The following is a 72,089-nucleotide window of genomic DNA, read 5'->3' on the forward strand; positions in this document are numbered from 1 at the left end:
AAGACGACAATGCCACAAAGATGCTTTATCCAAGCTAGTAGAAGAATCAATACATAATACATTATTTCCTAAATTATCTACAACCGATACAGCTTCATACACACCATCACAAGGTAATGCTTTAAAATAAAGAACATTATTAAAGAAAGCATTAATACTACCAACTTCATTATCAAAAGAAAAGGTAAAACCTTGTTTGTACAAAGCATGAAAGGAAATAATATTCCTCGCCATTTCAGACGAGTACACACATTTATTCAAATCTAACTTTAACCCACTATCTAGCAACAAAGTATAAACTCCAATCTTGGCAACAGGTGCAACCTTCTTGTTCCCCATGATTAAGTTTATCTTTCCGTGCTCCCCATCCTCACTTCTTCTTAGGCCCTGCAAGTCACAACAGATGTGAATACCACAACCTGTATCAAGAACCCAAGAATTAGAATATGGTGAGTTATTAGACAATATAGTGTATATACATGCATGTGATGGTTTCACTTTCCCATCCTTGACATCCTGCAAGTACTTTGGGCAGTTTCGCTTCCAGTGCCCCTTATTTTGACAGTAGAAGCATTCATCGTCCTTAGGGATGGCAGAAGGAGTGATAGAACCACCTTTGGTTCCAGATGAGGAGCCTTCAAAGGACTTTCCCTTGGTACCCTTCGAAGGGTGCTTCCTCTTCTTCCCTTTGCCTTGCCCGATAGCCAAAACAGGGGTAGTAGTAGGAGTAGGAGTAGTAACCGACTTACTCTTAAGACCACTTTCGGCAGTCTTCAGAAGTCCTTGAAGCTTACTGAGTGTGACTTCCTCCTTGTTCATGTGGTATGTCATACGAAATTGATCATAACACGATGGCAAGGAGTGCAAAATGATATCAATTGCCAACTCCTCAGGGAAGTTCACATTCAGTTTCATTAGACGGTCCACATACCTTTGCATTTTCTGCATGTGGCTCGTGATTGGTTCGGTATCCTTCATACGAGTAGTGATCATGGAGGAGATTATTTCATACCGCTCTTGACGAGCACTCTGATGGTACCTTTCCATCAGATCCTGATGCATCTCAAAAGGGTAATAGTCCTCATAGGACTTTTGGAGTTCAGCTGTCATGGTGGCCATCATGATGCATGCCACCTTAGTGGCATCTCTTTCAGGTGCCTGATACTCAGCGACCTCCTCAGGAGTAGCAGTGGACTCATCAAGCTCCTTTAGCTCCTTATCGAGGACATATTCCTTGTCCTCGTAACGAGTGACCATCCTGATGTTCCGGATCCAATCCATGAAGTTGGAACCATCAAATATGACCCTCCCACAAAGGTTCATGAGGGAAAAGGAGCCAGTAGGGTTAGAGCCCGAAGCTTTGTTGTTGGAAGACATCTGAAAAGAAGAAAACAAGTTTAGATTAGATATATCGAATCCTTAATAATACACCCAAATGTAATATTAAGGCTAGGATCCAACACAATATATTATAACTTAGAAGAGGGATGCCGTAATCTAAGCTATAACATATTTGAAGGTAGGTGAATGACGATTCACCAATTTCCACCATGAAAACGAAAAGAATTATTAGGTTTAATTGGTTTTGAAATTCCTAGATTCTTTTGAGATTCATTGAACTTTTCAATGGCATGTTTCAATCTCGATTGTGCCCTTCAAGTTTTGTGTCTGGGATGTCGAGGATCACAAAACAAGGTGTGAATAACCATGCAAATTCACTTGGTACCCTTAATATTATCACCTAATCAATGTGCCGGTGAACCACACACGCTCCACCGATCTATGATAAACATTAAGTCACCCTTCGTGATCCTTACTAGTCCAAGTTAGTGTGCCGGTTAACCACACACGCTCCACCAACGACTTGGTAAGGTACAAAGTGTGAATTTCATGGATTAGCACCATATTCACATTTTCCTAAAGTAACTAAGATTGGGAATTTATTAAAGGTTTAGTTACTTTATAATATTCATTATACTTTTAATGAGAATTTAAAGTCATTGTCCTACCCGTTCGGCTAACGACCCTCCACCGATCAAGGAAGCGGTGGGTGAGAATGGACACCCATTAAGTTGCCATTTTATAGGCAACAACCTTATACCCCCCTTATAGACCGGCTTCGTGAATGAGGCATGCTAACGGTAAAACGACTTAATCTTATACATATATATAATAATTAACCATTAATGTTATAAATAGTATAAGGGTTGAATTTTAACTTTTAAAACTCTAAGGGTTTGGAATTAAAGTATATTAAAGTGTGTGTAACTTTACAAATTCCAAAACTTGAGGACAAGTTTTGAAAGTATTCAAAACTTTTCATTTCATAACTTATGAATTAAAGGTTCATAAAATGAAGACTCTTCATTTTCATGTAACTTATGTGTTTTAAGTGTGCATAAATGAAAGTGACCTTTGGAAATCCATAACTTGAGGACAAATTATGGACTCCATTAAAACACATAAATGATCAAGAATTATCAATAAACAATTTAGCAAATAATTCCTATGATCTAACAATAATTCATAAGAACATGAACATCATATCAAAAATTCCAAGAACATATGAACACATATCATCATGCAATTTTGATATAAGCCATTGTAAATGGATTAGCATAAACATTACACCATCTAAAACAGGTTTTATAACACCAAAACAGTTTAGGGTAATGTTTCTAGTCCATTTCCAGCAGCAAAACTCGAAAATCTGCATTCTGAGGCTTCTACTCGTCGAGTGCACGAACCTACTCGATGAGTAGGATGAATTTACTCATGGACTCGGCGAGTTCATGCTGCAGAATGCAGAAAACTTGAGTTTTTCAACAAGTTTGCATCAAGTATCAAACAAACAAGCCTAGGCTCTGACACCACTGTTGGGTTTTGAGCAAACTAACACTCCTAAGGTGTTCATGCAACCCTAGAAACCTTGGATCTATGTTTGTCTAAAATACATGAAAAATAATTTTCCAAGGTTCATAACCTATCTAGCATACATGTGGTACTTTTAAACATAAAAGATACTAGAAGAATTACATACCTTTGTTAGTGAGTTGATTCCTTGGGAGTTTGAGAGCCAAGCACCAATAATGTGAATGCCTCAAATGGAAATCACAAATCACCACAAACTTGGAAAACTTATGAGAGAGCACTCTAATACTCTAGAAATCGGCCACACCTTATGCACACACACATAGTCTCTTCTCAAGCACCACAAGCCTCTTTATATAGTGTAGACGATTAGGGTTGTGAACCATGCAAACCCTAATAACCCATGTCTTTTCCTATTCCAAGGATCCATGGGTTAAAAGCTCCATGGATCATCCATGGACTTCCATTCAAGCTTAGCCCATTTCCTTATGAGTGTTAGCCCACACTATATAAGTACAATAACCCATTATTTAATTAGTCACCTTATGATCACTAAATTAATTCATAATTAATTTAAGATCAATACTAATTAAATAATACAATTTCATATTAATATATTATAACTTATAATATATTAGTAGGCCACAAATATACTCTTCTCATAATGTTATCCATATAAATAGTTCGGGTGAAGTGCAACCCAAATGGACCATGCCGGGTCGGGTCAAATATATACCAAATAAGTTATGGACTTAGACACCTTATCCAACAGGAGCTCCCCAGGGTGAGGAACTCGGCCTGATGAATCCTTTGCTGATCAGCTCATTGAGCTGACTGGATAATTCTTGCATTTCTGCTGGCGCTAAACGGTAAGGAGATTTAGCTACAGGAGTAGCTCCGGGGATCAAGTCGATACGAAACTCGACTTGGCGCTCGGGAGGGATTCCTGGGAGATCTTCGGGGAAAACGTCAGGAAAGTTACAGACTTCGGGGATGCTCTCGAGGTCTCTAACTTTTTACGTTTCGTCGACAACATGAGCTAGGAATGCATGGCACTCCTTCCGTAGATACTTCTGAGCTTTGATGCACGAAATGATACGAAGGTTCGAGCTAGGCTTATCCCCGTAAATCATGAGGGTTTCGCCAGAGGGAAGATTGAGACGGATAGCCTTCTCGAAGCAAAGAATATCAGCATGATTGGAGCTTAACCAGTCCATGCCGATAATGACGTCGAAACTCTTGATGGACACAGGCATAAGGTCGATGGGAAACGAATAATTGTCTAGAGTAAGAGTACAGCCTATGAATATGTCGTTAGTGCTCTCCTTCTTTCCGTTAGCCATCTCGACGGTAAATGTTTCGGTTAGAGGTTGGGATTTACATTTGATTAGATGTTTGAATGTATGACTAACAAAACTCCTCTCCGCACCAGAATCGAAGAGAATGCATGCATAAGAGTTGTCAAGGAGGAACGTACCCAAAACAACGGTAGGATCAGCAACTGCTTCCTCCTGGCCCATCACCAGAACTCTCCCTGTATTGCCACCAGTTGTTGCCTTGGGGCAGTTTCTCCTGAAGTGCCCAGCCTCTCCACATCCATAACAAGTTTGACCAGCGCCCGCTCCCGGAGCCTGGTTGGTTGGTTGAGTCGGTGTCTTGCAGTATCGAACTGTGTGTCCTTTCTTTCCACAGCTGTTGCAACTCAACTCAAGGCAGGGTCCGTGATGATGGAAGTTACACTTGTTGCACAGGGGTAGTTTGCCAGCATAACCACCGGTAGGAGATTGGGTGGTTGGAACAGCAGTGGGAGCAGCAGCAGGAGCAGTAACAGCATGAACTGCCACTGTTTGTTGTTTCTTGGAGGGCTCCTGTGAAGACTGACCCTTTCGTTTGTTACCAAACTTCTTCTTCTTCCCACCGCTTTCCTTTTGTGGCTCGGAGACAGCTGCCACCTCATCCAGATCGATTCCATGATCGATCAGAGTTTGTGCCAGATCCTTGGCGCTTTCAAACGTAATCGGTCTAGTAGCCAAGACATTCCCTTTTGTTGGTTGTGTTAGTCCCTAGATGTATCTTTCGATTTTCTTGCTTTCCGGGGTGACCATTCCCGGACAGAGGAGAGCCAGATCACAAAATCTCGCGTTGTAGGCAGCGATGTCGGAACCCTTCATCTTCAAGTTCCAGAGTTCGTGTTCTAGCTTTTGCACTTCACCCCTCGGGTAGTACTCCGCGAGCATGAGCTCCTTCAGTCTTTCCCAACCCATGGCGTTAGCCACTGGCAGGGTTAGGGTTTTGACTCGACCATTCCACCAGGTCAAGGCTCTGTCGGTGAAGGTGCAGGCGGCGAACTTCACCTTGTTTGCTTCAGAACAAACGCAAATTTCGAAGATGGATTCGATCTTCTCGAACCATCGAGTCAGGGTGATGACACCTCCATTTCCGTCGAAGGACGTGGGTTTTGCAGTCATGAAGTCCTTGTAGGAACATTCTTTTTGATGTCCCTGACTTCCATCTTGTCTCTGTGGTTCAGTTCCACCTCCAGCCCCACCAGCGTTCACTTGTGCCATTGTTGCAGTCACGACGGCGGTAACTGCTGCCTGGAACATGACGGGATCGAACTGAGGAGGTGGTGGTGGTGGCGGAGTGTCGTCGTTCCTTCTGATGGGTCTTGGTCGAGGAGGCATCTTGTTCTAGAAACAATCAGGAAGAAGAGGATGGTAAGTCCTCGATATATATATATATATATATATATATATATATAACAAAATATATCTCATCCTGATAATAAAAGTATACTACCGAGCGATAAGCACAGAAAGGTTACTGACGCAAGTAAGTTATCGCTTAAGGAAGAAGAGGTAGCAACGCTTAGAGTGAATCTGTATACTGAGTTTGGCTCTAGCAAAAAAAATACTCCTATAGTATTTTATGTGAGATGATTGTTGGTAAGTTTTAGGCCTGCTGTAACACCACAGTCAGTTCCAAGCACATGTTGGTCATGTCTCGACTGAATATAGTTGATCAAGCTATATTCACCCTAGACATGATTACATAACTGCCCAGGTTTAACCGCAGCGTTCCAGCATCCAAATACTTTTGTTCTGTTCTTCTAGTGACATGAATTTTGTTATGTATGCATGCCCGTATACTTTTTATAAAAATACTTTATATTTTGAATGTATACTTTTAGCGTAGAGCACTTAGGCCCCTTAGTGTTTATAGTTGTATACCACGTAAGGTTCGGTATACTAGTTCGCTATAAACAAGGGCTCTGATACCAATCTGTCACACCCCGAAACCGATGGCGGAAACGTTCCGGGGCGGAAGACGTCATGTATAGCATCACAACCAATGAATAATAGCAATCATAGCAACACAACCAGTACAGTGAATACTAAAATAAAAATGTTTACATCAGTTTGAAACTTTGTCTGGAACTTTGTTTGAATTACATTTAATACCTTTGTATAGTATAAACTTAAAACTCTTATTGGTCCAGTTCCTCGAAAATCCAGCAAGTACCTGTCTACTGATTTCCTGAGAATACAAGCAGTTTGAAAGAGTATCAGCATAAAGCTGGTGAGTTCATAAGCAGTGATTTGCAGTGAAAAATCGTTGATGAGTTCGTAAAATAATTGTATAATTCCAAGAAAATCCGATATTTTCTTTAGTGACAAAGTAGTGATTTCAATTCTGTATAAAACCATGAATGATTGTCACTGAAAACTATAGTGATATGCGAAATTATTACTTCATGTGACTAGCTAATGCTAATCATGATGTAATAACATTTCGTACGTGAAACCATTGTATGCTCGTTTCTGTTTGAAAACCCTGAAAGTTCTCCAGCTGTAGTGTTTATCAGTTCTATTTAACATAGATTAAACTGTTGAAGAGTGTTAAGTTGTAAACTAAAGGTGATTTATACATATTGTGAGTCGTATAACCATGCTTGATATGACTAGAGACCTTTCCAACGTTCTTCAGGCGTCGAGTTAAATGACATTTGTACATCTCAGGCGTGCCCGCCTAACTGTAGCTAGCAGTCCAGATGTGGGATTGTCAGTCCCGAATAGATCTATTCACAAATCTCACGCTCTCCCTCCAGGAGACTCTGGTTATACAATGATAGGATTTATCCCTGTACACCTAAGGGTACAGTAGTGAAGTAGCGCCTCACAGTATCGTACAATCTAGTTTACATGTAGTGTAGTCGCTTTCTACCATAGTGAAAATCCGTATGTGTACCGTATGTAGTGATAATTACCGTTATGAAAACCATGATAAAGTAGTGATGTAACTGTAAACTGTTTCTGTCTTAGCACATAGGTTTAGTAGTGAAAGTTTTTGTACTTGTTATGTTTAGAAAAGCCCAAACTATACCGATTATAGTTCGCATGTATAATGTAGTGAATAGCGTGTCCGGAAAAACTATGCAATTTTTAGTGAAAACGTCCCTTATGCTCAACACAGTACAAAAGGGTTAAAGTATGAGATTTGCATAAGTTTTTGAAAACATTTATGTTTAGCTTGCATTCCCCCCTGAAAACATTAAAAATGCGGAAAATGTAGGGGTATGAACTCACAGTTGTTGTGTGAAAGCGTTGACTGAAATGAAGATCCTCGAGTTGTTGCACGTGACACTTAACGAAATCCTATTATCAAATAAATACATATATGTATCTAAATTAGCGATTTCGTTAGATAAAGTGTTAGAGGAACACTTGTATTCGGTTGAGGAATGTTACCGGGACTTGATCGAATCGATGAAAGTGGGTTTTCAGCCAAAAACACCACTTAAAAGGTGTTTACGGCCGTGAACAAGGGTTTACGGTCGACTGGTAGTTTACGGTTTCTGAAGGCTTGATGAGTTTATGGCCGTAAACTCAAGAACAGAGTTTACGGTCTTTGAAAGCTTGGACCGTAAACTCAAGAACAGGGTTTACGGTCTTTGAAGATGGATCGTAAACTCAAGAATGATGGTGCTGATTTCGAAGAGATAAGCGTTTTCAGACGTTCCGAAGTGACTCCAAACGGTGCTTCTCGATGTTTCCCGAAGTTTGAAGGTGTTTTTAGGTGTTTACGGTCAAGGTTTTTAGAGAGAGAAGGAGAGAGTTTTCGGCCAGAAATGTTCAAATGAAGGTGGAGGTCTCGTATTTATAGGGGTTTTGTGGTCGGTGGTGGGGGGTCCCCTCTTTGCTGGCCGTAAACAGGTATACGGCCGTAAACGAGTTTACGGTCGTAAACGAGTTTACGGTCATAAACTAGTTTACGGCTGTAAACTCACTTAGGCCGGATTTGATTGATTTTTTTTCGAGATATTCGGGTTTCCGCGCGATTTTTGGTTCTGAATCGTAAATAATTTAATTATATATAACTAGATTATTTTCTAAACCAAGAAGTTTGACGGAAAAGTTAATGAATTCGAAATTTTATTAACGGAAATCGCGTAACGGAAACGGACAAAGTTTCGGGATGTGACACCTGGGCCCAATTTGGAAAATTGGGCCATGTGTTGGGCTTGATTCCTAATTGACTTTGGGCCTATGGATTGGGCCTTGGGCTTGAATGAGCCAAGCTTGGGGTAATGTAGTAATTATCCAAAGAATGTACTATTGGTTATGTGTTGGGACCTAATTATTAATTGGGTGTTGTTTTGGTGTTGACAGTTCGGGAATCTGTCATCCAGCAGATGGGGTTGCGTCTGCGAGACTTCAGCAGTGTGGGATTGTGTCTACGGGACTTCAGCAGTGTGAGGTGAGTTACCTTCCAGTAGAGGTGGGTCTACGACCACAATGCCTGCCCACCAGTAGGAGTTGTTGTTAGATGATTGTCTTTGTGATAATTGTCTATGTTTGCTACTACCTGTTATGTTTATGTGCTAGCATGATATAATGTTATGTGATAGTGGTAGTAGGGGGTGAAATAGTCCCCGGTTACTGGTCGATAGGGCCGAAAGGGGTAGATTAGTACCCAACTATGCTAGACAGATTATGATATATGTGATATGATATTATGTGGTAGTAGTAGGGGTGAAATAGTCCCCACTTACCGGCCGACAGGACCGAAGGGGTAGGCCAGCACCCAGATATGCTAGGCAGTATATGACTTATGTGTTTATGCTATGCTTTTATGTGGTAGTGTTAGGGGGTGAAATAGTCCCCGGTTACCGGTTGAAAGATACCGAAGGGGAGGCTATCACCCAGATATGCTAGGCAGTATCCGGTCGAGAGGACCGAAGGGGAGCCCAGCACCCAGGTATGCTAGGTAGTATCCGGTCGAGAGGACCGAAGGGGAGGCTAGCACCCAGATATGCTAGGCAGTATCCGGTTGAGAGTACCGAAGGGGTAGGTCGGGCACCCAGATATGCATGACAGTATATGTATGTTATATGATTGTATGGTATGTGGTATTATGGGGGAACTCACTAAGCTTTGTGCTTACGGTTTACAGTTTTGGTTTCAGGTACTCGTTTTCAAAGGAAAGGAGTCGGCTTGATCGCAACGCATCACACTATGTTTTCCGCACATGAGATCTTTGGGATTACACTCTGATATGGTTTTATGATAATATGTTTTGATTATTGACACTTTGGTTTTGACATGAGATATTAATATGGATGTTTTTATACTGATGGTTTTATATAATAACTTAATTAAAACAAAATTTTTGGCCTTGAATTTTGGGATGTTACAACTAAGCTTCGTGCTTACAGTTTACAGTTTTGGTTTCAGGTACCTTCAGTTTATAGATAAGGAGCTCGGGACGATCGCAACGCATTCACCCATATTGTTCTGCATTATGTGATCTTTGGGATTAGACTCTGATATTTGTTTTAAATGAAATGTTTTCAATGTTTGGAACAAAGTTATTAAGTGTTTTCTTATATTAAAAATAAAATTTTTGGTCTTGAATTTTGGGATGTTACATGAGAGTTATTCACCAACATTTTGGTTAAGGGCTTTTCAGTGAGACGTTATTCATTAGCTGAGTTTAAACACTTTGCATACCCACACTACTGCAATCGTTAATCTTCGGAGCTAGGTATTTACTTCATTTCGCTTTTTAGACACCGAACTACCGTTTGTCATGTGTTGGAGCCTTATAAATCTTAATTTTTTGGGTATGTGGTCCGGGTGGATCTTCTTGAAGATATCCGTCAGATCTCAAAGTAAGAAAACAAACCGATCAAGTGTTGTTAAACAAACGTCACCATGGTTCAAGAATAAATTGTTGCCATACAGGTTCATGACATATTTGTAGCCATGTATGAGATACTTGTACCATGTAGGTTTACCCACAACCATATTTCTAGGGATATTATTCTCATTTTCCTTTTCACCATTTCCCCATGACTTGTTCCACATATTTAACTATAAATATGAGGTTTGGAAGAGATAAAAAGGAGGAACCTCTAGCCATTTTGGTTGTAATTTTCTATTTCGTTTGTAACTGGAGAGAAAGATCCAATAAAACAAAAAGAAAACCTAAGAGCTTTTACTCCAAAATCCATATTCTCCATGAAAACATTCTTGTATTTATGAGTATTGTTTGTTAAGTGTTTCAACATAAGTAATCATCACTTTTATTGATCTTGACAAGTACTTTGAAACTTGAACGAATTTGTATGGAGGAGGATCAACGACGTATACACTAGGTGAAATGGGGTGTTACTCTTGATTCTAGAGAGAATGGTGGGTTGGATATTGGTAGCTTGGATGCTTTCAACTTTTCCTTGTTGTATAATGAAGTTGGATGTTTTTTTTAATGAATGTGATTTGTTATGGGTTAGAGTTATTAAATGGTTGGATGGGGATGATGGAGGTATTTTGGGTGACTCTCAGCCTCCTTCAGGGGGGGGGGGGGTATGGAAAAATTGTTGGCTCGATAAACAACTTGTATCAGAGGGATTTTATTCCTAGTAATTCTATGTCTATAGTGATTGGGAATGGGTCTTTTGCTAAGTTTTGGTCTGATGTTTAGTGTGGCAGTTTGATCTTTAAGGTTCAGTTCTACAAACTCTTTGATTTGTCTTCTTTGAGGAATGTTTCAGTTTGTGATTTTTGGTCTTCTAATAGGTGGAGTTTTTATTGGCGTCAGTCCTATTAAGGATGGAGAAGAGTCCATGCAATTTGATAATTTAATGAATATGTTGATTGTTGAGGTTAGTGCTGTTGGTTTCCAATCAAGATAAATGGAAATGAGATTTAGATTATACTGGGGTTTTCTTAGTTAAGTCAGCTAGGAGACATATCAATGCCCATCGATTGTCTGTGGGAGGAACTTTTACTAGATGAAATATATTTGTTCCGATAAAGGTTAATGTTTTTATATGACATTTTTTGTTAGATGTGCTTCTTTTCAGATCTAATATGGTGGAGAGAGGAGTGAAGTTGGATTCCGTTCTTTGGCGCAACAAAACTAGAGACGTGTAGCTATGTGGCTCGATTTGCATATTCTTGGGTTTTTTTTGGCTACGGAGATGATAGCGTGGATCGATGCTCGACCAACGTTTAGAATGGAAATGGTGATAGTGTAATCGATGTTTATGACAGTCCTTTCAATGCTTTCGATGTACATAAATGCTACTATATTTTATTCTGGCCTTCAAAGTATAGAAAACAATTTATTTATGATAATATTATCGAGCATCCTTATCGTTGTTTTTTTTCATAACTTTAAGGCTAGGATTAATTGGAATGCGTGGTTGCAAAATCCAACCATGCTTTAATTTTGTATTTTGCTAGTCTCTAGCTAGTTTTTTTTTTGTTATAAAATTTGGATGTTAATTTTTTTTATGGTTTTAGTAGAATTACAAAAACACAAACAAAACACGGAGATTGAAACACACAACCCCATCAACCACAGTTACAACACAAGTATGAAAAACATAAATGAAACAAGATAAAGCTTTAAAACGAGGACATGATAATGATCATTGTCTTTAAGGTCTATTAACTCTTTCATGGGATCAAGGCTAGGTGCTGTTTGTTTTTTCTGAGACAAAATGTCTGCAGTCTGCGGACTACATCTGTAGACCTCTGCAGTAGAAGAGGTGGACCAAACGTCTGCAGTCTGAAAAAAGAAGACTGTTTGTTTTTTAACATCTGCGGGCTACTAAAATAAACTGAAATCTAAATAAACTGATTTTTTTAAACTTCAAAGTGATTTTTTTAATATTTTTATGACTTTGTTATAAATAATTAACGAATCTAGATCAACTTTTATGTATTATTGTATAAAAAATAAAAATAAAAATGGTATGAATTAACGTATATATTTGATAAAAACCAACAACCTTGGTTGCAAAGTTATAACTAAACATTATGATTAGTGATCAAATAATTTGATACATAAATGGATGGAAATAAACTTCGATTTTTTCAATTAAATCCATTAAAAAGGTACCATAAATATTTTCTCGAGAAATTGACGATATTGTATTAAATAATGTTTTACAAAATTTGGCAAAAAAATATAAGAATATATTATGATTTTTTTTTCATATTTATATAAACAACTTCAACGACTATTATTGTAATAAATCTTTATTTATAAATTTGTCAAAAATATCATGTTTGTATCGTCGAATGTTTTTTTTTTAAGTTTTGTAATTTTTTTTTTCAAATTGTTTATCATTAATAAAGTTGGAAAAAAATATAAATTAAAAAAAACTTAAAAAAATAAAGATATATATGTTTTTTTAGGCTAGAAGATGTCTGAAGATGTTAGAAGACTCTGGTCCACATCTGCGCCAAGAAGAGGGCGCGCAGACATTTTTAGGTCTGCAGTCTTCAAAAAAACAAACAGTCTGCGAAGGCTAATGTCTGCGCGTGGTCTGCGCGGCGCAGACAGAAGAGGTCACGCAGATCTGCAAACAAAAAACAAACACTACCTAAGATATGTCCATGACCTCCTCGATTTTAAGAGGTGTATGCAACAATCATATATTCTCTTCTAGTGGCTATTATAAATGTTTATTTATAATTAAACTTATAAATGTTTATGTATATATTTTTATAGAACGCAACAATCCAATGATGACGAAGACAAAATATTTATATTTTTTAAATTTTAGGTTTTCACGTTGTTAATCGGAGTAATGTATTTTTTTATTGACATTTTTTTTAAGTTTATGAAAATTTTAATTATTAATACTGTTTTATTTTTGTTCTAAAATTTAAAATTATTATCTTGGTTAAAAAAAAGGAATGAGTTGGATTTAATATGAAAGTGAACTTTAAATAAGTTGTACAAAAATGGTTTAAAATGTTTCTAACAATTGCCAAGTACTAGTTGTTTAACAAAGCTCATTGTACTAATAGATAAAAGAGAAATTAACTCCCGTGGATTTATACAACATTATTCTTTATGTAACATTATCTCATGTTGATTAATTAGATCTTTTGGTTAATCAAGCCACGGCACTTTGTTCACTTTATTGATCAACCGTATTTTATGAAAGCTATAAATAAGCATGTGATGGTCATTTTCTTAAAGGAAATAAGAACAAAATGCATGCCTTCAATTAATTAAACGAGTGTTCTCATTTCTTGCTTTATATCCATCACGAAACAGACGTGAAAAATTCAACCATTGCGTTACTTATAAGACTAAAAGGAGTGATGTCATAGTTGTCATTCCGTTTTGCAAGTCATATTAGTGTCATCCTAGTCATTGGCGGAGCTACTTGGTTGGCCAATTGCTACCCCTTGTTTTCTCCCTACGGGAAAAAATGTAGATTTTTTTTATTAATTTTTTAAATATATGGTACACCTCATGAACTGAACAAGAATAAGCAACTACTAGCCCAAATAAATTCATCTACCAAATAAATAAATGTAAAGTATTTAATAGCCCAATCTATTCAATTAGCCAATATGTAAATTAATGAAGAGGCTTGAAAACCATTGTGGTACGACAACAATTAAAAAAAAAACTTATTATTGATTATTTACTACATCATGATAACATTTCTGTTAACATTTTTGTGCTAGTTTCTTATATTTAATGAAATTGTAATATAAAAAAAATATCTTATTATTGGGAATTTTTTGTGCTACCTTTTATAAAAGTTTATGATTGGCTACTCATACCGTTCCATTTCATTTTTTTGCATATTTGTCTAAAATTGTTACCACACATAATGAAAGGTTTGTCATACCATGCCACCTTTATTTTTTAATTTTGTTTAAACAATTTCATATAGATAAAAACTAAAAATTTCATTAATTGAAAGTAAAAATACATAACAAAAAAATAAAAACTTAAAAACATAAAAATATAAAAAAAATAATAATTAAAACATCCTAAATTTTTTTTCTTGTGTGATTGCACTTGATTAAAATATCTACTTACATTACATTAAACAGTAAAATTTATACAAATAAATATACAATTGAAATGTGTTTCGCAAATGTTTAAAAAACATATGTTATCAATTTATAAAAAATAACACAATTCTATAATAATAATAATAATAATAATAATATATTTATGAAAAAATGAATTTTTATTTTTAGATAAAGCAAACAATCATATTTAATTATAACATGAAATTTAAAACTAAAAAAGTTTACAAAAGAAATACAGTAGAATGAAATGTAAAACCTAAAAACTTAAAACAAGATACACAAAAATGAAAGAGATATTTTTGTTGTCTTAAAATTGGATGATGAATGGTTTTATTTATAGTGTAAACAAATTGGAAAAATAATAAAAAAGAAGAGAGAAAATTGAAGTAAAGAAGAAAAAGAGAAAAGAGAGAGGAAAAAGCATGGCTTCAGGGTTTTCATATGCACCACACACCAAGGGACGGTGTTCGCCATGACTTAGTTGGCAAACCATGTCCTAAACAACAATCATTCCGTCAAACTTTAAAAGTAAAATCGTATTTATGTCAAACAGAAAATTATGATATTCACTAAAAGACATTTGGTCTAGCGGTATCTGTATTTGATGGATAGGTGTCTTCAGCCAAAAACTAAGGGTTCAATCATGTTATAGACGAAATGTATAGATTTATAATTAGAGTAATGTATGCATATGTATACTATGATTTCTAAAAAATAAAATAAAATAAAAAAATACTCTAATATCAATAGTTACATAATAACATATTGCAAGTGATGTCCAACTTAAGTTTTATATTCATGTGGGGCGTGAGGTCAGAAGTTCGATTTTTTTGAATCATCTTTTTAGGTGCTCCATGTGGTGAAAATTTTCCTTGAAAATCCTTTGAGTTTCGAGTTTGCCCTATAAAGGAGCTCGAACTCGGGTCTTTATAGGTGGAGCGGCTACCGTTTATTCGTTTGCTGGTTCTAAAAAAATACAGTAACATATAATTATAGGCTACCGTTTATTCGTTTGCTGTTTTCAAAAAAATGCAGTAACATATAATTATAGTATTATGTAAGAGTTCAATTTTTTATATACATAGAATGAAAATAAGATCTAAGATTTTTTTAACAGTACAAAAATTTATAAATAATTAAATAAATATTACAATAATGAATTATTCTTATACGAGTAGCCCTGTAAAAATACCACAAATTTGAAGAGAATAAAACTACAGTTGCTCCAATAATTCGTGGGACCTAGGAAACATTTAAATTATTGAACTGACGAATTGGATGTGTACACGGTGTTTCACATGGATTGGGATGACTCTCTGTCGCCTTCAAAAGTTGCGGCCTAACACCTTTTTTTTTTTAATTCTCTGTTTGCTCCTCAAGTAATTCTTAACAATCTCTAAGTTTAAATATGTAAATAATAAATTACTAAAGCATATACGGATTTCAGAATCTTTAATCATATTATTTATATGGGATTGGCTTAATTAAGTAATAAATGAAAATTAATTGAATATTTGTAGTATTATATATTCCATCCACTTTCACTACCAGCCAACAACAATGACATAGTTTACTAAAATTCGCACATATCTTCTTATGAAAATAAAGTTTTGAACATCGAAAACAAGGGGAAAGGGCAAAATAAATAAAATAAAAAAACAATAAGAGGACAAATATATCAGCTCAGCTCATAAGTGCAAAACATAACACAGGAACACAAGGAAGTGGGGGTGGCTTTTTAATTTTAGGTTAAATTGGGCAAAAAGTTCAAAGGAGAAGGAAACCATCAGAGCCCACACCCCATAACCTCCCCCCTCTCGTGGGGAGAATCAATTTCTAAACCCACTTCAACGTTCTTGAACTTGAATCTATCTCTCTGACTCTCTCTCCAGGTTAAACTCTTTCTCTTTCTCCTGAAATTAATAAATTTTGAAACCTTTTCTTGAATCGAAATCAATTTCTAGATCTGGGTTGTCGTTTTTCAAACTGAATCTTGATTGGCCTGTCTTTGATTTCTATTCTTTAATGCTTTCCATGCTCTGCTGTTCATGGACGTTGTAGTTTAGGGTTTTGAAGTGGTTTAAGTGTTGTATATGTGCTTCAAGAAAGTTTATTCATGTGGTATTCTCGATTTGATCAGTTTAAAGTATGCGATGTGTCAGAAATTTAACCTTATTCGTTTGTTTTTCAATCAAAAAGTATGCATCTTGTAGAGTTTTACACGAGCTTTCGATTTCGAAAAATTTGAAATTTAAAAAAAGTTGGATTCTTCTTATGTTTTTACAGATCCAGCTGGAGTTGCTCAGAGGGTAGATTTACGTTGAATCACATTGTAACTTTCGCAAGAATCATGACCTCCAAAGTTTGACTTCAATCAGAGGCTTGAAAAGTCAGTGGATGATTCAAAGTCAAACAAATTTAGGGGTGTTCAATACTTTGAAACTTCGCACCCAAAATTAGGGTTTTCAGATTTCTCGATTCTTACAAAGATTTCGTATGGCCGTTGCCAAGAGCGACACCAAAAGATATAACGAATCATCTTTCAAATTCCACAACTGTTTCAAAGTCGATAGCTTGACAGAAACCATACTAGAAACCGATCAGATCTCAAATCTAAAAGATCGATATGTTCTTGGAGACCAATTGGGGTGGGGGCAATTTGGTATAATCCGAGAATGCTCTGATAAATTGACGGGAGAGGTATTGGCCTGCAAATCAATATCAAAAAACAGACTCGTGACTGATGAAGATGTAAGAAGCATCAAACTTGAGATTGAGATCATGACTAGGTTGTCTGGGCATCCAAACGTGGTTGATCTCAAAGCAGTTTATGAAGAAGAAGGTTATGTTCATCTGGTTATGGAGTTATGTGCAGGTGGAGAGCTTTTTCATCGGTTAGAAAAACAGGGGAGATTTTCTGAATCTGAGGCTCGGATCTTATTCAGGCATTTAATGCAAGTGGTGAGGTTTTGTCATGATAAAGGTATTGTTCATAGAGATTTAAAGCCCGAAAATATTTTATTAGCAACAAAAGCATCATCTTCTCAGATCAAGTTGGCTGATTTTGGCCTCGCAACATACATTAATCCAGGTATAATATTCTAAATCCTCATGATATTTTTAAATCCGAATCTTGTAAATTGTAATTACGATTCTTGAAGTTGCAATAAATAATCAGTTTCAACTTGCATATTCAAAACACGTTACTTGGATATCTTTCTATATATAGAAAACTTGGAGTTTATTAATTGCTATGGGATAGGAGGTGCTGACTTTTGTTGACCAAACAGGAGAAAGTTTGCATGGGACAGTTGGGAGTCCGTTTTATATAGCACCGGAGGTATTGGCAGGAGGTTACAACCAAGCTGCTGATGTATGGAGTGCAGGGGTAATTCTGTACATTCTTCTTAGTGGGAAGCCACCATTTTGGGGGAAGACTAAATCGCGAATATTTGATGCAGTTAGAGCTGCTGCTTTGAGATTCCAGCCAGATCCCTGGAATGGAATCTCTGATTCCGCCAAAGAATTGATCAGAGGAATGCTCCATACCGATCCTTCTGTGAGGCTCACCGCTCAACAAGTTCTTGGTAATCTTTTACAAAAAAAAAAACCCACTTTATTTACTACTCAATATTTTTTGATGTGGCAAAAGGGTTCTAGCCTTTTTGTCATTTAACACTTTCTAGCTAGCTTATCAGCTAGTTTCTACCAAACGTCATTTTTTATCAGCTATCAGCTAAATGTTTTGTTCATTGGGTTTGTAGATCATACATGGACTAGTGGCATTGGCCCAATACCTAAATCACCTCCAACTTGTGAACAACTTGAGTTAGCAGGAAGCCCAACATCATCTTTATTCATGGCCCGAAACGATGACATCAGCTTTGGGCTCGGATCTCCAATCATATGTGAAACATTCAGTTGCAAGTCATCGTTTTCTTCATTCCTTGTGGAGCCCGTGACACCTCTCGTGAACTCCTGCGGGTTTTCTTTCCGTAGCAGTGGCGGGTCCGGGTCCGGGTCATCAAACACTACCACCCTAGACTTCTGCACCCCGATCCATTCCATGCCAAGTTTCTCCTTCTTTGGGCCGGGTCCAGATACGGATCATGACCCGCCCGTGTCCGTGTGCTTGTTGGGTCTGGATACGAGGGAAGTGAAAGAGCAGAGATTGGGTGAGGTTAAAAGGGGAGGTGGGTCGAGGATATCGGGGATTCATAGTAAGAGGAACCGTACGATCGGATTGGGAGAATTTGAGCCGTTAGATCTTGTGGTTGCGGAGTCGGTTATCCGGTGGGTGTCGTGCACGCAGCTATCGGCGTCCCTCAGGTCTGATTTTGTTTGTTGAATTGGAAGTTGGAAGTGGGCTTGTGGATTTTGACTTTTATTCTCTTGAGTCTTGAGTTTGATGATATAAAATGCTAGTTGACTTGTTACTATTTATAGTGGAGATGTACAAAAAGGATTGGGCTTTTGATATTGTTAAGGCCGGTCCGGTCCTGATATGTGATGTCCGGCTGGGCTAAACCGGTCTAGGCCAGTGTTCTAATTCTTCCTTTTTTTTGTTGGGTTTTTTTTTTTTTTTTTAATCAACATGTATATGGTTTTGGACTTTTGGGGTATAAGGCTATTTACATATAGGTGGATCAATCTTTGGATTTAAGTGGTAGAACCATGTAAAAGTAATAATCGAATCACATCAATTTGACTTGTTTGGTTAAGTAATATCCTTAAAACGATACATGAGGAGAGAAAAGGGGGTCACACCTCGAAATGGAACGATTTTTTAGGGTTTCATGTCAACTTAAGTGCAATTATTGGGCTCGATGATAGATCTGATTTAGAACATACCTCAACATATATTCAGTCATTAGCTGCCTAAAATAGAACTTGATGTCTTGATTGGATTATGCTAAAGTTAATTTCGTGATAGCAAGAAAAAATAAAGTCAAAAGGATACTTCAAGAAAGTGTTTAAAACGATCAATTTTTATATCCACGTTGCTAAACAAAAATAAACATAATGATAGCCAACTTATGGGAATAAAATGTCTTAACAAGAAAGAACATAATGATAACCAAAAATCAATATAAAAGTATCACATATATTCTATGAATGGTTAAGATCATATTAACAAGATATAGCTTTATGCCTTGTATTTCCTAGAAATTTCGGAATACACTTTTCTCTGTCATCAAATTTTAGCCCAAAAAATGAGTTTGAAATATAACTGGTCACAAAGTAGATTCGAAATAAATCTATTTTGAAGATAATGATCGTTTTATAAATGACTCAAAATATGACTAGGCTCTCCGTCAAGGGCGGATCCAATACTTTAACATATTTTACATGTAATCATAGAATAAAATGGATCAACTTTCTTTTCAAATAGGTAGGTTATAAACCTTTTGATGTATGTGTGTATAATGTATTGGTAGTGAAGAAACAAATTAAAAAATAAACAATTATATTTTTTGTATGCCCCCAACGACGTTAACATATTATCACACCGTTTTTTTCACATCACCCCTGTCGTGGTGAATTTTGAATTGGTGATGATGTGGAGGTTTGTATCACACTATTTTTTTCACATATTATCACACCATTTTTTTCCCTCTTTCTCATTCCCTTTTATGTGAGGGATATATGGTGTTGAGGTGACTACTTAACCCGTAATTATCAAAAGATCTATTTAAATTTAAATTTATATCTGATGGAAAATTTTGAAAGATAGCCTATATCCCCCCTGGTTATGAAAAGACATCATATTTGAGTGATGATCCGTTTTTAAAAACATATGCATTATACTTTTTAACTAATATTTGATTATAAATTTATAATAGTCTGTTTTATTCACTCTAAGAGTCTTTCAAAGTTTCAATGGCACATTTGCGTATCCATCAATCTGGCTAAACTTCTAGAAACTCCACAATGACGCGTCAAAACTAAATTCCACGTCATCCTCACAGTTGTCGTATCCAACGGTCACAGGTGGTGGTAGCATCAGTCCTTCCGCCATGTTGGCAAGAAACCCCGGCATCCCAAAAATCGCTTCCTCATCCATATACAACCCATTTACCGCCGCCAACTCCTTGTTCTCTTCCACCTCATCCGCCGGCCGGAAAGCCTCAGCGGCCTCCACTGCCGCTTTCTGAATGTCCTTCACATTACTAGATTCCGGGACCGGCAGCCGCCACAACGAGTCAGCAAAATTCAAACACGCTGATCGCCCCTTCATAGCCAAAGCCGCCACATCATGAGCTCTGGCTGCCATGTCAGCTGTGGGATACGTCCCCAGCCACACCCTCGTTTTCTTATTCGGCTCTCTGATCTCACACACCCACTTGCCGGAATTCCTCCGCCGCACACCCCGGTAAATAGGGTGGCGTGTCTCCTTGAACTTCTTCCTCCCGGCTCGCTTCTTGGGGTTTCTTGAAGCTAAGAGGAGCTCCTCGTCGGAAAAACTTGCGGTGGTGCTACAATCGGAAGTTGAACAAGATTCAGTTGACATTGTCGAGTATGGGGTATGGAATCGGATAAAAGTAGCCATTAATTGTCGTTTGGGAAGTTATTATGAGTGAATTTTAGTTTGAGAGAGTGAATGTTTGTACTTTGTATATATATAATATGGCCATGGGAGGTGATAAGAAAATAAACACGGAGTGAGGGATGATAAGGAGACAGCTGGGGACGGGGAAAAAAGAAGGTTGGGAGAAAGTGTATTTTGATAGAAAAACTATCAACTCACTGTACACCTTTGATCCTTCTACTCAAACATTTCATTAATCATTAAATGTTAATATACAAGGAACCCTCACTTGTACGTTAAATATTAGATATCACAATTTTAAAGAATATGAAATTATTGTTTTAGTGTAATTTAGACGAGTCGGTATGGGCTGTTGAGGGGTGTTAGAGCCGACGTGGCTCACCCTCAACGACGTGGTAACATGCAAACACCGCACCTCATCCGTTATGTTGTCATCTTTTGCAATCGAAACGAGTCGTAATGTGCATATTTTTTCAATTGGAACGGTCAAATTTTAAATTTAAAAAAAAATTAAATATTAATTTTTACCTATATATACTACATTTAAATACCATTTTTACTACACCGTTCTTATCTTTATCTCATTTTACATCAAACACAAATACATTCGTTCTGATGGGTTTCACGTAATATAGGAGTTATATGAACCTCCTCAATTTTCAAAACTCACCACAAATACCATTTTAAGGAAACTATTTTAATCTCACCTCACTCTAATGCAATTTCCTACATTGTCGTACATGAAACAAAACATTTTCAATACTTTTGATTATATGTCACAAACAACCACACAACCACCATTCACACAACCAACGCAAGATACGATGCCCGAAACACAACTGGAAGGTAGTCGGAGAGGTACAAGGAAAGGGAAAAAGAAACGGAAATATATCGCAGAAAGTAAAAGAACCTCTGCTATGGTAGACATCAGAGGAAGAGTACGCTTTGGCGGTCAAGTAGTGCGGGGCATCGAAAAATCCGACTATAGGAAATGATATGAGGAGAGTTAGTTTTTGGGAAGCCGCGATTGGAAATTTTCATACGCTTATGAAGAAACCTCAATGTCGATATGCTTAGTAGAAAATGGACTCCAATCAGCTGTAGTTGCACCAAGTATAATGAGATTTTCAGCAAACTTTCTTCGCAAAAGCGAAGTGGTGCCAACGATTTTGATGTGTTTAGAGTTGTGAGGGAGCAATATCATGTCGAAATGGGTCACGTTTTTTAGTATGAAAAAAATGGGAGATTGTGAGAAAAGATCCAAAATGGATTAAAACACCAATATCGTCGGAGATACATTCAAATAGGTCAGGCAATTCAAGTCCGTTTAATGTTTCCGACGCACGAACTAACATCAACCTCAATGCCGACACCGATGACATCCCCAACGACATCGAAGAGATCCCCCCCCCCCATCCACGTCGACTGGTCGGACACGACAAAGTGAAGCGCGCTCAACGACATATGAATGAAGCTGAAAAAAGGGCACAAGAGTTGACGGAAATGAAAAAAGTTTAACCAACACAATCTAATAACAAAAGAAAGAGTCTCCTTCGTCGTCAAACATAAGAAGATCAAATGATGAAGGATTTGACAATTCTTCAACGAGTGCGGAAGATATGTCACGACAAGATTTGGAGTGCTTCATGCGACGAAGGAAAAGATCTGCAAGAGATATTTGGACTAGGACTATCATTTTATGTTTTTCAATTTAGGATTATCGTATTTTATTTTCTTGTAACGTTTTTTTTTCTTCATGTAATGTTTTTTTAAATGTTGTCTAAATTAGGATTTATTATTATATATATATTAAAATTGTAGAACAAAAGAATAGTAAAATTGGCCTCCTTTGTCCACCTTTGGTCCCTTCATTTACATATCCGACCCCTATACTTTTGTTTGTGTTCCATTCGATGTCTTGTATATATATTAAAGATGGACACTTTTTAGGAATAGTGAACATCTTGATTTTTTTGGCGAAAATGGCCCATGAGTTTTCATATTTTTAGTGGTTCAGATTTTTGACACTAAAGTTTGTGGTATTGACAATTTGGTCCCTTAATTTATTAACAGTGGTGTAAAGATAAGGATGGGGCTGATACGTGTCATTCCCACGTCTCCCCGCCGGTTCTGCCTCGGTTCATGTGCTTCCCATGATTTTTTTTCTGGATTCCTCCATTTTCGCCATCTAATCTAAATTCACACTGAAGGTACCACAGCTCATGAAACACCCGCTGGCTATTGTGGCTTTGGTGCCTAAAGAAGCTGCCGTGTTCGCCGCCGGTGCAGTCGCCGGTTCCGCCGCAAAGCGCAGGCAACAAAGGTTTGCTACAATATTTGACAGAGAAGCGTAGGGCTTTTGCGGGTTAGACGAGAGACACTGGCGGTCGTCTTGTAATGTTTCCAGATACCGACGACGAAGCCGGACAGTGCTGCTACCGCTGCTTCCCATCGACTCTAGAAAACCCTAAACCAGTATTGGGAAGGATATAAACACAGCTCGGCGACGAATGGATCCATAACGCCTTCCATCATCTTCGGCAGGTCGATGGTTCTTCTACTTCACGCAACCGTCCGACTGCACGACTGTTTCGCTCTCCTTTAATCCTCTTCTTCTGCAATTCCGCTACCCACCACGACGCTTTATTCCAAAATACGATGAGCGCTTCTGGTGTTTATCTTCCACCAGGTTCCTCATATGTTCTTCTTCTTTAATTTCATCCAACTTTGTTTTTGAACGATTTTGATTGAATTCTCAGGTAACTATTGAACCCTTCTTTGTGTTTGGGTTGTGTGATGGAGGTGGTTTGGCCGACATCTGTGTATCTCCATTCCTGTCCCCCTCAATCTTTGGGTTAGTATTGAACCCTAAATCGTAGTTGTTCACTAGATATAGAAATTTAGAAGACTATGAACGTCTATCTCCTGATGACGTTTACATTATAAATCTGTAAACGACTTTCTTTAGCAATGTGCCCTGTACGTACCAAATTGCCATTTTTTGTTGTCTTAATAGAGAAATTGAAAAGTTTTTTGAATTTTGCTTTTGATTTTGTTTCAATTCGCATCAAACTAAATACATCCTAATGTATGCCACACACAATTTTGTCTTATCCTTTAGTTGTTTATAAGCTTTTACTAGAAATATTGGAGCATTTAGCCTAATAAGCTTGTAATCTAGGTGTAAATTTGAGAGTACAGACGTTATTGTGTTGATGATTGAACGATTTTAGTCACAATAGTATGTGTAACATGTTATATATTGCATGCTCCAAGTCAATCTTTTGAACTACAAACATGATAAAAACCTCTAACTTCATGTTGAAATTTTCTAATGGTAAAGATCTGCTGCTACATATGGTGATATGGATAATGGCCTTCAAGATTTGTTGATAGCTTCGTTCTTAAAAAAGTGGGTTTCGGTATTGTCTTTGCTTCTAACGATGGTATAAGGAATGTATGGCAAAGGAGAAAGAACAGGAAACAACAAGAAACACATGTTGATATGATCATTTTTTCCATTTAGTTTTGCACTTGAAACATGACTAATTCACTAGGTTATTCAATGCAGGTATGTAGGTGCTGAAACTGACTTTCCCCATAGACACACACATAACTGTGGGGTTGAAATTCAGGATTGTCTGGCAAGAATGTCGGGATATCTTTACTTAACATACATATGAAGAACGGTCGGATCAATAAAAGGATTTGCAGGTATCATTTTCCCTCTTATTCATTTGGCTTATTTGATTTTGTTATCTAATTAAAAAAGAGATTATACTAAGTTCATTTACCCTGATAAGAAATAATCTAAAAGTACTATGCTTTAAATATATTTTGAATATGTAATTATAATGATTGTTGATTCCACTACAGGGATGAAATGGGTGTTCCTGTTGACAAAGGTGACAAGCGAGCTGGAATAACCGTATTTCTTCAAAGTGAAGACACCACCTTCTGCTGCTTTTGTCGTCGTTCAGCTAAGCTTTCACTAAGCTTTTAATCTCCTTCTTTCTTTGTCTCCTCTTCGTTTGTGTGTAAATCCTTGGTATTTTGGGGGATTACGATTACCAATATCTGGGTAATTCTCCTGATAATTTTCTGTTGGTATGATTGATTAAAGTTAAAACAATAAGATGAACGCATGATTTGTGAACTTTTGTGTGTGCATCTTTAAGTTGTTAACACTTTATTGAGTGATTGGTAAGCTGACGAAAACAAATTCTCTCAGGTTGTCTCACCTGCTCTAACCACTCACCAGGGAAAATCTATCTTCATGTTCTTAAGCTCCCTCCAAAGGTACTTTATTCAACCATCTAAAAATGGATCCTTTTGTTTTCTCTATTGATGTACATTATCTGATAATTTCTGTTTTTTTGTTCTCTATTGTTGTACCTAATTAGAAGGTGAAAACCTATTAGGCTAGCATTTGACTTTTTGGATTTATAAATATATATGATTTGATTTCGTTGGTTAAAGAAACAATCACCTGCTTCATGTGGCTTTTCCTTTGTGCTTTATTTTGTAATTTTCAATGTTTAAAGTCATTGATTTTGATTTCTTTTTTTGAAATTTGTTAGGAAATTGACTGATAAATCATTGTGGAAAGCTCAGTTCATTCGAAAAATAGATCCACTGATGAACCTGCTTAGCCATAGTCCACAGGCAGGGTGCTGCTATATGGGGTGGTGCCACCACATTGAACCACCTAATACGCAATGCTCATCCACATGTTGGTAGAAGTTTCCTATCATTCTATTTACAGTATGGTCAAAAACTCGAATATGATGGTTGATAAATAGGCCATTTATGAATTACGGATTACGTATGATCATAATTCTCATAAATGATAAAATCATCTGGACTAATTGATTTTAGTTAGAACATCGAAGTCATTTGAAAGACGGTGATGAGAACAGCTAATCGTTTCTCTAATATCCATTTATCTAATATCATTTCTTTAATGTGTAATGATTTGTTGTAAAACGGTAACGTTTCTGTTTGACTGGTATGAAGACCGAACATATTAAAGTCGATACTAGGTATGATCTACCCTTTCATTTCTTTCTATTAGTGAGGCTTTCATTGATTCAACCTTTTTACCAAATGTATAGATGGTTCTTGATATTCCCCTATAGAGGTTGGTGACAGCAGGAAGAAAGGTGTTGTTAGTAATGGTAGTTTTTCCCGGAAAAATGTGTTGGAAACAACTTCATGTGGCGAATCAGCTTACACCATGGCGACTGTACATGAACATAGATTGGCGGAGAACGGCCGTGCCAATCTTGCCACTCGCTCACCACCGCCCTAAATGGCTTCTGGATGGGATAATAGCATCGGTTATTATATCAAGAAGGTAACATTTCATGGTTTTTCTGCCATACAAACAAATAAATTCTGATTCTGAATATAAAATATTGGAATTTTCTAACTTTTTTCGATATGTAAATTCCTTACTTATGGCTTTTATTCCAGGAAAAAGATGGGGGATAAAAACATGGATGATCGGCTCTGTTGTGCTTCTGAGCTTCAGTGATGCACAAAGTTTGCTACTTTAAGTATGTTGCTACTTTCATTTCTTCTCATTACAGCATTCTACTTTTCTAGATTGCTTTATTATTTATATCATTTTACTTTCATTTTTCCTTACTACACCATTATACTTTAAACTTAATTTGGCTCAGTGGTCATAGGTTACGTAATCTGATTCTCCTTCTGTTCTCCTTTACTTATCGCTTTCATTTGCGCTATGTTTCCGTTCCTTTGCGCCGCTGAGGTCTTCGTTTGTCTCTGTCGCCACCGTCGTCGGCCGAAACTGGCTCCTCCTCAAAATCCACTGTCGCCGCTACGGCGGCGTCAGAACGATGTAGAAGGCGGAAGCCAGGTAAAATCGGATTTTAGTTTGTTAGATAGGTATCTGAATGATCAATTAGACCTTGCTATTGAGATTTTAAATGAATGTGGAGGTGATTTTAACATATGGTTATGATTATATCGATGATTTTGATGATTTTGGAAGCCATTTTCATTTCCATTTTGTAGTTTTTCCACATGATACAATTATAATAAAAATTGTATCTTTTTATTAACAATACAGATGCCAATTGACACCTTGAAGAAAGTTGGGTATTATTTCGTGAGAAGAATGAGGAAGTAAGATGCATGTGCACATACAACATGCCCTCTTCGTTTGGCCATTGTAAATGAGGGTCATGTCCAATGTCCCCACCATGGTAAGGTTTAACAAAACAAACTTTCACAGATAAACTAATTTTTATAAAATTGTTTATTTTAGCTTTATTTTAATACATGGTTTCCATGGTGGGAGTATTCTACAGATGAGAAGTGTGAAAAATTGCCGTCAACAAAATTCATTAAAACAAACTTTTTGCATAACATTTTCAGTCTTTATGAAAGTGAGAATAGTGTTGGTATTTTATCAACAAAAAACTGTATGAGAATAACAACCACAGACCAAAACTGTTATTTAGTCAATAATCTAATATGGTAGAATGTTGAATGTTGATTTATTTGTTGTGTGTATGTATCATGAATGCAAATAGGTAAATTTATGATTTCATATCATCAAAATATATTGATTATGAAGAATCTAGGTTTATAACTTCATCATACATACTATTTTTTGACCAAACTGCCCTTACATACCGTTTTTAAACTTTAAAAAAAATGATTTTAACAGTTTTAGACCAAACTGCCCCTGCATACTATTTTTATAGTTAAAAAATTTTGATTTTAATAGTTTTGGATGAAAATGCCCCTGCATAATGTTTTTATACTTAAAAAAATTGAATTTAACAATTTTGGATGAAACTGCCCTTGCATACTATTTTTATAGTTATTTTTTTTTTATTTTAACAGTTTTGGACAAAAGTATCCCTAATGTTTCAAATTTATCGTGCAAAATGATGAGCGGGTGTGGTTTATTGCCTTTGTGTCTGCAGCCCCACCACACGATGATGAAGCAACGAAGATAACTAAAAAGGTTTATGCCAAACTTGAAGGTTTTTTTACCTCAAAGAAGAGCGAAAGGTAAGTATCCTATCTTAATAAATGTATCTTGATTTCAATACAAAAAAAGAAACATACCTTACTTTGTAGATTTGTAATTGTAACAGGTGCTAGAAATTGGATATGCATGAACCTGAAACAACTTTCTGGGAAGATTTGGAATCTGAAATGGCAGAGTCCTGATAAGAAATTTTGCAGCTAAGTTTTATTTCTGTTTCCTGCTTTCAAAAGGTTTTGTTTATTGGGTTGTAAATTACCTTTCATTTAATTAGTAATTTGTTGTAAGATTAGGCTGTTTTAATGAAATTGAGGAAACACCCCAAATAACATTAATAACATAAATAATAGATTCTGTTAGAACGAAAAGAGCTACAACATCTATTTATTCGTTTATGTATTTATTTACATTCTTTATACTCAAAGTAGTTCAACAAATACAATCCAGGTACAAAAAAAAAAAAAAAAAAAAACCGAAGACGTGGCCACCACCCCAGTCCCATCCCATTAACCAAACAATAAACCTATGAAGTATATATTTCGATAAATAGTTTAACTTGCATTTGCAACTTGCAAAGGGAGAAAAAAGACATTAATTTGATAATGCCACTTAAGAGCTATTTGGCAAAGGAGCATAGTAACTTATTAGATGCCACATAATGGACTCATGAATTGAGACAGACCGACAACAAAATGATACCCAAACTACAAAAAAATAGTTCGTCAACTAACATTTACAAACAACAGAAAAAATTGTCGCATCCGACCCCCGCAACGCGGGGGTTCCCCACCTAGTTTAAATGAAATGTTTTATGTTTGTTTTTATAATTATTAAAAAATAAACAAAAAATAGATAAAAAAAGAAATAGAAAAGAAATAAATCGAAAAATAAAGAAATAAAAAAAAATAAACCGAAAAAAATAAAAAAATAATGATATGTAAATTATTAGATGTTATAACATTATATATGACATGACATGTGAGATTATAACTTTTAAATATAAAAAATATTTGAACATGTTTTTTTAACGGCTAATACACACCCACTAAATCATATTCCTAAATTATTCTATTATCTACAACGAGACTTAAACCTTCGATCTTTTAGAGAAAAAATACATATTTCAACTCCTTAATGCGAAAGACAGTGATATATTTTAACATCCTGCCGCACCAATAGCTAATGGTAGAAATATAGATGATAAAGAGACAGGCCGGGGTAAATTGCAAGTTGGGGGTGGGTAAGTTGCAAGTTGGGGTTGGAGACACAGCTGTTGCCTGTTGTTGGTCCTTATCACTATCAATTATCTCAAACGTTCCCCGTATCGCCTGTGAGTTTCGTGTTCCTACACCTTTTCCACTGTTTAAGAAAACAATATAATATCATTCCTTTATTCTACGTTAATTAATTTTAAAGTAAATAATAACTTTGTTCTTTATGTTTTACACTTTAACTTAAAAGCATCAATTTTGTTTAACTTTTTGTTTTTTTTAAAGCCGTTGTTAAGTTTAAATTTTGTTACGATATCTTCTGTTCATGTTTTACTAAAAATTACAACTTTAATTTGTTTTTAATTATTCTAAGACTTGAATTTCGTTGTTTTAATGACTAAAAATAACCACCGAAATACAAGTTCAAGGATGACTTTTAAAAAAGTTCAAGAAATAAATTAAACTTCCAAACTTAAATAGAAAATGAAAGCAAATTCGTATTTTTTTTCTACTTCTTCGATCGGTACGTGACCCTGTCCTTTTCGGGGGTTTCATTGTTGTCTAGATGGACATGTGGGGTCTAAGGGGATTTCTTGTTTGATGTCTCATTTTAAGAGTGTAACATTCCAAAACAAAAGACCAAAATTTTAATTTTAATTCACTAATAAAACCATAAGTTATGAAAACATTTCATCAAAACATTTTTTTTCCAGAGTTTCACATCAAAAATCAGAGTAAAACATCACATGCTAAACATCATGGTGTGTGTGTGCGATGCAGTCATCCCAAGCTCTTCCCTCTGCTACCGGAAGTACCTGAAACCAAAATTGAAATGCATAAGCACGAAGCTTAGTGAGTTCCCCAACCTACCACATACCATACACATAACCACATACTAGGCCCCCGCCCGCTGCATCGAGACTTGCCCGACATCGAACTCGCTCCGGCATCGGGCCCCGCCCGGCATCAGGCCCCGCTTGGCATCAAGTCTTGCTCGGTATACAAATCTGTTTCTCTTAGACCTCGCCTGTCTCCGGCCCCACCCGCTATACGTATACAATCACATAAACATACTAGCACATAAAGCAAACATACTCTACTGTATTCCCGTTCTAAGGCCTCCCCTAACTTGGACATCGCCCCTGTTCTGCTACTGACGAGTCGTGGAACCCTGTCCACACTCCTGCTGATAGTGAGATACGGGCCCCTACCCACACTCACTTTTCTCCTATCACGGGCCTCGCCCCTACTCTGCTGAATGATGTGATATGGAACCCCGTCCACACTCGGCTATTGATGAGATACGAGACCTCGCCCACACTCACCTCCATACCAAGCACATACATGTATCACAAAGACAACAAATATAATCTATTATGCAACATATAACATTCCTCGGGCTTACCCCGACATCAGACCTAGTCAGGAAACATACTACCAACACATGCAAGAATCACAAAGACCTCTAACATACTAACATACCTCGGGCCTCACCCGGCATCAGATCGTAATCTGGAACATATATCATAAAAATGCCTAGGGCTAACCCCCGGGTCTTCCTACTATACACAAACATAATGGGCCGACATTGTGGCCATAGACCCATGCATACAGTGAGGAGACTCACCTTGCACTGCTGAAATCCCGCAGATAAACCTATGACTGCTAACTGGCAATTCCCCGAACTGCAGCTCCTTTGTCTCCTCGAGCTATCAGTACCAAAATAACACTTAGCCCAAAAACCAATAATCCTCCTTATGGTAAAATGACCATTTTACCTCTAGTCCAACTTGGTCCATATCTAGGGCCTAAAACCATAATATAAAAGGCCCAACACTAGGTAGGCTTCCCAAGCCCACTAGTGGCCCACTAGTGGCCCACTAATGGCCCAATTTATAAAAGTGGGCCCAATCCCTATAATGGGACTTACCCTAAGCCCAAACATGTTCTTGGCCCAAATTATCTGACTTCTGATGGCCCACTACGGCCCACAGACCCAAGGTCCAAAGCATGGCCCAACCCGAGGCCCAAAACTTGCCAAGCCAATAACTGATGAGTACGCGGGGCGTACTCCTCTGTACGCTAAGCGTGCTGGCTGAATGGAGTGTACGCTGCGCGTACCTGTATGTATGCCCAACGTACTCCTCTGTTAAGCCACTTTTCCCATTAAGTGCTTAATACTCTACTCCAGAAGCTATAATTACAGATCCAAGTCCTATTCAACGTCTTAATCCATAAAGTTGATTACTCGGTGGCTTGCAACCCACCAAATGAGCCCAAAACTTGAAATGTGACAACAAATTTCCATGGAAATGACTAGATCTCATGCATAGTCACAAATGGACCCTCAAGATTGAAACTTTACTGCTTATGGGACTCATATGACACTAAGGGTGGCAACCCTAGACCTAGAAAATGAGTTGAGTCATAAAGGTCCATTCTTGGGACCTAAAAGGTCCAAAAACTCCATTAACATAGACCTAAGCATACTTGAGGAATGTTTCAGGCTTTATACCTCAAGATGATCTGAAATGAAGCAACAATCTCGGATCTACAGCTTCTCCTTTGAACCACCACCTTGCTATGCTCTTTGCTTGCTTGGAAAATGTCTTCACAACACCAAAATGCTCTCTAATGGCCTCCAAAGCTCCAAGAACACTCAAGGGAGGATTAGGGTTTCGTGGTGGCTGTCTAAAGATGAGAGGTAGGCTGATATCTAGGGCATAATGTTCTTTAGATAGTGACATGCCCTAAAAATTAGGGTTTAGTGATTCTGAGCGTACTTCTCGTACGCTGGGCGTACGCCTCTCCGCACCCGCGACTAAATGACTTTATACGCTGGGCGTAACCCAACTTACGCTGGGCGTAACCAGCCAAACACGTGCATGCCTCCCTTGCATGCATGTGACTTGCTTGCCAAACATTTCCATTAAGGACCATTTATGCCAATAACTTCAAAGTGTTATAACTTCTTCGTCCTAAGTCCGTTTCCGACGAACTTTATATCCACGAAAAGGTGGCGGGAAACCCTACGCTCTTAGTCATGCCCCCAAACCTAAAACCTTACAAATAAACCCGAGACCCATAAAAGACCGAATCGCCCCTACCCTTTGGCCTCCGAGACCACAACCGAGTACTTTCAAAACTGGGTGTTACAACTCTCCCCCGCTTAAACTAGACTTCATCCTCAAAGTCTTCTGCGAATACTTATCTCGGGTACTTCTCATGGGTCACAGTAGCCACTCCAAACTAGCCTAAATGCTCACAACCAGTCTTATACAACGCTTAACCTTGTCTGCTCAGTCCGATCCCCGAAAGGACCGCTACACTTGACCTCCTGAGGTCCAACCATTACCCTGTGCAATTGATTGCCTTCCCTAGGAAACTGTACATAAGCAACAACCTTTCTTGTCTCTACGAAGGACAGATCCTTTGCTGTATTTAATCTCCAGCCACTCCCAGTGCTGGTCCCTTCACTGTTACCCACTGAATGCTTCCACTTACTATGTCTAGATGATAAACGCTCAACTCAGCATGAAAATCAGATAATCCTTCAAGTATAGGATTCATCCCTGCGACGGTTAGACTCATACGAGAGCTACGCAATAGAGTCAAACCCTTTACTCTGAGATTATTTAATCCAACTGTGAGTGACTTAGCACCTCTCGGTCAATTAGCTGCTCTACTCCATAATTTTCTTATCACTACCTGTCTGAAGATCTTTCTGTCTCTTATCCGCTTTCCGGATGAACCGGGATCACCCTGGTCCCAACTGGTCTGCCATCATCTGGGTTACCGGACTCCCACCGGTTACTGAACCCAAGCTCAATCTCTCAGTCGCTCCCAGCGACTTCCGAAGAAACTTCGGCTATCTAAACCTGCTCTATCTACCTTGCCACTTTGGCTCTATAAGTCCTGAGTTCCTTGATCCCCTACGGTCTCTACCAGGTCCCACCTGCGCTGCTATAAGTACACGGGCCTCGCCCAAGGGTCCCACCCAAACTATATCTCGGAGCGGCCTCTCCCATAGGTATCACCTTTCTAGGGATATGCAGGCCCACTCCTCCTCGAATATCAACTTGCTATCCTTTCCTGACTCTTATCATGCTGACTAGGAGATACATGCCTCGCCCACACTCCGCTAACTAGGAGATACGGGCCCTTCGCCCACACTCCGCTAACTAGGTTGCTAATGAATGCTACGACTATCCCGTAGACTTACAACCCTTTTCTCACTATCTGACTGCTGGTGGATGCTACGGCTATCCCGTAGTCTTACATCCTGGCTAAACCCGCATCCTGTCGGAAATTCTCCGACTTAGTTTCTCAAACCAGCTATCTATTGTCGTGAATACACGAACTCTACGTCGGGAAGTTTCCCAAACTTCCAATTCCTGCACTACTCTATCCAAATGGTCAATTGGGCTGCTTCCCTACCTAACAGGATGTGAACTTATCCCGGTTCGCACTTACTTCTGCTCCTGAATACTTGGATGGTTCTCCCTCACTTTAATTCAACTAACTCCTTACAACTCACATCCTTGGAAAGGATTCCCCATCCTTCTTACCATCCAACGATCGATCTGCTCGTAATCCGACGCTCACAATTGCTAGTGATCTAACTGACTAGTACCAATCAATACGTCTCTTGAAAAACTAGCGACACATATCCCGAGTTCTAATCACGCTTGCTATAGTTACTGCATCCTGAGAACCTTATCTAAAAGGGAACTACCTCTAACTACTATTCTAAAATCCAAGGTATGAAAATGGCATATAACTCAATCATAATCAGGCCACAAAGTTCTGAAATACTTTTACCAATATTGATGCAATACCATAACAATAAAATCATAAATAAAAGCTGATAGGAATGCAAAAGATATACACCTGCAACATCGGAAGCTGCTTGTGCCTCCTCTGTGGTCAGCTGGAAAGCCCTGCTCCTCACCGTAGGTGCCTCTGCCCGGCCCTGACGGTTGTCGGTGATCCTCAACGTCACAGGGGCAGGCGCTATTGTTGGGTTTTGAGCATTCTAACACTCCTATGGTGTACATGCAACCCTAAATACCTTGGATCTATGTTTTCTCTATTATACATGCAAATATCATTTTTCCAAGGCATTGTTCTAACTAGCATAATATAAAGTACATGTAATATAAAATCTAGTAGAATTACATACCTCTTTGTTGTAGCTTGATTCCATGGAGCTCAATAGCTTAGTGCTCAAAGTGTGACACCTCAAAAGGTTCACACAACATCAAAACAACTTGGAATAACCATGAGAAGAGATACTTCACTCTAGAAATCGGCTTGCCCTCTTGTGTATGCACTAGTGCTGATTTCACCAACCAATGGGGTCTTTATATAGTGTGCACATTAGGGTTACACCATGTAACCCATGAATTTACCCATTCCTTATGCTCCATGGGTTTTAACCTCCATGGAGTATCCATGGGTCACCACATGGGTTAAACCCAACATAAGGAATCATGGATCATAAGCCCACATATATAAGAATGAATGATTTACACAATCAATCCCCATATATTTAATTAGTCTCTTTTGATCACTAAATTAATTCCAAATTAATTCTTGATCACTACTAATTAAATAATATGATTTCATATTAATATATTAGAACTTATAATATATTAATATGTCACAAATATCCTCTTCTCATAAAAGGTCTATCCAAATGTTTCGATGCCATGCAACCCAAATGGACCATGCTAGGCCGGGTCAAGTATATACCAATTATAGTTATGGACTTAGACACTAATCCAACAGTCTCCCACTTGGATAAGTCTAATAACTATTATTGCAAGTATGTCTTCATAACCCGACTAGCAATCGTAGCTCTTAAAAGACGCTGTCGAACTCTGAACAAATCAATGACGCATCCATTAGATAAGTGATCATATATTCCTCCATTCTCGATATCATATGGACTGAGACATGGATTATAATCATTCTCTCTGTCCATTTATTGTTTCCCGATTTCTGATTTATGACAACCGACTAATTGAACAAATCAAATCAGTCCAGGCTTGGCCAAGCACTTAGGGTGTCATCACTAAATCATCGAGGGGCCCACATATATCGCTTTTATCCCTTTAAGGGTAAAAGGAATGGATAAACTTTGACTCATATGCTTGTACTAACTACTTGTTGAATCATACACAAAGGCACGTTTTATAGCATCGAGTTACCAATGCGTTTTCGTACAATCAATGTATAACCAACTCATAGGCAACAACTCATATCTCTAGGTTTGAAGAATATAAGATATTATCGTCTCATGATCACTCGTGATAAAATCCATGAAGTGAGTCAAATGAGCGTGGGTTTAATCCAATACTCAGAACTTATGAGCACTCTTGAATGTTGTAGCAACTCTTGCTATGTCCACTACCTTGGAAATCTACAAACCAGCTTCATGACAGTCTTGCCTTGACACCTACTTTCAACGTATTATCGACTGTGGATGGTTTAAACAACTTAATCATTCAGGAAGAACGACCTAGTTATTCTGGAAGTCAAAACATGCAAAGTGAAACACAAGAATAATACTAATCCTATATGGCCCCAACACTTTGAGAGTAAATAAAACACCTTTTATCTAAGCACCATATTGATTACTCATTATTCATTGTATAATGTTTCGATTTATCAACTTAATACTTGAACTAAAACAATAGTCATGGCATGCTCCAAGCATGCACACTATGTTTGTCCAAACAATAGCTATGCCATACTTCAAGTATGCATACTATGTTTGTCTAATGATCCTTACTTTGTGAAACAGATCGATTGACAATATTTCAATGATGCTCATTTCACAATCCCAATCCTTATTGTAAATGTAAGAATACCAAATTCTTGCCATTTACTGTAATCTGTTATATGCAATGATCCCCTTGTAATGACTATGCCCAAGTCACAAAGACTTGGCAACAAACATTACAAAGTATTCCAATGGAGATAAATTCCATGGAAACGAAGTGTCACATTCAAAGTACATTCCTTTGAATATCCTTCTTGCATTAAGTTTTCTAATCTTACACAGATTTAAAGAATAACTTTCACCTATGGAAACATTTCCATATGCCCATTTTGACTATCACTTGTGAACAAGAGTTGCCTCTTTTCAGAGTATGTCAATATGGTTCTTTCCAAAGTTTAACACTATACTTCCAACTGTCCCTGAGCAACCAATCTTTGGTAAACTTTAGATTGTCCTCGACAATTGCTTAATCATTTTAGTCATATCCACTTCTAATCCTTTTTCCCTCTTAATGCCCCAGGCATTTGAAAAAATTAGAATGGATGAATATTATAGCACATGTAATCGATCCTATACCCGAAGCATATGGGACACGACTTACATAAAGACATGATACTTTACCAGTCCTTTTATTTGCCATTTTATTTGCCATGTTCTCACAATTCAGATTATGAAAAGGGATGCCGTAATCATAATCGAATTTTAGAACGCAAATAATGTTCCCATATATAGAATTTCCTTATGTTGAACCATCCCAACATAACATTCATATATATATTTGACTAAATTTGATTAAAATCTCACGATCTAAGCTTTTAGATTTGAAATGAAGTACAATTTCCTCTCCCTTAATTATAGCAAAACAACTTTTTTACAATTGAAACTTTTGTTTTCTATAATTAACATTGCTAACTTGCAACACTTATTATAATTATCATACTCCCACTTGCATGATGATTATTAGCATAACTCTTATGCTCCCACTAGCTTTGATATGTACTCAGAAATCAGCTGGACTTCTAGAAATCAATACTTTATTGACTTTCTTACCAAGGTTCATATTTCTGATACAAGATTGCTTTGATAAGCCTTTATCAAAATCATACACCTTTCCTTAGATAGCTCACATGTTTGTCTAGACCTTTTGCCATTCTCACTAGTTAGTGTGCCGGTTAACCACACACGCTCCACTAACGACATGAGAATGCAAATATCACAATTGATATCTACTTAAAATCTACTTAGTGAAAGCGTTTCCTCACCATCATTTTCATGAATCGGAGAGAAACCTTATGACACTTAGATTTTTTTTAATGGTGTATGTATTCCTATCCATGTGAATTTGTCAAAACATAATCACAAGACAGGGTTAGTGACAAACCCAAACTCATATGGATTGAACTTGTTCAATCTTAATTTCTTGCCACTTGGCAGCTCAAGGGCCTACCATTGCTTCCACATTGTTATGCAAACAATTGAGAACTCATAGAACTCACAAGCATAGTCAACTTTAACTGGAATAGGCACATAAATAAGAATATGTCAACATGATAGGTTACAAACCTCAAGTCGTGGGCTAGTGATTAACAATACTCTTGATTAGTTCTTGAAACCATCTCAAGATTTTTAAAGACTCCTACTGACCTATTGACATATAAGATTCTTTTTTGTCAAGAATCATTCCTTGACAAAACAAATATTCAAGAGTTAGTGCGGATTCTTATCAAGCTAAACACTTCTCACAATTTGTCTTAGTTGGTCTCTGTTTTATCCAAAACACCACAACTAACCAACTTCAAATGTACAAGAATAGGAAACATCTTACTCTACATTTGACAAGTGTTATAAATTTTTTAAAGATTATGTCACTCAAGTTACAATCTTAGAGTATGACTCTAAGACTTGATTTTTGGAACGAAGTATGATTTATCTTTTGATTTAACCATTTCAACAATTCATGATTCCTCTCCTTAGCCAAACAAATGCACTAAGGTGTCCTTAGAGGATCAATTGTGATATGGTTTTATAATCACTAAGATAATCATAAAACAAGATACTCAAGTACTCTCCCATCTCTTCAGATTGGAGAAACTTTTATCTTTCTGCCTTATTTGATTCTTCTCATCCGTTCTGCCATACATTGAAACTTTTCCAATGTTTCAGAATTACACTTAAACTTTTAAGCATAACCATATTTACTAAAATTTAGTAAATCATGACGAATAATCTTATCATTCTTTGTGGTGGACCCGATCAGCGCACAACCTAGTGCACCCGATCCTTTAGTCCTTCTCTTGACTCACATATACATGTGAACAAGGACTTAGTCTTACTTTCCCAAAGATGAAAATTCTCATTCATCACACAGTACAAGTTACATGATTCCAAGTTTCTATCCAACTGAAACTTGGGTGATGAGAATCTTTCCTTATTTGGTAAATTATGACACTACCACAAATGAAAGAATCAAATCCATTTTCTAGTAATGCTTATCAATGGAAACATATAAACAACAATTTTTCACAAATGCCATTGTAAGGATACTTAAAATAAATAAATCAAAATTTTCTTTTATTTTTAAACTTTGCGGAAAAATCTTATCCATGCAATGCAAATACATATGAAAAACATGTTGTTATCTATTCCTTAGAAACATATCATAACTCTTAAGCAACATCTCAAAATTCTGATCATCGAACCATGCGATCGTAATCCATCTTCGCGATCACAATCAGCACACTCTTTCTTTAAGCTTCCTTTGATTCTTCCAAAACATCAAAATGTAATTACATTACATCATGTATTAAGAATCTCCAAAAGAGACTTCATAGAGTTAGATAATGGACTTTAACCTGAAGCAAAGTCAAACCTTTTTGACTTTTACCATCCTTATGAACTTTCAGGTAAATTCGGCAGCTTCGCAACCAATGCCCCTTCTTTTGGCAAAAGAAACATATGGACTCTTTGGAAATGGTACACTTGATTGTCTCAGATTTAGCCTTTCTCTTTACCATTGGCCAAATAGCTTGATCATGGCCAATCCCTTTCCATTAGGAAGAGAAAGCTTCTCTGGACTTCCAAAAATAATATCTTTTATTTCATAATTGATAAGTTTGTTTCCTTATTTCTTAAAACTGCTTTTGCAAGGTTTGTATCCTAACCCGTTTTGTAAAACTGATTTCTACGTTCGATGTATGCTAATGATGGAAAATATATTAAATCACATAATATTTTTGAACACAAGATTACTTGTGCTTTTACTTGTATTCCCCCTGAAAACATTAAAAACTTGGAAAATATAGGGGTATGAACTCACCTTATGTGTTTGATTCGATTGAAAGTTCGCGTGTGGATGAGAAGTTCCACGAATGAATTCCTGAGACACAACGAGTCCTAAATGACATATAATAGCATATATAGGCTTGTAATTAGTGTTTTGGACAACTAACATGCAAGGAAACACCCATAGGGACTAGGAAACACTTGAAACTAAGTGTTACAATCACATGTGATTGACTAAAAGGGGTTTACAGCCATACATGAGAGTGTACGGCCAGGGGTATACGATCAAGTGAGTGTGTACGGTCAAGTGAGTGTGTACGGCCATGAGTGTACGGCCATGGAGTGTACGGTCGTACACCCATGAAAGAAACATGCAAAAAGGGTGATTTGATCCATGGGGAAGCTAGTGGGTCTAATGTTCAACAAGAAGATGGGCAAAACACTCGATTTGGACTCCTTTAGGGTGTGTACGGCCACCTATGAAGGGTTTACGACCGTACACCCTTCAAGATCATGAAGGTAATGCTGAAATGTGAAGAATCGAGGCTTGGATCTAATGGTCTTTCAAGTATAACAAGTTAAAGGTTAAAATACTTACGTTTTTGGAGCCTTGGGGGTGTTCACGGCCGATGATAGTTGAGAGAGAATGGGAGTGATCTCGGTTGGGAGGAGGGAAAAATGAGAAGAAAAGAACACTGCATATATATAGAGGGTGGTGTACGGACGTGGACCCTGTGTACGGCCGTGGACCCTGTGTACGGCCGTACACACCTTGGGAACGGTTTTCGGAACGAGTCAAACTCTCCAGCCTCGAATAAACACTAAAGTTCGAAGATCTTGAGGTGAAAGTGAAGGAACATGATACATATGGGGTGAGTTCATGGCCATAGATGGGTATACGGCCGTACACTCCTCTTGAAGGAGTGTTCGGCTTGAATGCAACTCGATGAACTGAAAAGAACTCATCCCCAGATCCAAACCTTGAATGTACTAGGTTTAGAACACTCAAACAGACCCTAAATAATGCTAAAAGATAGTAGAAACGAGTCTGACTTTCAATGATCGAGGTAACTTAGAGATAGAGATTTTTGGGTTGTCACATCATCCCCCCGTTAGAGGGAATTTCGTCCTGAAATTCAAACATGGAATATAAATCATGGACTTGGAAAAATATGAGGGGTATCACAAGTATCTCATTGGATAGACACTTCTCTAGGATCGGTAGGGTACCTGGGTTTCATAAAACCCTCGCATTCTTCCAGTGAATTCAGATCCTCGCTGGGTGTTTCAGCGGATCATCACTTGTTGTATCTGCTGTTCCGGTCTGTGAATGGTGTGTAGGTTTGACTTGCCTGACCACGTTCATCCAACTGGTAGAATGCCCTTTTGTGGTCCTGAGCAGCCTTTGTCCTGAAGTTCGTGGTAGGACTCATACCTGGTTCATCTATCACTGTCTCGTGTACACAAGTCATATATAATTAAGATTGACAAGACGGTCGGATGGGTGGCTCTGTCCCAGGTCCACAAGCAGACAAGGAATAGGAGATAGGGCGGGAACACACATCCTAGGTCAGTAGAATCTTAATTATATACCACCCTCACGTGTACATTTAACATTGATAGGCTAACAGTATCTGTCCCTATCCTCTGTGCTTGAACTTGACTTGCTGCGCGAGTGGTATTTCCAAAATGGTTTGCTGGGAATACTTAAGGAAGGTTACAGGAGAATACCGTACTCCTCGCATGAGTACTTCGGAGGTTTGAAGCGAGATGAAATTTCGAGGTTCGCAACTAGTTTATCGTTATGAGTGACGAGAGTTTTTTTATTCGGTCGGTTTAAGGCAAAGGGTCTCCTCGGTGACACGTGGGTTTGGTGTAGCGTGGACTCAGCTAAAATAGACGGGATGACGTCATCGGATCACGTGTTAGGTTAGTTCGGAAAGAGTGCTTTGTTAGAACATTAGTGCATCTGGGTGTATGTTTCTGGTGCTTTTTGTTTTGATTCCTGATATTACTACTACGATAGTTTTGCGTTGCTTTACGTGTGTATTAACTGAAAGATTGTTCTAGTGATTGATACTTGATATTATGATCCCCATCCGGTCCCTCTATAATCGCTTGGTGTCTACAAGTCATATATAATTAAGATTGACAAGACGGTCGACTGAGTGACTCTGCCCTAAATCCACAACCAGACAAGGAACAGGAAATAAGGCGGAGTCACGCACTCTAAGTCTATTGGTTCTTAATTATATATGGCCCTAATGTTTACACCAAGTCATTATAGCTTACCAGAAAGAGTATTTAGTTTCTACATAAACTATGTGCTTAGTTTAGACGAGGAGGAAACTATGATAGTCAGGATTAGGTTGGAAAATGTACCACTGTTCTCATGTGGTTTCCGGGGTAGAATCTCCTACAGTGATCATTAGCACCCTTCCTTCTTCATCAGGGTTTCTGGCCAATGTAAAATCTCTTTTGTGGTGTCCTGCTTCTCCGCATTCGTAGCAGGTCTGACTTGTCTCCTCAAATGGGACCTGAGAGATTGGTCGTGCCGGTGCTCTACAGAAGTGGATGGTGTATCCTCTTCAGAGGCAGTTCTTGCAATACAACTTCCGACACCTTCCGGTGTGATGGAAGTTACACTTATTGCATTTAGGGAGGGTTACAGCATAACGACTACCTGGTATTAAAGTGGTTGGTGTTATGGCAGCATAGGCCGCACCCGTATGTCGTCCCTCGGAGGGTCCTTGTGTTGATTGTCTCTTCTTCCCACTCACAGGCCTTTTTTTATCATCATCTCCTTTGGTTGACTCCTGGACGGGGTCCATTATGCCTTAACGGATCCCATAGTCCACCAAGGTTCGAGCCAGGTGTTTGGCACTGTCAAACGTAAGAGGTTTCGTTGCTAATACGTTTCCTTGGATTGGAGAAGGTAGTCCCCAAATGTACCTCTCTACCTTCTTGCTCTCTGGGGTAACCATCCCCGGGCATAGTGCAGCTAAATTGATGAATCTATCGGTGTAGGCATCTATGTCTGAGCCTGCCATGGTAAGATTCCACAGCTCAAGCTCTAGTTTTTGCACTTCGCCCCTCGGGCAGTACTCTTCCAGCATCATCTGCTTTAGATTCTCCCAGCCCATTGCGTTTGCTTTCGGAAGAGTCAATGACTTGACATGACTATTCCACCATGTAAGGGCTCTGTCAGAGAAGGTGCAGGCAACAAACTTCACTTTGCTCCCTTCTGGGCACCCGCAGAGCTCAAAAATCGATTCTGTCTTTTCGAACCATCGCATCAGGGCGATGACTCCCCCATTTCCATCGAAGGATTTGGGTCCGCAAATAATGAAGTCCTTGTATGAGCACTCCATTGCGTGTCCATGGTTAGAGTTGTTGGTTCCACTACCCGATCCACTGGTACCACTTGCATTGATTTGTGTCAAGACAGTTGTCACTGCGGCTGTTACTGCCGCCTGAAAGACAACCGGGTCATACCGAGGAGGTGGCGGTGGTGCGATGTTTTTGTTTCTGTTCGACTTCTTCGGTGACATCTTTCTACTATAAGGTTTAAAAGATGATACGAGGGTAAGTCTGTAGTGGTTACAAGTCGAGTGTTATCTGAATCGAGGTTATCTTAGTTCTGAAGGCATCATGTTCTGACTTTCGAAGCAATTCATAACAGAGGTCTATGCAACATAGACTTATAAATTTGATAGTGACTACCCTCTTAATGAAGTTATGGATCTGGTTTACTGTTACTTAGCTGATATGATAAAGGCGATAAGCCTGACACATAGTGTGAGTAGTGTAATCACTAACTCACTAGATCATATTAGTTAGTTAATTATTAGTATGACGTATATGGTGCTCTACCACCTTGCGCGCCGCGATAGGGGTTTCCTGTCCTAGTTATGATGGTCCTGAATTCAGCCGCGGGGATTTGTTGTCTCTGAACTTTCTTATAGTTTTCCAATTCACTGTAGCTCATTCTTCGGGTTCTATCACAGATGTCCAGTACCTCCTGATGAGAGATTTTCCTCCTCGCATGATTCCTTCTCGGAACCCACTTTATGAACCCTCTCTAATTCTTCATTGACTTCTCTGTTGGTGGTTGGAGTGGCTATCTATATCTAGGTTGTTCGCGCGAGAATGAGGATGTCTAATGAATCTTATGAGATTAATTAGAACATTTATTCTATAGTTATTGATGATTCCAAACTGGGTCCTCCTATAGTCAAGCAGTGCATGCAAGCTGTATATAACCAAGATCCAATAGACCTTCGAATAGGTGATCCTACTCTAAAACCACAACCAAACAAGGAACAGGTAATAGAGCGAAGACCACAAATTTCTAAGTCTATAAGATCCCAATTATATATAACCCTGGAAGCATACACATCGTAACTATAGACCTGCCAGTCAAGGTCTTTTAGTTCTCATATAAGTTTGTTATAGTGCCTAAAAATACTCCTATAGTATTTTATCTTTATGTTTTGTTCTAGGGATACTTTGTATATAGAGTTAGGTAAGTTTTAGACTCGTTGCGACACCACTATCACTCCCAAACGCATGTTGGTCGTATCTCGAATAAATATAGTTGATCAGGTTATATTTATTCCATATATGATTACATAACTGCTTAGGTTTGACTGTAGTGTCCAACATCTAAATACTTTTATTCGTTTTGTTCTTATTTGTTCTTATTGTGATACTTGTTCTTAGTATATATGATTATTAGTATACTTCTCGTAAAATACTTTTATTTTAAAAGTATACTTTAAGTCAGAGCACTCCGGCCCCATTGTTATTTATAGTTGTATATCTTTTACTGGTTGATATACTAAGTTCACTATAAACAATGCTCTGATACCAATCTGTCACACCCCCAAACCGGAACGGCGGAAACGTTCGGTGGCGGAGGACGTCATATACAGTATCACAACAATTGAATAATAGTAATCAAAGCAACAACAACCATTGTATTAATAGTATAGTGTTTACATTACATTTGAATCATACATGATTGACTCCAAAAGTGAATACAAGTAAAGACTCGAAGCTACTATGCACCGTCTTCTTGAATCCGTGCGTGTACCTGTCTACTAATGTCCTGAGAATACAAGTAGGTTTTGAAAGAGTATCAGCATAAAGCTAGTGAGTTCGTAAGCGTTTTGTTTTGGAAAAACTGTTATTTGTTCTTTTGAAAAGTGCGTTATCTTTCTCCAGAAAACCTTATATTTTCTGATATAATGAATTTATAAACCTTAAGTAAAAATGATTTTTTACCAGTTCCTCCTGCGAGTACTTAGTGTATACAAATCATATACAATCCAGATCGAACAAGCAATCGATTGTGTGGTTCTGCCCCAAGTCCACAACCAAACAAGGAACAGGAAGTAAGGCGGAAACCACACATTCCACTGATTGTCGGATCCTCTTGTACATAATCCTGAAGCATTCACTAGATACTTACAAAGTTAACTGTATTGGTCCTTTGATATCTGTTGAAAGTGTTCCTCAAGAAAATCCCATATTTTCTGATGAAAAGCATGATTAAGCCCATTCCTTCTATGACTTATTAGTTCATACTAGTTACACATAAACCAATATCGAATAGACAGTTAATTGTGTGGATCTGCCCTAAACCCACAACCAAACAAGGAACAGGGAATGAGGCGGAAACCACACATTTCACAGTCTATCGGGTATTCTTCATACGTAACCCGAATGCATAAACTAAGGAGTCATGGAATTAATATGAATATTCGTTAGTTGAATAATAAACCAACTGTTTATAAAATACAGATGTTTACTCTGTAAAATCCTATATTTTCCCTAAGTATCTACCATACTTATATTGGTTAAGTATTGTTCTTTTGGAAAACCCTGGCTACCTCCAGTAATGTATATTAGTCTTATTACATAAATAAAACTGGTTGAAAACGTGTTATTCTGAATACCGAAAGTGTTGTTAATATCCTCCTGTGATCACTTAGTACATACGAGTTATAGAAATCTAGATCGAACAAACAGTCGATTGGGTGATCCCGCCCTATGCCCACAACCAAAAAAGGAATAGGAAATGAGGCAGAGATTACACATTCCACTGTAAGTCGGATGTTAACTTCATATTACCCTGGTGTATATATTAAGTTATCACATAGTTATTAACCCTAATGTTAGTTCGTTCGATCTATTATTACGTGGACGAGTCGTTGTTGCACCTGTGGATTCTTATAACCATACTATGGACGATCAACATTACGACGTACTCGGACGTGCGTCGTGAAAAATGACGTTTGTCACCCTCGGTTGACTGTAGCTAATAGTCAGGGTGCGGGATTGTCACTCCCGTATAGATCTATACACAAACTCACGCTCTCCCTCCAGGAGACTCTGGTTACAAGGCGTCTCACACTGTAGTTCTCTCAACGAATCCACGAATAATAATATGAAAACCCTTCTCGTTATTAACATGAATCCTTATAAAATAATATTTTTTATTTATTAATTGATAAGTTTGTTTCCTTAGTTCTTAAAACTGCTTTTGCAAGGTTTGTATCCTAACCCGTTTTGTAAAACTGATTTCTACGTTCGATGTATGCTAATGATGGAGAATATATTAAATCAAATAATATTTTCGAACACAAGATTACTTGTGCTTTTACTTGTATTCCCCCCCTGAAAACATTAAAAACTTGGAAAATATAGGGGTATGAACTCACCTTATGTGTTTGATTCGTTGAAAATTTGCGTATGGATGAGAAACGAGTCTGACTTTAAATGATCGAGGTAACTTAGAGATAGAGATTTCCGGATTATCACACGTTGTGTTGACTTATCTGAATCGTCGAGTTCATACAGTCCATTTCTTGTCCAGATGATTTTGAGGCACTCCAAATCTCCAATTGGTAGATCTCGTCTCCTAGGGCCTAGTTATCATGTAAATGTAACGCCCGGTTCCCGGTACATATTTTTATTATAAGTTTTTGCATATTTACACAGGGACTCGACGAGTTGGAGGCCCAACTTGTCGAGTAGATGCGAAGGATTGGACGCGGGTGGAAGAGTCTACTCGCCGAGTCGGAAGCCCCGACTCGACGAGTAGACCTGTATGGATGAAACCCTAAATTTTAGGGGTTTGCACCCTATTTAAACACATTAACTAGCCTCCCATGCAGCCCCCGTCGTCTCCCTTAGTCCAGAAAACCCTAACTCGTGACCCTTGAGCTTTTGCAAGTGTGTGAGTCATTTTTTAGAGTATTTGTGTGATCTTGAAGCTAGAGGAGGAAGAAGAAGGAGCTAGAAGGTTCAAGGAAGCAGTAGATCCAGGGTTCAAGCTCCATTTCAAGTCCCTTTAAGGTATAAAGTTGCTTCCTTTTCTCTATTGCTAGATCTCTCTATATTTGAGTTTAGGGCCATCTTTTAGCAATTTTGTGAACCTTTTTGAGTATGGAGTGTAATATGAAGTTGTAACTTCAGATCCAGATCCCTTTCAGACTCTTTATCCATAAAGTTTATGAAATTATCATGCTTTAGCCCTTCCCTTTGGCCTAGACTTCATTTTAGACTTGGAAATGTTGTTCTTAGCTCATAACACCTTACATGCACGTAAACTTTGTAATTTTACGTGCAATATCGACCCTAGGAGGTCAGATCTATGTTATGGATGCATTAAGCCCGACTAAAATCGACTTGGTAGACTTGGACTTTGGGGGACTCGGCGAGTCGCTCATAGGATTCGGCGAGTCGGGTTATGGTTCCCCAACCTTTTCTGTTCTGATCGATCTGGTTGAGTCTAGAAGAGGACTCAACAAGATAGACGTGAATATGGACTTGAAGATCAAAAGAACTCGACAAGTTCAAGACAATGTCCCAACTTATATGAAGAAGAATTCGACGAGTTCAAGGAATAACTCAGCGAGTCAAGGACTAAACGCTTCAACTTGTATGAAGAAGGACTCGACGAGTTCATGGACGAGCTCGGCGAGTCAAGAGCAAAAAGGTCCCGATTTTGTATGAAGGAGAACTCGACGAGTAGGATTGCAGTTGCAGGATTTTAGTGGATTATGGAACTCGACGAGTTGGTGGACCAACTCGGCGAGTTGGGTCAACCAGACGTCGACTTTGACCAAAAGTTGACTTTGACCAGGGTGTTGACCTTGACTTTGACTTTGACCTGAGTTGACCCTTGAAAGGGTTATGAGTATGAAATGGTAATTAAGGAAGGTTGTTATGTGTAGGAGTTTGAGAGGAGTCGATTCCAGCGTCGAGGACAGTTCAGTTATTGCACAACATTGAGGTGAGTTACCTTCCAGTAGAAGTGGGTCTAAGGCCACAAACGGCCCACTAGTTGGAGATGTTTGTTAGATGATTGTCTTTGTGATAATTATCTGGTATGTTATGTTATGTATTGGTATGCTATGATGATATGTGATAATGGTACAAAGGGTAGGATAGACCCTAGTACCGGTCGATAGGGCCGAAGGGGTATGCCAGCACCCGAATAAGCTAGGCAGTATATGATTTATATGTTACGCACGAGGATGAAATGTGGTAGAAGTAGGGGGTGAAATAGTCCCGGGTACTGGTCGACAGGACCGAAGGGGTAGGCCAGCACCCTGATATGCTAGGCTAGGTACCGGTCGACAGGACCGAAGGGGTAGGCTAGCACCCTGATATGCTAGGCAAGTTACCGGTTGAAAGAGACCGAAGGGGTAGTCAGTACCCAGATGTGTTATACGGTATGTGCTATGTATGGTATGTGGTATGATGGGGGAACTCACTAAGCTTTGTGCTTGCAGTTTTCAGTTTTGTTTTTAGGTACCTCTTTTTTGAAGGGGAAGGAGTCGGCACGGTAGCAGCGCATCACGCACACACACACATATATGATTTTTGCATTATGAGATTCTTGGGATTGTACTCTGACATTATTACTATTTTATGATATGGTTTTGAGACACGTGACTATGGTTTTATGAAATGATATGAATCGATGATGTTTTTCTGTAAACTGTTTTATAAGTTACTTAATTAAAAACAAAATTTTTGGTCTTGAAAATTGGGATGTTACAATAAAGTTGCAAACTTTACGTGCATGCAAGGTCTCAAGAGCCAAAACTAGGCTAAGGAAGAAGCTTAAGGCAAAGGGAAGATCATAGCTTAACAAAGACTGAAACTTTATGACAATAAGGGGCTAAAGGAGTCCATATCTGAAGTTACAACCTCAGATCTTGCCCCAAATCCGAAAATACCACAACAATACACTAGAAAGGGCACTAAACCCATGAAAGAAGAGATCTAGCTAAGGGAGAGCCAAGGTAACGACTTGTTACCTTCAATGTGATGCTAAGATGGAGTAGAGTTCGGATCTACAACTTCTCCTTGTTCCAAGCTTCTTGAACTTCAAGCTCTTCTCACCAAGATCCACCTTCCAAGCTTAAAAACACACAAATATGGAGAGTAAACACGATTTAGGGTTTCTGAGCTCAAGGGGGGGGGGGGCTGTAAGGGAGGCTAATGACCCTTTAAATAGGGTGCAAAACACTTGAAATTAGGGTTTCATTCTCCAGCTCCAACTCGTCGAGTTGGTCACTTAAGACACGCGGCCAAGTTTGTTCCTACTCGACGAGTCAGACATCCAACTCGTCAAGTAGACCTTTCAAATTGAATATAAGACTGTAAAGTTCATACCTGAGAGTCGGGGTGTTACATAATTTAACACTGACATCTTAATAACACTAACTAGATATGTATATTCATTTTTTTTTCTACATAAATGTGATTAATTTTTATAAATAGTTTAATAATAAAAAAATATCTAAATAAGACATTTACACAAAATATTATTACGAATATTGGTGAATTACAATAAATCTCATCCATGTTTTAAAAATAGCTAATAGCTATACTAAAAAATGTATAACAATCTCAAATTGAGTTGTGAAAAACTGTAACTTTAAAAAAAAATATTTGGCATTTAAAAAATATTTTATAACATTTATGACGAATTATTTATCAAAATACGAATTCAATTTATATTACACTCAGAGCCAGCAATAAAAAAAAAGCGTGGACCACGTGCTGATATCAATGTGGGTAATCAGGTAGTCTTGGCTTTTTAAGATTTTTCGTTACAACTTGCAAAGATGACACCGCCGCTATGCAATTGCAAAGTGCATGTGTCAAATTTCAACAATTATTTTTGTTAATTATCTCAATAGATTTCACTTTATTAACTGATTTTCTTTTAATTTAAAGATGAGAATCATGATATCTTATGATACATCCACTAGCCTAAGTATCATAATATTAACGTAAATGCACGAATGTGTTTTAATTTATTTGTATAATATTACAACTTTTTAATATTATAATTTTCTCTACTTTATTATATAGTATAGAAAAAGTTATAACATACAAAGATATTCATCAACATTTAATAAAACTCAATACTATAATTGGTTTTGATTAGATATTTACAATAAGGTACAAATATAAAATTAGTTACAAAAAGGCAAAAGTGATAACATAAATAATCTTGCCACTAACGTCGTTGTTCTTGGTGTAGTCTGGTATTAGTGTCCAAACAACAATTTGATCCGTCAATTTTCGATATGAGAAATTAAATATTATTTTATATTTTTCTCTTATATATCTTCTTATTCATCTTAAATGGTTATCAGAGTCTGTCTTAAAAAGGCTTAAAGCAATCAATGGTGCATGACCTATCGATATGGAGAGCCCAAATTTTTCTATGTAAAACAAGGATATTTTGAAATAGCAAAAAAGAATTTGCTACCCTACTCCATAACTCGCGTTTACATCTTGATTCCTCCGGTGGTATCCATCTCCAGCCAGATGCCACCATCTCAGGCCACACCAAACGTTGGCACTTAATCCATGTCGTCGACTGTCGTCCTCTACGAACGCTCACCTCCGGCGCCTCCTCAACTGCTACCATCTCTATCGAGATTCAAAGGTTCTAAAATCTAACTTTAAATTCCTCATATTCTAAGTATATAATTAACATTGTTTTTTCTGATTTCAAGGTTCCATCTTTCTGGTTTCATGTTTCTTGATTTCATCTTTCTGATCTCAAGGTTCCATCTTTCCTGTTTTCCATCTTACTAATGAGTTTCATTGATTGTAGATTACATCTAGATACGATAGCATAACAACAACAAAATCCCCCAAAAAGAAAACTTCAAAGATTTGAGATTTCATATGTTCATTCTGTGAAAGAAAGAGAGAGTTCTCAACTGTGGTCTGTTAAAGATAGATTAAAAAGTGTTTCCCTGTATAGTGTATAGTTATATAAGTTTTTCAAGTATCAATTAGTCAAATCGGTAATCCAATCTAAGAAGATTGTAATTGTCTTGTAAGACAAGGAAATAAGAGAAATAGAAGCGAGGTTACCGTGGAGTAGACCGAAATCTCATATTCCAGTGGAACCACATGTCTGGTTGATTTTCTTTCTTGTTTGACATATATGTGATTGATCTAATTGTATGCTAAAATATTCAAATTGAAGCTGAAACCATTATTAACAGTTTTTGATATGATGTGTAACCAGTGACGGATCCAGTCCGGAAGTCAAGTGGGTGCATAGTTGACCGTTGACCGGTATAAATTAATAATAAAAAAAAGTAGAATAATATTAAAACATTCAACTAAATGTCATTTTACAGTTGAAATCTACGAGGGCACATAGCTAAAAAAACGTTTGATAACATTTTCATTTGTAATCTTTGAAAATCCTTCTCTTTCAACCGCACAAATTACACAATCATTTAGAAAATCATCCGAAATTCGATTCCGCAAATCCGACTTTACAAGCTTCATCACGGAAAAACATCTCTCTACCGTTGCGGTTGCAACTGGCAAGACCAACGACAACTTCACTAACCGATAAATCAAATGAAAGAACTGATACATCTTGGTTTCCACCATCATTTTAGCAAGGCCGTATATACTCTTCAAAGTCCAAACACCCCACTCCTTCTATATTGGCTCCGCCACTTTGTGTAACTAAACGTAGTTTGATATGGATTGTTTAACTAGCGAGTGCTTTCATAGTGTATATCAAAAGTGTTTACATGAAGTTAAAAAATCGGTATGATATTTCTAATATCTACAAATAAAAATAATATGATTTCTTAGGTATCAATTTGTAAAACATGGCCAAAATCATTATCTAGAAAAACTTTTGAATAAAAAAGACAAATTTTATAACTTTTTGTTTGGTAAAAATTAACAGTGCAAAGTTTAAAGATGTCAAATATATATATATATTTAAAAACTCTAAAAAAAAATTACAGGTGGAATATATATATATATATATATATATATATATATATATATATATATATATATATATATATATATATATATATATATATATACGAAGAACACATTTATCATAATTTTGTTATAGGTCATTTGTTAATCATATATGAATAATTAGTTCAAAATTTCAAAACATCATATATGAATAATTAGTTCAAAATTTCAAAACACTACGTCTTTTATTAACATACTACTTATTCATATATAAATAACAAATGAACTGTAACAAAAATCTGATAAATGTTTTATTCATATATGAATATAACATATGTCGACAACTAATACACGTTTTATTCATATATAAATATAACATGTGAAGAAAGATGATGTAAAAAAATTATTTTAGGTAAGAAAATTTTATTACATATTATATTCATATATAAACGATACTTAAACTGTAAAAAAAGCTACACATACGTTTTATTCATAAGTGAATAACGAATGTACTGTAATAAAAATCTGATGTATTTTTATTCACTTATGAATAACGAGAGTTGAAACTCTAAAAAAAATTATTTTATCTTAAAACTATATCAATATGGATGCATGTTTAAAGAAAATAAAAAATTTTGAATTTTGATATATTTAAAATCATTTTTCGATAAAAATAACTTTATAAAGATTATGAATTTTGATATATTTAAAATCATATTGATATATTAAAGTAATGATTAGCATAGTTTAAGGAAACATGTTTGGTTGAAAAACACATGTGTATCCGTTACCCATTTCCGCCAGTACACCTAAGTGTTTTGCGGCAAAATAAATGTGTGACTGATAATGATTCCCACATTCTCAACCTTTTTTTTTCTTCTCAATTGAACCTTATATATATATAGGGTTGAGATCCGTTGAGAACTCATAGTTTTCCGAGAACCTGAGAACTAAAGGTGGAACGTTAGATCAAAATTAATTCATTAATGGCATGATCGTCATCTTACCGATCTAATTTAATGTTTAATTTCTTTTTCTTATTGGAAATATTAATAAAAAGTTCTAAAAATGAACATAATAAATCAAATTTCGGATTTAAAAAAAAATAATTTTCGATTTTTTTTATACAAATGGAGATTTTTTTATTTTTTAATTGAAAAAAATATTTTTTAAAAAAAAACTTCAATTTAAAAAGAAACTGCAGTTTTTTCAAAAGCAAAACTGCAATTTTTTCAAAAAAACTGTAACTTTCTTAAAAAAATTGTATTTAAAAAAAACTGTAATTTTTTTAAAAAAAGCTGCAATTTTTTTAAAAAGTAAATTTTTAAAAATCAATAAATTAAAAAAAACTGGAATATTTAAAAAAAAATAAAACTCTAATTTTTTTAACAAAAAAAAAATCAACGTTTTAGATGTATATATGTATATTTTTCAAGTATATATATATATATATATATATATATATATATATATATATACTATAATATTCGTAAGTTAACATATAAAAAAATCCATTTATATTTAATAATATATAAACACAATAATAAAAGTATTTTATTCGATACAAAATAAAATATAAAAAAACCAAAAAATACAACAAAATTTCAAAGCGTTTTTATGTATTCGTGTTCCATATTTTCTTTAATTTATCATTTTCATCTCTTCAATGTTTTCCACAAATTCTTCCAAATCTACAAGAAAAAAAAATGATTAATGCAAGAAAACTCACAAAAATACATGTGTGCATATAGACGTAATTTATATGTGGTTCACTAATGATTTATATGCGAATCACATGTAATTCATATGAAATTTACTTGTGAGTTACATGTGGTTAGCATGTGAATTACTTGTGAATCACATGTAATTCATATGTGATTCACTTGTGATTTACTGTGAATTACATATGAATCACATGTAATTCATATGTGAATCACTTGTGAATTACATGTGATTTATATGTAAATTACATATGTATCACATGCAACTCATATGTGATTTACATGTGAATTACATGTGATTTACATGTGAATCACATGTAATTCATATGTAAATCACTTGTGATTTACTTGTGAATTACATATGATTCACTTGTGATTTACATGTGAATGACATGTAATTCATAGGTGATTCACTTGTGATATATTGCTAAAATGAAACAAATTAAAATAAACTATATGGTTAGAAAAAATAAATAATTAATATGATTTACATGTGATTCACATGTGAATCACAAATGATTCACATGTAAATCACAAGTGATTCACATGTAAATCACAAGTGATTTTTGAAGCTTAATATAAAAGCAATTAAAATAAACTATATGGTTAGAAAAAAATAATTAATTCACATGATTTACATGTGATTCACATCTAAGTCACAAATGATTCACATGTGTCACAAGTGATTCACATGTGAATCACAAGTGATTCACATGTAAATCTCTTTATTCATCATCATTTTTCTATATAAATTTTTTGATATTATGTGAGAATTACCTGAAATCCAAGAAAGATGCAATTGTAGAAAGCTCTCACGACTATAGCTTGATGGAACCTGAATGGAAAAATCTGAATGATATTTGTGACACATCACACATACATTCAATGAATCTGTTTGTAGTTTCTACTCTTGAAGAAAGGAAAACCCCACAAATCATGAGATTATAAGTGTATCTTGAAGGAATAGATCTTTCTTGAAATGAGGCCTTGACACCTGTCACAAAGAGTAGGGTTTCAAACAATTCTGCAAAAAAAAAGTTATTTTTAACTTTTTATAGTAATCTTTAGCTGGTTTTAAGGTTTACCGGGTAAAAGAATGGGCTTTGTCTTTCAACAGCTAAAACAAAATCATATTTGGAAAAGCTTTGAGTTCCTCCATTATATAAAGTTTCTAAAAATTCACTTGAGGAAGCACGTGACATGTCATACTCATAGGGTTCATTACGGTATAATTTGTTCCATGTTTCTTCTGTTTCCTTTCTTGATGTTCTTTGATTAATAGAAGAGACAACATTAGAGTTGTCAAGAATACTGTAACATCCCAAAATTCAAGCCCAAAAATTTCATTTTTAATTAAGTATTTCACAATTCGGTTTACCAAAACATTTCCCATGCCATGTCATTGTAAAAAGAAACATAACAAAGTGTCTGAAAATCATATCTTCAAAAGTAAAATAAATCAGAGTACATTCCCAGAAAACTCTATGCGTAAACCATGTGTGTGTGTGATGAGCTGCTACACCGCCGACTCCTTCCCCTTGGACGAAGAGGTACCTGAAACCAAAAGTGAAACTGTAAGCACAAAGCTTAGTGAGTTCCCCCATCATACCACATACCATACAACCACATAGCATACATACTACCAGGCAATTCTGGGGCGCCCGTCATTCCCATGTCAAGCCATTCTGGGGTGCTGACCTACCCATGTCAAGCTATTCTGGGGTGCTGACCTACCCATGTCAAGCTATTCTGGGGTGCTGACCTACCCATGTCAAGCCATTCTGGGGTGCCGACCTACCCTCCGGTCTATCTCAACCGAACACGGGGACTAGTTCACCCCCTACTACTAACACATAATATCATATCATAATCATGCTGTCAGACATATCTGGGGTGTCCGACCTACCCATTGGTCCTAGCGACCGGATCGGGGACTAGTCCCCTACTACTGATACTATCTCACATAACATAGTAACTAGCAAACTAGCATACTCACATATCCAACAATCTAGCATACTCACATATCCAACAATAACAGACCAGACAATTATAACAAAGATAATCATCCCAACTAACAATAACTAGTGGGCCGGTCTTGGTGCCTTAGACCCACTTCTATTGGAAGGTAACTCACCTCGATGTCGTGTAGTGTCTGAACTGTCCTCGGCATGAAGTTCGGCTCTCCTCGACTCCTCAATCCCTACACGACAACCTTCAAGTCATCAAACCGAACATACAACCCAACCAGGGTCAATACCAAAACCAGGCAAAGTCAACATTGGTCAAAGTCAACACCCAGTTGATCTGACTCGCCGAGTTGGTCTACCAACTCGTCGAGTCCATGCTCCACTAACCCGATCCAACCCCGACACCACTCGTCGAGTCTTGCGAGAACTCGTCGAGTTCTCCTTCATTCAAACCATCGGGACCATCTTCATCCGACTCGCCGAGTTCTTCCTTCAACTCGGCGAGTTCATCTCCCTTATAAGAACGTGTCCAGTCTATGAATCGCCGAGTTGTATGAACAACTCATCGAGTCCATCTTCAAAGGTTGGGAGATTGCCTTGGACTCGCCGAGTCTGTTCATACGCTCGTCGAGTCCCATGATTCCCAGGTCCCTTTACGAGTCTAAACATTTACGGGACTTCCTTCCCGAACCACTGGTCCAACCACAGAAAGGATTTAGTGATAATTACACACCGACTCGCCGAGTTCCAAGAACAACTCGTCGAGTCCCTTCGTGAACCTTACTATACAGTCGATTTAAATGGGTCTTAACACTTCAGAACCATAGATCTGGTCTCCTAATGTCCATTTTATACGTAAAGTTCCAAACTTGGTGCACATGCATGGGGTTTTTGGCTCAAAAATCCATTAAAAGGTGCTCTACAATGTGTATGGGGCTCTCATGGCCATAAAGTTGGCACCTTTATGCCATGAGACCCCTCCAATGACTCAGATCTGAAAGTAGAACCCCATGAATCACTTCACAAATCCGAAAATGGCTTAGAAAGCCCTAAATGCACCCAAAATCTAAGCCCTAAAGATGAACAACCAAATGGAAGACTAAAACAGGGGGCATTTACCTTGATTGAGCTGAAGATGGAATAAGATCTCTGGATCTACAAGCCCCAACTCGAATTCCCAAGCTTCTTCCTTCCTTTCAAGCTTCACAAACCACCCAAAAGCACCAAAAATGGCCTTAGATCACTCAAAGCGACTAGGGTTTCGATATGAGGTGTTCTGGGAGCATAAGGGACGATGGAGGCTGCAATAAGACGTTTAAATAGGGTGCAAACCCTCAAATTTAGGGTTTCACCCAAACAACTCCTACTCGCCGAGTCAGTCTCCGACTCGTCGAGTAGGTCACTTAAACTTCCGGCGGATCCCGTCTCTACTCGACGAGTTGGGCCTCCAACTCGTCGAGTCCCAAAGAAAATACATATAATTCTTGAATTAAAGACATACCAGGAATCGGGTGTTACAAATACTTCCATAGAATTTTTCATAATCTGATTTGTATCTAACCTGTAAAAAATATATCAAGAACATAAAGTTTTTTACAGAAATTATCATTGGAAAAATGAGTATTTGTTTCATAATCATATACCAGATTAAGTCCGTGACAATGCCAAATCCATTCATAATCAAGAGGAACAACTAAAGGTCCTTCAGTGATTTTAGACTCTAAATGTTTAGCAAGCAATGGAAGCCAACATGCATTGTACCTGAAATTAGTTTTTTTTCATTAAATTATAAATTTTTGTTACTAAAAAAGTAATAATCAGTTGAGTTACCTATAGATTGCCCATTGCAATGTCTGGCCTTGATAAAACCAACAGTTTCTGTCTACAACTGCAAGAAATTACAGCTAACGCTTAGCATAGTCAAAAGATCTTCACTGATAAAGATACTATGTGCTGCATTCCATTCAGACTCCTGTTCTGTGTCCATTTTGATACACACCTAGAAATGGAGATGAATACAAGTAAGAAATCTATTGGTTTTTTTCAATATAAGATGAGTGTTGGTACCAATGTGAAAAACTCTAAAAGAGCCCCACCAAATCCAAAAATAGGCCTGTAACTACAATTAAGATAAGAACAGATCAAAATTATCTCACAAACCACTTCTTCTTTACTTATGACATAAAGCATGACTTAACAGAGAAAGTAAATGTGGATTTCCAAGTTAACTTCTAATAGTTAACAAATATTTCCCTAATTTGGCATTGTAGCATCATTTTTAGTGATAGCTGGTCAACAAAATATTGCCAATCATTTGGTTTGGAAATATCCTTAGGTGGCAGGTCACAAGAACCATAGCCAATGGGATGAAATTACCAATACAGAAGCACAATTGACAAAGGTAAATGGTGAAAACATTCTTTGAAGCATTTTAACAAACACGTTGTGTGCTAAAAACAAACAAAAGATATTTTCCAACTTTGAACGGTTGAAAATCCATCAAGGTGAAGGAAACTAATACAATATTCAAGATTAGAGAAAGAAAATAGAAAACAAGCAACGGTAGTTACAAATATGAGAATAAATGAAGAACAATTATCCTTTTCTCCTTCTGTTATCTAATCAGTAGTTGGCGCAACGACATGGGAAGAAGAGAGATCTAGATCGTAATGGAGTAGTCCGATGATGATAGAGAAACAAGGGAGAACGGATGTGCAATAATGGCGGACAAACCGATTCAAAATCAAAGTATCTTCAGTGGAGTTTTTTCTATGAAGAACGTGAGATCAAGGAGTGTGGCGGTCGACAGAGGTAGAGGTGGCCGGTGAAGGGAGGAGGGAGGCGATCGACGGCGGATGATGGAGGAGGTTGGAGGCTATTCGACGGAGGTGAGTCGTCGGAGGATGGATCGTAGGTTTGAGAAAGAGAGGAAAACGGGTAGGATAGAAAAAGAGATGAAAATTTATTTTATCAGATATTAGATTTAATAAATCATTTAATTATACTTTTATTCCTATAATACCCCTGACTGAATTAATTAAGATACCCCTCCTTCTTTTTTTGTCTACTTATTTACAAAAACGCCACCTTGCCCACCCGGGCTATAACCTTGAAGGGTCCAATATACCTGGGGCCCAACTTGCTCCGCTTCCTGAATCGAATGACGCCCTTCCAAGGCGACACCTTCAGGAGCACCATATCCCCGACCTGGAATTCCAGGTCCGATCGACGCTTGTCGGCATAACTTTTCTGCCGACTCTGAGCGGTTTGAAGCCTGCTCCGAACCTGCTGGATCCTCTCCGTAGTCTTGAGTACTACTTCGGTACTCCCCATAACTCTCTGTCCGACCTCTCCCCAGCATATCGGGGTCTTGCACTTCCTCTCATACAACATCTCGAAAGGAGGACTGTCGATGCTCGCATGATAACTGTTATTATAAGAGAACTCTGCCAAAGGAAGGTAAGTATCCAAACTACCTCCGAAGTCCAAAACACACGCCCGCAACATATCCTCCAGAGTCTGGATGGTCCGCTCGCTCTGACCATCCGTCTGCGGGTGAAAGGCGGTACTAAAATGTAGACGAGTACCCAGCTCGTCGTGAAACTTCTTCCAAAACTTGGAAGTGAACCGCACATCCCTATCCGAGATCACTGAAACTGGCACCCCGTGCCGCGCCACTACCTCCCTAATATAGATGTCGGCCAAATTTTCGGCCGAAATACTCTCCTGAATCGGAATAAAATGGGCGCTCTTGGTCAATCGATCAACGATGACCCAAATCGAATCCACTCCTCACGCGGTCCTGGGAAGCTTCGTAATGAAGTCCATAGTAATATCCTCCCACTTGCACAGCGGGATATCCAACGACTGGACCTTTCCGTGAGGTCTCTGGTGCTCAGCCTTGACCTTCCTACCGGTCAGGCACCGTTCCACAACCCAAGCTATGTCCCTCTTCATACAGGGCCACCAATAATCGAGACGAAGATCCCTGTACATCTTCGTCGCCCCGGGATGGATAGAGAACCTGGACTTGTGCGCCTCTGCCATCAATACCTGGCGCACACCCCCATGATAAGGGACCCACACCCTACGGTGAAGAGTCAACAATCCTCGACTATCATAGTCGACGGAGGAAACCTGGCCCACAATTTGCTCGCTCTTCCGATGTTCCTCCTTCATGGCCTCCTTCTGGGCCTCCCGAATCTGCTCCAACAGCGGAGCCATAACTGTCATTCTCAGACAAATGTCCCTGATCGGCGCTGCCTTGCGGCTAAGCGCATCAGCCACGACATTGGCCTTCCCCGGGTGGTAGAGGATCTCACAATCGTAATCCTTTACCACATCAATCCACCGACGCTGCCTCATATTCAGATTTGGCTGGTCCATGAGATACCTCAGGCTCTTGTGGTCCGTGTAAATGGTACAATGAACCCCGTAGAGGTAATGACGCCAAATCTTGAGGGCGAAAACAACGGCCCCCAGCTCCAAATTGTGCGTTGGATAATTCGCCTCGTGAGGCTTCAGCTGCCTCGAAGCGTAAGCAATAACACGCCCCCTCTGCATCAATACCGCGCCCAAACCTAAGACGGACGCGTCACAATATACAACAAAATCCTCCATGCCCTCCGACAGGGATAAGATTGGCGCCTCGCACAATCTCTGTCTCAAAGTCTCAAACGCAGCCTGCTGCTCAGGCCCCCAGCGAAAGACCACGGCTTTCCTCGTCAGCCTGGTCAAGGGCACGACTATCTTGGAGAAGTCCTGAATGAATCTCCGATAGTAGCCTGCCAATCCCAGAAAGCTCCGAATCTCAGATGGAGACCTCAGAACCTCCCATCTCATCACGGCCTCCACCTTGGTCGGGTCAACCGAGATCTCGTTCTGATTGACAAGGTGCCCCAAAAACTGCACCTCCCGCAACCAGAAATCGCACTTGGAGAACTTCGCATACAAGTTCTCCCTCCTCAAGGTATCCAGAACCTCCCGTAAGTGCTCCTCATGCTGCTCTCGAGTCTTGGAATATACCAAGATGTCGTCAATGAAAACTATCATAGACCGATCTAACATCAGTCAGCACACGCGGTTCATGAGATCCATGAACGCGGCAGGAGCATTGGTGAGCCCGAAAGGCATCACCACAAACTCATAGTGACCATAGTGCGTCCGAAACACGGTCTTCTGCACATCCTCCTCTCTGACCCTCATCTGATGATATCCTGAATGCAGATCAATCTTGGAGAACCAAGATAATCCCTATAGCTGGTTAAAGAGGTCATCAATCCTCGGGAGTGGGTAACGGTTCTTTACCGTTACCTTATTCAGCTCCCGATAATCTATACACATCTGATGCGACCCGTCCTTCTTCCTCACAAACAGAATCGGGGCTCCCCAGAGTGAACTGCTCGGTCTAATGAATCCCTTGTCTAACAGCTCCTGCAGCTGTGTAGACAACTCCTGCATCTCAGGAGGAGCCAACCGATACGGTGCCTTGGCTATCGGAGCCGCACCAGGGACTAGGTCGATCCTGAACTCTACCTGCCTTTCCGGAGGTATCCCAGGAAACTCCTCGGAGAATACATCCGCAAACTCTCATACCACTGGCACATAGCCTACTGTCGCCTTACCCGCCTCCCAGGTATCCATAACATAGGCGACAAATCCTGTGCAACCCTGCTGAAAGTAGCGCCTAGCTCTCGCTGTTGAACATAAAGCTGGTCCTCGCTGTGGCCTCTCGCCCTGAATCACCAGCTCTCCCCCACTTGGGGTCCTGATCCGCACCAACTGCTGCGCGCAATCAATCACTGCCCCATTGGGGCTTAGCCAATCCATACCAATAATAACCTTGTTCCCCCGCAAAGGTATGGGAACCAAGTCTACCAGGTAACGTTCTTCGAACAGCCTCAAAACATAATCTCGGTAGACCTCAGATGCTCGCACTGACCGGCCGTCCGCAATCTTGACCTCTAAAGGGCAATCCAACATGCCCGAAGACTCAGGAAATTTCTTGCTAAGCGCAAGAGAGACAAACGATCAGGTAGCACCCGAATCAAACAATACCTGAACTGGGATACCGTTCACATGGAACGATCCTAAACAGAGCACATACATAGCATATCAAAATCACAGCGGCATAACATAAAAGCAAAAAAAAAAAGAAATCGTACCCGTCACCACATCGGGTGCAGCGCGTGCCTCCTCGGCTGTCAACTGAAATGCTCGGCTCCGCACCACTGGAGCCTCTACCTTGGCCTTCCGGCCATCCGTAACTCGCGCTGTCACTGGAGTCGGCGCCGCCGCTGACGCTGCTACTGTCGCTGCTATCAATCTAGGGCAGTTGGCCTTCTTATGGCCCCTCTGATTGCAACGGAAGCAAATCAGGTCTGACATCTGCACTGTGGGGGCGGGGGCAGTACAATCTCTGCCAAAGTGCCCCGTCTTTCCGCACTTGTAGCAGCCGGTCGATTCCGCTCTACAAGCTCCCTCATGCGGCCTGCCGCATTTCCTGCAGCGGCTTTGGCCTGGCTGGCCCTTCGACCTAACGTCGGATCCCTTGGGTTTCTTCCCCGAAACCCCTGTCACCTGCTCAGTCTATGCTTTCCTCTTCCTGACGTGCTCCAAATTGAGCTCCCTCTCCCGCGCCCTGGCAATCATAGACTCCAGGGTCGGGCAGGCTGAATAGCTGACATGTTCCCGAATATCAGCCCTCAACATATCATGGTAGCGGGTCTTCCGCATCTCCTCAACCCCCGCATACTGGGGTACCAACAATGCTCTCTCCCAGAACTTGGCGGTGATCTCCGCCACAATTTCCGTAGTCTGCCTCATATCCAAAAACTCTCTGGCCAGCTGCTGAAGCTCCACAGCCGGCGCAAACTTAGCCCTGAATCTGGTCACGAAATCTGACCACGTCATAGCCTCGACGGCTGGAGCTCCCAACGAGTCACCAAACGACTCCCACCAGTCTCTAGCTCTGTCCCTCAAACATCCCGCAGCAAAGCGGACCTTCGACCCTTCCGGGCAGAAGCTTGTCAACTGCGCAGACTCAATGTCTGCGATCCATCTCCTGGCAGCAATGGGGTCCTTCACCCCATGAAAATCCGGCGCACCACTCCCTCTGAAGTCTTTAAAGGACAGTGTGCGCGTACCCGCTTGGCCAGACGCCAAGTCACTCCTGAATGATCGGAGGCGATCCTCCATCAACTCGATAATCCCCTCCTTGATCGACCCGAAAATGACCGGGGTCGACTCAAGGATACCTCTCGTTATATCAGACGCGATGAACTCGTGTAGCTCGTCCTCAACCTGCTCGGATCCTGCACCCGAGCCCGATCCTGATCCTGATCCAGAACCTCCTGCTCCATGTCGTGTAACCACCATACTGAAAATAAACACGCAATCGTCAGGATCATACATACTCTCGAGAGGTCTCACACACTCTCCAAGTTTCCTGGTTCCATCTCAGCCCTCCCTGACTCGAGTACGGATCCTCTGCTTCCAGTAGTATGGGCCCATACTACCTTCCACATCTATCCGTACTTTCCTCAAGGATTGCCTAAACTTCATCAAGTCCCTTAACCAATATCCCTTTCCAACTAATCTTATCCTAGGCTTTCCTAGGGCACTCTCCGACCTACTCTCCGCCATCAGCTGCACTAGGAGTCCCCACCACCCTTCCCTAACTAGCTTGCGGATACTGTTACATATCCGCTCACTAGTTAGTTAAAGTTAGTCAGGACCCCTATAGCACAAAGCAAGTAGCATTCGTGCATTGAGTAACCACATCAAGCATAACCTAACCAGGCTATCCTACTACTGACTAGACTGTCCTAGCATACAGCTCATACAACAGGCATTCAAGGCGTCCTCCTAGATCCTTATCCCTAGTCTAGCATGCAGTTCTCAGAATCATATATCACATGTCATAACATAACAAGTATGGGTATCTTGGGAAAACTTACTTGAGCTTGGTCGGTCGCACGCATCACACACCTTGTTCTTTCTCAAATTCCTTAACTTGAATTTTTTAGAAAACCGTTTTCTTTGTGAAAAAATCTTTAAAATCCCTCGGTTTGAGTCCAGACACCCCCGAGGGTGTGTCTGAATCCCTCAAACCAGGGCTCTGATACCAACTTGTAACATCCCAAAATTCAAGCCCAAAAATTTCATTTTTAATTAAGTATTTCACAATTCGGTTTACCAAAACATTTCCCATGCCATGTCATTGTAAAAAGAAACATAACAAAGTGTCTGAAAATCATATCGTCAAAAGTAAAATAAATCAGAGTACATTCCCAGAAAACATAACACCGCCGACTCCTTCCCCTTGGACGAAGTGGTACCTGAAACCAATACTGAAACTGTAAGCACAAAGCTTAGTGAGTTCCTGTTGGGTTTTAGTATACTACAACATCCTATGGTGCACATACAACCCTAAATACCTTGGATCTATGTTTTCTCTATTATACATGCAAATGGTTTCCAAGGCATTAAACCTATAACTAGCATGCATTTGACATAAACCATATAATATACTAGTTAGGGAAACATACCTTTTATGTGGCTTGAAGTCTTGATGTATTTGGCCTTAAGAGCTTAGCACCAATAATATGAAATGCCTCAAATGGAATCACAACACACCTAGGACAAAGGTGGCTCTTGAGAGAGAATTCCATGCACCAAAACACCTCCATATTTCTTTAAGAAAAGAAGTGGTGATTTTGGCTATGGAGTAACCTATTTATATGTAGGATTCCAAGGGTCATGGGTATAACCCATAATCCATACCCATGGGTTTTATGATCCATGGTTCATGTGGCCCAACTCTTTATGTATCCATACATAAACTTGGTCCAACATGGATCATAAGCCCAACACATATAAATATAACTAATTATCATAATTAGTCCCCATAGATTTAATTAGTCTCTTTTGATCACTAAATTAATTCCAAATTAAATCTTGATCGATACTAATTAAAACATATGATTTCATATTAATATATTATAACTTATAATATATTAATAAACCATAAATAACCTTCTCTCAAAAGTCCATCCTAACAAATTGTCCTGATGATATGCAACCCAAATAGACCATGCTACTCTCGGGCCACGTACATACCAATAATAGTTATGGGCTTAGACATCTAATCCAACAGTCTCCCACTTGGATAAGTCTAAAACTATTATTGCAAGTACGACTTCATAACCCGACTAGCAATCGTAGCTCTTAAAGCCGCTGTCGAACTCTGAACAAATCAATGACGCGTCCATTAGATAAGGGATCATATATTCCTCCATTCTAGATATCATATGGACTGAGACATGGATTATAATCATTCTCTCTGTCCATTTGTTGTATCCCGATTTTCGATTTATGATGACTGACTGATTGAACAAATCAAATCAGTCCTGGCTTGGCCAAGCACTCACATGTGTCATCGCTAAATCATCGAGGGGCCCACAGATATCGCTTTTATCCCGAAGGTAAAAGGAATGGATAAACTTCGACTCATATGGCTTGTTCTACTACTTGTTGAATCATACACAAAGGCACGTTTTATAACATCGAGTTACCAAATGCGTTTTCGTGCAATCAATGTATAACCAACTCATAGTAACAACTCATATCTCTAGGTTTGAAGAATATAAGATATTATCGTCTCATGATCACTCGTGATAAAATCCATGAAGTGATTCAAATGAGCACGGGTTGAATCCAATACTCAGAACTTATGAGCACTCATGAGTGTTGTAGCACCACTTTGTCCACCAACTTGGACCTCTACAAACCAACCCATGACAGTCTTGATTCATATCTACTTCCAACATATGACCGACTGTGGATGGTTTGAATAACTTAATCATTCAGGAAGAGCGACTTAGTTATTCTGGAAGTCAAAACATGCAAAGTGAAACACAAGAATAAATGAATCAAATATGGTATCAAACCCTATGAATATAAATAAAAACTTTTATTTATCACCATACTAATTACTCATTATTCATTGTTTCGGTTTTATCAACTTTATACTTGAATTAAAAACACTAGTTGTCCCATGCTCCAAGCATGTACACTATGTTTTTCTTAAACAATAGCTTTGCCATACACCAAGTATGCACTCTATGTTTGTCTATGATCCTTACTTTGTGAAATAAACCAATTGAACATAATTTCAATGATTCTAATTTCACACTCCCAAATCCTTATCGAAAAATGTGAGAATTTCAAATTCCTATCATTTATCGAAATCTGTTTAGATTTTAAACTTATATGCACTGACCCTCCTGTAATGAATATGTACAAAGTCACAAAGACTTGTCAACAGTCATTATAAGGTATTCCAATGGAGATCAACTCCATGGAAACTAAGTCTCATATTCAAAGTACATTGCTTTGGACATGCTTCTTGCATTAAGTTTTCTAATCTTACACAGATAACTTCCACCTATGGAGACAACTCCATATTCTCATTTTGACTATCACTTCTGAATAAGAGATGCCTCTTTTCAGAATATGTCAATATGGTCCTTCCAAAATTAGCACTATACTTCCAACTGTCCCTGAGCAACCAATCTTTGGTAAACCTCAGATTGTTCTCGACAATTGATTAATCATTTTAGTCATATCCAATTCTAGACCTTTTCCCTTCTTAATGCCTCTGGGCATTTGGAAAAATTTAGAAATGACAAATATTATAGCACATGCAATCGATCTTGTACCCAAAGCAAATGGTACACGATTCGTGATGTCTCACATAAAGACATGATTCTAGACCAGTCTTTTGCTACAATATTTTTATTTGCCATGTTTTCAAAATTTGACTATGAAGAGGGATGCCGTAATCATAATCGAATTTTGAGAACGCAATATATAGAATTTCCTTAAGTTGAACCAATCCAACATGAAATTCATATATATATATATATATATATATATATATATATATATATATATATATTCTTGACTAAAGATGATTAAGGTCTCAATCTAAGCCTTTAGAACTGAAATGAAGTATATCCTCTCCCTTAATTATAGCAAAACAACTTTTTCAATCCCTGCAGCCTCACGAATTGAAACTTTTGTTTTCTATAATTAACATTGCTAACTTGCAACACTAACAATAATTATCATGCTCCCACTAACATGATGATTATTAGCATAACACTTATGCTCCCACTAGCTTTGACATGTACTCATAAATCAGCTGGACTTTTAGAAATCAATACTTTATTGACTTTCTTACCAAAGTTCAGAACTCTGATACGAGATGCTTTGATAAAACTTTATCAAAATCATACACCTTTCCTTAGATAGCAGGCATGTGTGTCTAAACAATTTCAGAACTATGAAAAGGGATACCGTAATCATAGTCTCAATTGTTTAGACCTTTTGCCATCTGCTTCAAATCTACTTGGTGGAAGTGTTTCCTCACCATCATTTTCATGAATCGGAGAGAAACCTTATGACCCTTAGATTTTATGGTGTATGTGTTCTTATCCATGTGAATCGTCAAAACCATAGTCACGAGACAAGGATAATGACAAATCCAAACTCATATGGACTGAACTTATGCAATCTTAACTTCTTGCCACCTGGCAGTACAGGGCCTGCCATTGCTTCCAAGTTGTTATGCAACCAATTGAGAACTTTCAGAACTCCTATGCAAAGCCAACTTTAACTGGAATGGGCACAGAATATGTCAACACGATAGGTTATAAACCTCAAGTCGTGTGCTAGTGAAGAACCTCAGGTTTTATTCTTGATTAGTTCTTGAAATTCTTTTTAGGATCTTTAAGACTCCCACTATCCTCTTGACATATAAGACTATCTTGCCAAATATTCAAGAGATAGTGCGGATTCTTTATCAAGACAAACACTTCACACAATTGGCCTTAGTTGGTCTTTGTTTTATCCAAAACATCACAACTTACCAATTTCAAATGTACAAGAGTAGGACACTTTTACTCTTACATTTGATAAGTGTTTTAAACCTTTCTTTAAGATATGTCACTCAAGTTACAATCTTGGAGTATGACTCTAAGAATTGTTTTGGAACGAAGTATGACTCATCTTCTTGATCTAACCATTTCAACAATTCATGACTCCTCTTCTTAGTCATAAGAATGCACTAAGATGACCTTTAGAGGACCAATTGTGATATGATTTCTAAATCATTAAGATGATCACAAACATGATACTAAAGTACTCTCCCATCTTTTCAGATTTGAGAAACTTTTATCTTTCTGCCTAATTTGATTCTTCCCATTCGTTCTGCCATACATTGAGACTTTTCCAATGTTTCAGAATTATACTTAAACTTGTAAGTATAACCATATTTACTAAACTTTAGTAAATCAAATAGTCTTAACGAGATTTGTGGTGGACATGACCAGTGCACAAGAATGTGTACTCGATCCCTTTAGTCCTTCACTTGACTCACACATCCATGTGAACAAGTAATTAGTCTTGATTTTCCAATGCTTGAAAGTTCTCATTCATCATACTATTCAACTTGAATGATTCCAAGTTTCGGTCCAATTGAAACTTGGGTGATGAGGAACTTTCCTAATTTGGTAAATTTAGACACTACCACAAATGAAAGAATCAAATCCATTTTCCAATATTGTTGTCAGTGGAATCATATAAGCAACAATTTTCCACAAATGCCATTGTAAGGATACTTCAAATAAATAAAATTAAATAATTTTCTTTTATTTTAAAACTTTGCGGAAAAACTTATCCTTACAATCCACATGAAAAATTGTTGTTATCTATTCCTTAGCAATATATCATAACTTCTTAAGCAACTGCTCAAAATTCTGATGCGATCGAAATCCACCTTCGCGATCAGAATCAACATATACTTCCTTTAAGATTTCTCTCTATTCTTTGATTCTTAAAACATCAACATGTGACCCAGTCACATCATGTAATGAGGATCTCAGAATAGAACTTAACAGAGTTAGATAATGGGCTCTACCTGATGTAGAGTCAAACTTATTGACTTTAACATCCTTAGGTAAATTTGGCAGCTTTGCAATCAACGCCCCTTCCTTTGGCAAAATAAACATATGGACCCTTTGGTAATGGGTCTATCTCAGACTTAGCCTTTCTCTTTACCATTTGGTCAACCGGGTTGACTATGGCCAATCCCTTTCCATTGGGAAGAGAATGCTTTTTCTGGATTTCCAGTGTCACCATTGTCATTGTCCATAAAGTTTTTGGGAAGTTGATATTCTAATCAAATTTTCTTTACTATCGTTCCAAATCATTGCTGATTCAGCAGCAGCAAGCAAATAGATATGATCATTAAGGTTCATGTCATAGTCTGTTTCATAGTAGTCCCAAAGGAACTCACTATGTGACTTAGAAAGTGATTGAACATCCAACTTTCTCAAGACTTTGACACCCAACTCTCCCGACTTGTCAATATGTGACTTCATCTCTAAGATGTGATCACACATAGACCTTGCTTGCCATTAGGGCTTGAGTGACCTTGAACTTGTGGGTTAGGGAGAATAATTGGAGGAGGTGGAGGAAGAGAAGTATGACTTCCATGAGCCAAACTCGGGAAGTCATATTCATTAGGAAAGCTTGGTTTGGGAAGATCATTGTTGTCTAAACCAGACATCAACAATGGGAGAAATTCACGGAAAGTTGATTTAAGTCCTTAATATAACACCCAATATGATATATTAAGGCTAGGACCCAACAAACTATTTTATAATTTGGAAGAAGGATGCCGTAATCCAAGCTATAAAATATTTGAAGGTAGGTGAATGACGATTCACCAATTTCCACCAAGATAAACAAAATGTATTATTAGGTTTTAATTGGTTTTGAAACTCCTAGATTCTTTTGAGATTCATTGAACTTTTCAATGGCATGTTTCAATCTTGAGTGTGCCCTTCAGGTTTTGTGACTGGGATGCAGAGGATCACAAAACAAGGTGTGAAGTAACCATGCAAATATACTTGGTACCCTTAATATTTACCCCTCAATCGATGTGCCGGTTAACCACACACGCTCCAACAATACTATGATAAACATTAAGTTACCCTTTGCCTACATTGTTAAGTCCAGGTTAGTGTGCCGGTTAACCACACACGCTCCACTAACAGCTTAAACAAAGTGCAAAGTGTAATTTCATGGATTAGTACCTTATTCACATTTTCCTAAGTAACTAAGATTGGGAATTTATAAGTGTTTAGTTACTTAGTATTTATCATTATACTTATAATGAAGGGAGAATTATAGTCCTTGTCCTACCTGTTCGGCTAACGACCCTCCACCGGTCAAGGAAGCGGTGAGTGAGAGTGGACACCCATTAAACTGCCATTTTATAGGCAGTAACCTTATACCCCCCTTATAGACCGGCTTCGTGAATGAGGCCTACTAATGGTAAGATGACTTTATCTTATACATATCTATATAATTAAAATTATAATAATAGTATAAGGGTTGAATTTTAAACTTTTAAAATTCTAAGGTCTAGTTTGGAATTAAGGTATACATGGGGGTAACTTTACAAATTCCAAAACTTGAGGACATGTTTTGAAACCTTTCAAAACTCTTGGATTTTTCATAACTTATGAGTTTAATTAAGGTTTAATGAAAAAAAAAATTCAAGTTCCATAACTTGAGGACAAGTTATGGAAGACATTAAATCATTTAATGATGACATTAAAAATAGTGACTCTTCTATTTTCATAACCTATGAGACTTAATGACACTTTAAAAAGAAAAACTCTTCACTTTCCATAACTTGAGGACAAGTTATGGAGTTCATAAAAACCATTAAGATCAAATATTCCAATTAACACAATAATCAAATAATTTTTCTATGATCTAGATTAAACTCATAAGTAAAGATAATTCACATCAACAATTTTCAAGAAATTAGATAATCATATAAACTAATACAAATCTTGAAACTTTGACAATTATCCTTTGAAGACTCTTGGAATTCATAACCTAAAGAGTTAATAAATGAGACATTTCACATCCATAACTTATGGAAGTTTCAAAACTCTTAAGATCATAACTTTAAAAAAAACTTTTGAGTTCCAAAATTTTATGACAAAATTTGTAACTCCTTAAAACCATTTAGATCAAACTTTTAAAACAAATAAAATAATCATATCATTCTATCTTTTAATAAATTGACCTAATTCAACTCTTGTAGTAAAGTGACTCAAATTTTATAAATAATTAGTTTTTCATAAAATCAAGTAATTATCATAAAATTTGACAAACTTCATGTTTTTTTTCTTTTTTTTTCCCTTCAACTTGAAAAAAAAATACATTTGCATCAAATATAATAGAAAACAACCCATGGCTCTGATACCACTGTTGGGTTTTAGTATATTACAAACATCCTATGGTGCACATACAACCCTAAATACCTTGGATCTATGTTTTCTCTATTATACATGCAAATGGTTTCCAAGGCATTAAACCTATAACTAGCATGCATTTGACATAAACCATATAATATACTAGTTAGGGAAACATACCTTTTATGTGGCTTGAAGTCTTGATGTATTTGGCCTTAAGAGCTTAGCACCAATAGTATGAAATGCCTCAAATGGAATCACAACACACCTAGGACAAAGGTGGCTCTTGAGAGAGAATTCCATGCACCAAAACACCTCCATATTTCTCTAAGAAAAGAAGTGGTGATTTTGGCTATGGAGTAACCTATTTATATGTAGGATTCCAAGGGTCATGGGTATAACCCATAATCCATACCCATGGGTTTTATGATCCATGGCTCATGTGGCCCAACTCTTTATGTATCCATACATAAACTTGGTCCAACATGGATCATAAGCCCAACACATATAAATATAACTAATTATCATAATTAGTCCCCATAGATTTAATTAGTCTCTTTTGATCACTAAATTAATTCCAAATTAATTCTTGATCGATACTAATTAAAACATATGATTTCATATTAATATATTATAACTTATAATATATTAATAAACCATAAATAACCTTATCTCAAAAGTCCATCCTAACAAATTGTCCTGATGATATGCAACCCAAATGGACCATGCTACTCTCGGGTCAAGTACATACCAATAATAGTTATGGGCTTAGACATCTAATCCAACAGTTCCCCCATCATACCACACACCATACAACCACATAGCATACATACTACCGGGCAATTCTGGGGCGCCCGTCATTCCCATGTCAAGCCATTCTGGGGTGCTGACATACCCATGTCAAGCTATTCTAGGGTGCTGACCTACCCATGTCAAGCCGGGGGTGCTGACCTACCCATGTCAAGCCATTTTGGGGTGCCGACCTACCCTCCGGTCTATCTCAACCGAACACGGGGACTATTTCACCCCTACTACTAACACATAATTGTAGGGTTTTATGCATAAGAAACAATCCTATGTGCTCATTCAAACCCTAATGCTTGGATCTAGGTTTCTCTATTGTACATGCTTTGAATCCAAGACTTATAAACCCTAGATCTATCAAATAAGAACTGAAATAAGGGTTTAGTAATTACCTTTGATTTTTATATAGCAATAACAATCAATCCTTGCTTTGATTTGCTTCAGAAAGCTTAGTGCCTCAAGTGTTGCACCTCTAATGGAGTCACAAACACCACTAAGCAACTTGGATGAAGAGGGAGGAGAGAGGAGGCAGCCAAAACGTCCAGAAACCCTAATCTAAGAGTTGTCCACGTTTTTTAGCATAAAGGGCTTTTTATATAGGTGTAGGCTATTAGGGTTTACAACTAGGAAACCCTAATCTGACTGCTTAGGCCCTAACCAACCCATGGTTCCCTTTCTTTAGAGTCATGGACGAAATCTTATGGGCTTCCCCATAAATATCGTCCACTCCACTCTATGGAGTCCATTAGCCCACTCTTGTAATTATCTTATAATTACAATTCCAGTCCTTTAAGTTTAATTAATCTCTTTTAGTCACAAAATTAATTCTTAATTAATTCTTGACTAATATCAATTAAACAATATGATTTCTCCTTTAATATATTATTCTTATAAT

General features: G+C 37.9%; 2 protein-coding genes and 2 long non-coding RNA genes across 5 annotated transcripts; 3 read left to right on the forward strand and 1 right to left on the reverse strand.

Moving 5' to 3' along the window:
- Positions 1–15,930: 15,930 nt before the first annotated feature.
- Positions 15,931–18,836, forward strand: PEPKR1 (phosphoenolpyruvate carboxylase-related kinase 1). The gene is made up of 4 exons (XM_079081144.1): positions 15,931–16,117; positions 16,512–17,316; positions 17,516–17,812; positions 17,990–18,836. The coding sequence occupies exons 2-4, from the start codon at positions 16,722–16,724 to the stop codon at positions 18,571–18,573; spliced, it is 1,476 nt and encodes a 491-aa protein (XP_078937270.1). The 5' UTR covers positions 15,931–16,117; positions 16,512–16,721; the 3' UTR covers positions 18,574–18,836.
- Positions 18,837–20,046: 1,210 nt separating this feature from the next.
- On the reverse strand, positions 20,047–20,830 carry LOC145161589 (dehydration-responsive element-binding protein 1D-like). The gene has a single exon (XM_079081145.1). It carries the CDS (start codon positions 20,773–20,775, stop codon positions 20,143–20,145), a length of 633 nt encoding a protein of 210 aa, XP_078937271.1. The 5' UTR covers positions 20,776–20,830; the 3' UTR covers positions 20,047–20,142.
- A 2,109-nt stretch (positions 20,831–22,939) lies between these two features.
- Positions 22,940–25,708, forward strand: LOC145161592 (uncharacterized). Of its 2 annotated transcripts, none has more exons than XR_013738547.1 (6): positions 22,940–23,464; positions 23,535–23,629; positions 24,119–24,489; positions 24,652–24,856; positions 25,007–25,074; positions 25,356–25,708. It is a non-coding gene; the product is annotated as an uncharacterized LOC145161592 (long non-coding RNA). The 2 variants fall into 2 exon arrangements; XR_013738548.1 differs by having other exon boundaries at positions 24,347–24,489.
- A 718-nt stretch (positions 25,709–26,426) lies between these two features.
- LOC145161591 (uncharacterized) lies at positions 26,427–28,119 on the forward strand. Its single transcript, XR_013738545.1, has 4 exons — positions 26,427–26,659; positions 26,873–27,008; positions 27,738–27,825; positions 27,895–28,119. It is a non-coding gene; the product is annotated as an uncharacterized LOC145161591 (long non-coding RNA).
- The last annotated feature ends 43,970 nt before the right edge of the window (positions 28,120–72,089 follow it).

Source organism: Lactuca virosa, chromosome 2 (assembly GCF_052849685.1).
Source record: "Lactuca virosa cultivar CGN04683 chromosome 2, Lactuca_virosa_CGN04683_v6, whole genome shotgun sequence".
NCBI lineage: Eukaryota > Viridiplantae > Streptophyta > Magnoliopsida > Asterales > Asteraceae > Lactuca > Lactuca virosa.

Excerpts from the sequence above, each read along its gene's own strand:
- PEPKR1 (XM_079081144.1), top strand. The coding sequence starts at position 16,722 with ATGGCCGTTGCCAAGAGCGACACCAAAAGATATAACGAATCATCTTTC. Across the intron at positions 17,317-17,515 it reads CGCAACATACATTAATCCAG|GAGAAAGTTTGCATGGGACA; the intron begins GTATAATATTCT and ends TTGACCAAACAG. Across the intron at positions 17,813-17,989 it reads CACCGCTCAACAAGTTCTTG|ATCATACATGGACTAGTGGC; the intron begins GTAATCTTTTAC and ends TTGGGTTTGTAG.
- LOC145161589 (XM_079081145.1), bottom strand. The coding sequence starts at position 20,775 with ATGGCTACTTTTATCCGATTCCATACCCCATACTCGACAATGTCAACT.